At 44.2% G+C, this 72,089-nt stretch overlaps 2 protein-coding genes and 1 long non-coding RNA gene across 3 annotated transcripts in view; 1 reads left to right on the top strand and 2 right to left on the bottom strand.

The window, feature by feature from the left end:
- The window catches only part of igfbp5b (insulin-like growth factor binding protein 5b), a 14,046-nt gene extending 11,624 nt beyond the window's left edge, over positions 1 to 2,422 (top strand). The window contains exons 2-4 of the mRNA XM_083776947.1: positions 822 to 1,042; positions 1,591 to 1,710; positions 2,183 to 2,422. Coding sequence (XP_083633073.1) covers positions 822 to 1,042; positions 1,591 to 1,710; positions 2,183 to 2,320 — 479 coding nt within the window. The 3' untranslated portion in view covers positions 2,321 to 2,422. The remainder of the gene's footprint in view (positions 1 to 821; positions 1,043 to 1,590; positions 1,711 to 2,182) is intronic.
- A 44-nt stretch (positions 2,423 to 2,466) lies between these two features.
- LOC310867128 lies at positions 2,467 to 6,587 on the bottom strand. Its single transcript, XR_014569972.1, has 3 exons — positions 6,149 to 6,587; positions 2,586 to 6,101; positions 2,467 to 2,555 (listed from the first exon to the last, which is right to left on the bottom strand). It is a non-coding gene; the product is annotated as an uncharacterized lncRNA (long non-coding RNA).
- Positions 6,588 to 31,567: 24,980 nt separating this feature from the next.
- On the bottom strand, positions 31,568 to 49,228 carry LOC310866465 (kelch domain-containing protein 3-like; the record flags this gene model as incomplete). The annotated part of the gene is made up of 3 exons (XM_083776080.1): positions 31,568 to 31,708; positions 38,050 to 38,190; positions 48,026 to 49,228. The coding sequence occupies 3 exons, from the start codon at positions 49,226 to 49,228 to the stop codon at positions 31,568 to 31,570; spliced, it is 1,485 nt and encodes a 494-aa protein (XP_083632206.1).
- Positions 49,229 to 72,089: the final 22,861 nt, after the last annotated feature.

Consider the following 72,089-nt stretch of genomic DNA (forward strand, 5'->3'; position numbering starts at 1 on the left):
AACAGTATTTAAGATGAGATATGATATGATAAGATAATATAGACCTTGATTGATTGTCATACCAGCAGCAGTCAGAATAAAACGCCGGTAAGAAGTGTAAGAGTCAAGGACCAAAACAAGATAAATACAAAGACAATAAATGACCGTATTCTGGTACTAATTTAATGCACGCATGCATGAATGAATGAATGAATGAACGAATGAACGAATAAACAAATGAATGAATGAGTGAGTGAGTGAATGGACGGATGGATGGATGGATGCATAAATGGATGGATGGATGGATGGATGTACTCTATATACAGTCTATCAGTAGTCTTGTGTAGACAGGTGATCTGAGATGTACAGTACACTCACTGCAATGAAAACTAAAAATGATCTTATCCAAGTCTAGCCACTATGTTGGTAGACGACAGAGACTAGTCTAGCAGTATATTATTAGGGGTGTGCCAATATACTGATATTGTGATATATCGCAATATCAATTTCTCCCGCGATAAATAATCAATAAACTATTACAGATATCGCGATATATCGTAAAATAGGCCCAACTTCTACGGCCTAATATCGCTATTCGCTACGGATATTGTATCGTAAAGTACCCATCTTCAAACAACAGTGATTAAATGTCCACACTCAGCAGGTATCTGAAGTTTCTACAGAACATGAATGGCGTGTGTTTCCGGTCATTCAGTGTGGTCTCAGTCTCCCTGTCCCTGTCGTTCACAGAGCATGACCTGAATGCTCTTCATAATTGTATCTTTGGGGGGTATTAAGGATCCCGCATGAACCAACGCTGTCCGTTTCTCTTCATTTGGCAGACCGTGAATCCAGAGAACACGAGGACACCATGACCACAGAGATCGGAGATCAGGAGCTGCAGCCGGCTAAGGTGCCGCTGCTTCCCAAAGACATCCTGAACAGCAAGAAGATCCAGGCCGTGCGAAAGGAGATAAAGCGGAAGCAGGGGAAGCAGCGCTCGATGGGCTCTCCTCCACTGGACTACTCTCCGCTCACCATTGACAAGCATGAGCCAGAATTTGTAAGTATTTTTTAAGGCCTGAATAGGCTATATATGCACACAGAATAACTCTTCCTACTTCCGGGGCCGCTTCCCTACTAGGTGTTACCGATGATACTAATTAAGGCTCTGTTCCATTTAGTGTGCAATGGTTCTCAAACTTTTATTTATTTTCAAGGACCCCCATAGCTCTGAGAGTGTATACAAATGGAACCAATATGGGTCCATTTGGTTCCATTTGCACACCCGTACGGGGACATTTGGAACTCACTCAAGGTGTAGCAGTGACCCACTGGTGTAGCAGAGTGTTTCCACTGACCCAACATGCACAATAGCAGCACCCTGACTCTGTTTGACCAGAACAGAACAGGGCCTTCATTAGAATCATCGGTAACACCTGTGAAGGAAGTAAGGGGCCCAAGTTCTTTCCAAAATGGCGTGTGTGCATTTAGCCCATTGCCTCTTGCTAATACAAAAGTACACAGAGCAATAGCAATGCTTTTCTTTCTTTTCAGTATTATCATTATTCACAGTATAAGTGATCAACTTAACGTGTTCTTTCTCTAAAGGGCCCTTGCAGGAGAAAGTTGGACGGCATCATCCAAGGAATGAAGGATACCTCTCGTGTCATGGCTCTGTCCTTGTACCTCCCCAACTGTGACAGGAAAGGCTTCTTCAAGCGCAAACAGGTGGGTTTGATATTCTGATCAGATTACTAATTTCCGGACTATAAGCCGCGGCTTTTTACCCATGATTTGAACCCTGCGGCTTATACAACGGTGCGGCTAATCTATGGATTTTTACAGCTAACGCAGAGCCATCTCAGGCTCTGAGCTAACGTAGCTGCGGTTTATAGTCCGGTGCGGCTTATAGTCCGGTGCGGCTTGTATATGGGATTTTCCCTAAATTTGGCTGGTGCGGCTTATATTCAGGTGCGGCTTATAGTCCGGAAATTACGGTATATATTTTGTAGGATTGAAATGTAAAAGTTAAACAAAATAGACTCCATGTTTGGGATGAGATTATTCACGTGTGTCCCCTCTTTGTCCCTGTCGGGATGAGATTATTCATGTGTGTCCCCTCTCTGTCCCTGTCTCTGTGTCCCCTCTCTGTCCCTGTCTCTGTGTCCCCTCTCTGTCCCTGTCCATGTCGTGTCTACAGTGCAAGCCGTCTCGTGGCCGTAAGCGGGGCATCTGCTGGTGTGTGGATAAGTATGGCGTGCAGCTCCCAGGGACGGACTACAGCGGCGGGGACATTCAGTGTAAAGACCTGGAGAGCAGCAATAACAACAACGAGTGAAAGTACAAGTGGGGGGGATGAACTCTGTCTGCCGACCCCTACTGACCCCACCCTCCCTACCCCCTTACCCTCTCACCAACCCTCTGACCCATGACCCCCCACCCCTATCACACCTGTCTGCTCCACCCTCCAGTCACTTCCAGATTTTTTTTATTTTTTTATTTTCCAAAAAAGGAAGAAAAAAAAAGAAATCCAAATAAGATGGACAGGCTGAGAAGATACACCTGTCTTTTTTCTTGTTTTCTTTGGCTGTTTTTGAGTGAACACTCATCTCTGACCGTGAGGAGAGAAACCAAGAGGATTTGAATGCCCTCGTCTACAGCCCCCATTCGGACCCCCCCCCCCAACACAACAGCACCTCGGCCTACAGATTCATTAAAATATAGGCACGTTAAATGGATGTTTTTATATGCAATGCAAACTGCTGTGTATCGTGCAAAAGCAACAACAAAACAAACATTGTAAGGGGTGTGTGTGTGGTGGGGACGACAGGGGGACGACGTAAGGCATAATGATCCTAAACAGAACTCAATGTTTTATTATCTGAATGCCGATCTGGAGGAGACAGCCAGAACATTTGACTTTTCATTGGCTTTTGAAATAATTGGCTTATATTTTGTGTGTGCTTTCAAAAAGAAACAAAGCTAAAAACGAAAAGCAAACACGACATAGGGAGCTGCTGGTGTAGTCGTGGTTCTGTCAGAGCACTTATACGGATAGGGGAACCCCTGCTTGGATCATGTGTGTAACTTCACAAAACGATGCGCGTATGAATGTATGCATGTGTACAGTGTGCATGTACAGTACGTATGAGCCTGTGTAGGTGTACGACGGAGTGAGCCTAATACAAAAGAATGTCCTTTTTCCTTTCTCTTTTTTATTTGTTTTTATCACAAATGTTTAAAACTTTATTTTAATTTTTTATTTTTTTTGCTAGTGCTTGAAGTGGTCTCGGGAGTTTGTCCTTCTTTTGCTAGCCTAGGAAAGGTATGTCTTGCGAGTGTGACATTTGCGAGTGTTTTCAGAAAGCAAAATGAATGGGCAGACGAGTACAGATGAATCTATATTAAGTGGCTCTTTATGACGACGTAGCTAACCTGATGATATGCCAACTGTGCCTATTTCTGGACGGACACTAACTGCCATGCAGGGCAACACAGAGCTTAACGGAAAGCAAACAGCTCTACTGGTGAACTAAATCAAAGCTAAAAGGATTTTTCTTTTTCTTCTCGCGGTCCCAAGTGACCCGACTCGACTAGCTCGACCCCCACTACCCCCCCCCCCCCCCCCCCCGCCGCCCCACAAAGACTGCGAGCATAGAAGGAATCCTGGACATTGTACAGTTGAACGATACCGGTCACGTCACGTGTCACGTCGGCTGCAAGCGAACCGAGTCGAGCGTGCGCCCACCACGGTGGAGTTTTGTATGGTATAGTTTGTGTGCTGTTTTCTTTGCCTTCAGTGAAGTAACGACCGCCCACCACTTGTTTCATGTTTCTTTTTTTTTTGAGCCATGTTCCTTTTTCACCAAGCAGTTCCCCTTCCAATACTGCTACTACTACCGTGTAACCGTGTTGTATTATGTTGCATTTAAATATAGATATTGAATGTTGTTTTGCCTCTCGAAACAAACAACGACGACAATGTATCTCGGTGCTTGGAAAACAAAAGGAGCATTTTCTTTTTTTGTTGTTTTGGATTTTTTTTGTTTTTGTTTTTTAAGCCTGTAAACTATTTGAATACTGGTATGTCCTTTTAGCCTGAACTGGTGGAGTGTACAGGAGGGGCCCTGTGTCGTTTGAATACAGTACAGTCAAAGAAAGCTAAAGCCTGATTCATATTTTGCCGCACGACGGTGTCGCACATGAAAGTGTTTTCTGCGTGCGACACTGTTGAGCGACTGAGCATAAATGAGGCTTAACTCGTTCATGTCGTTCTGCTTGCTCATAGTGGAATTATTCTGCCTTTAGAATATAAATATATCACCTATAATGACATGCCTGAAATAGGGACACCAGGGTGGTTAAAACACAAAAGGGGCAACATTGAAAACAGGGTGATTTTCAAAACAGGAGTTATTTCTCTGTGTGTGAGTCACAGTGCCTTCCTATATGCAAATACATTTGAATACTGGCGTGAAAGTGACATGGATGTCATTAGGGGGCAGAGTCCATTTCTTTTCTTTCCAGTTTGCCCAAGCCTGATCCTCGTTAAGCCCAATTTATGTCACGCATAAAATAGCAGACCTACAAGCTCACCACGCAGAAAATAGCAGGGCTACAAGCTCACAGGTGACCTTGTAGGTCTGCTATTTTCTGTGCTGTCAGGTGGTGTAATTCAGGCTTATTTTGGCGAGAAGGTTCTAGATGTAGTTCTGTAGTGAAGAACAATTGAATGTGGTAGCTCCTATAAACAGTGTCGCAAGAATGCATTACGATTCCATTATAATCCTTGCCTGACCCCTGACCCCTCAGGGCAATTCTGGACAAGAGCGATTTGTTGAGGGACAAACCGCAGCTGGTTAAAACCTCTCTCTTCTCTTTCTTCAAAAAACCAATAAGCTATGATAATTGCTTCTTTTTTTGTTTGTTTGTTTCTTCTTTTTTGTTCTTGTGACTGCCAATGTATATGATTGCCAGAGAGTGGAAGCCAAAGGATGTTAGAATTCAAGAGGTAAATCATCGCCGGGACTGGAGGAACGCTCCTCTTCTAGCGCAGGCATATAGCGACGTCCATTTCAACGAGAGGAGACGGTTATTTCCTCCATAAATTAAAAAAAGAAAAAAGGAAAAAAAAGGAGAAAAAAGAAAATCAAAAAAGGAATAGGCACTTGCATTCAAAATGGCTTCTGGTCATGACGAACCTGACATCAAGGCTCTTTCCACGTCTCACTTCCCTACACCAAAATCCCTACCACCACTTTTGAGGACAAAAAGAAAAAGCAGCTTGCACTTATTCCAGTTATTCGATAATGATACTGACACACAACGTGGTGTCATGAAGTTAGTGGAAAAGAAATAAAAGCAACGCCACGAAGCAAAAAAAGTTTTCTTACTTTGTACTTAACCTTTTATTTTTTTTCCAGGGAGAACTAAAAAAAGGGGGAGGGGGGGAGGGGGGGTTCTCTTGATGACAGGGGCTGCACGCCTGGTACATCCAATACAGTACAGCAACATCCCTTAGGGGGAAACTAGGTAGATCATAAAAAATGTTTAAAAATAAAATTAAAGTAAAAAGTAACATACTGTACACACTAGCGATGGCACATGCTCTCACAGCCTGTCGTACAGATGGAAGAGACTGAGGAAGGGAGGGGGGGGGGGGGGGGGGGGGAGGAGAGGATGGGATTTGAGAGCCAGTGCCATGCATGGGCAGTGGTCATAAATCAGGGCCTAGCCACTTCTCCCCGATACGGGGTCACCAGTTGCATGATGGTAGATATATACTGTAGGTCTACAGTTAGCTAAACAGTTACAGAGTCTCTTGGAGCCGGGGGGGGGGGGGGGGGGGGGGCACAACACTGCAACCAGGTATAGCGGGATGGCTAACGGCTAGCTGGAGCTTGTGTAGTTTACTTGAAAAAACCACAAAATAGAGACTTTTTTTTTCTCTCCCACGAGAAGAAATGTTAACGAAAGCATCAATATTGGAATCAGTCAAACACGTGACTGCCTATATTATAGCACATTTTCTGGATTTTAAATTGTGCTCTTATTTTTATTTTATTGTGAGTTGAGATGGTCAGGGTCAAGAGCCAACTCTGTTAGCATCCGACTTTGGCCTGTGTGCGAGTTGCGCCTTCCTCAGGCTTCGGCCTCAGGCTTTGGCCTGTGTGCGAGTTGCGCCTTCCTCAGGCTTCCGTCTCTCCTAATCGGTTTTTGAACTCATAATCACACTTCATACTACAATAGTACAGTGAGTAACGGCAGCGTTTCTTTTTCCTGAATGCATAACACTTTTCTGGATGAAATCAGACACAACACAATTTGTTTTCACAATGTGGTGTCCACTGGCTTATGAAATCATCCCATCAGTGGCAGGAGGATTCTGGGAATAATAATAAAGGATAAAACAAACAAAACAACAACAAAAAAAGGTCAGCATTTGGAACTTCATAAAACAAAACGAAAGAAAAAGACAAAAAATCTCAAATTATTAAAGTGAATATCACTGTGTAATATTTATTCTACTTGTAATTTATGTACTCTTTTAACCTTTGTCTTTTTGTTATGACAAAGCATTTATTTAAATAAAGTTATGTATTCATTTAAGCACTATGGTGGAGTTTGTGTGTTGTGTCATTGCATATATTGCGTTCTGCTGTGGTGGGATGTAACTATAGTAGTATTTCTTTACTCAAGTATCGAAGTACACTTTTGAGGTACTTTTACTTTAAATATTAACTTGTCTCAATAGTTAATACTATTCCACTGCATCTCAGAGGCAAATATCGTACTTTTTACTTTATTTACAAGTGACTTACATTTAGATTATTATTTCAAAACACGCTAACCAAATTACACCCTATTTTATACTTAGGCCTAATACTCATGGTCAGTGGTCACTACTGGTCAGATGAAGTAAAACAACTTATTTGATTTCTTATTATTATAGGCCTATATTTTCTTTTTGTTAACAGCCAGCGCTAGCGGTGTCTACAGCACATTAGACAAGACTTCAAATTGATTGAAGTGGAATAGAGTTGACTAATCTCCCAGCCACGTCGATAAGGTTCCCAGACATCAGGCCCTCGATGTGGAGACGCAGGCAAGCCCAGAATCTCCATAGCATACAGGATGTGACTTTATAAAAGCCTCGCCCGGGGGCAAGTCACCTGGTTTTCAACACTATAGTCAAAAAGATTGCACAGGAACAAGGAAGTCATTTAACATGAGTTTGAACTTCAAGGGAGAATAAACTCCTGTGGGACTATAGCTCTCTATTCAAATGACGGAGGGGGGGGGGGGGGGGACGGTGCAAACATGTTATGGAAAACGTAGGCTACCTTTATCACCACTTAAAGGGACTCCTCAGAGACATGGACACACTCCATGGTGGGCACACACACATACGCACGCACGCACATACATACAGACACATTTCCTGCAAAGTATGTTTTGGACATATACGTCTGTGTACATGGTGTATGCATATTAAGCTGCATGCAGCATAATGGATGTACACGTTAAGGAAATAAATGCTCAGACACTCATCCATCATGTCTGCAGAAAACACAAACAGGACAATGGCCCTTGCCAGACTGTACACAGGGTTGGCATGGCAGGAATGGCGCGATGACGACACAACGCTGTCTTTTTTTTGCTTTGACTTGACATGGAGAAAGCCTTGCCAAGTCAAAGCAAAAAGACTTTTGTTAATTACACACACACACACGCGCGCACACACACACACACACACACATGCACACACACACACGCACACACACACATGCGGGCGGTCGCGCAGAGAGAGTTGTCTGTCAATATGTTGGTTTCTTGGCAGTCGTCTCCATCTCGGTGATGACATGGTGAAATACAGTTAAATATACACAAACATACACCCACATGCATGCGCGCACTGACGCACGCACACACACACACACACACACACACACACACACGGAAATCAAATGCTGTCTTGATGATCAGAGTTTTGCAATTCCATGGTATATGTACTAAGACAGTGGTTCTCAACGTGCAGAGGTTCCTTGAGGCGGTTCCAAAATGGCTTACAGGCCTGTAACTGCAAACGTACAAATGAGTTGGGGAAGGGGGGGGGGGGAAGGAAATAAAATCAAAGTTTGAGAAGAACTGCACAACTGCACTAAGAGTGCAACAAATGAAAGGAGGCAAGGTGGTGTGGGATCCCCCCAGGGTGGGGCGTCTGGCCATCCTTATTCCCTCACGGATTCCAGGAAGTGACAGAATGGGACTTTGTTTTGGGGGGGGGGCACCGAAATCTTTCCCCAGGGACCTGGGGGACTTTGACCAACTCCAGATGTAGGTGATTGACGGCGGGGCCATGAAAGCATGCAGGCCCCACCAGTTTCCCGTGCTGCAACGCAGATCAAGCACGCCGTCAAGCACCGGGTCGGGACCCATTTGTGGGTCGTGGACACATTTTTATGGGTCCCTTTATTATTTTGTTTCCTGTACATTTTGGCAGACATTTCATGAAATAAAAAACAAATTCAATGATTTTTTTTCATGAATAAATAAAATAAAAATGTAAGAAATTCCACAAATTTGAAAACAAATGTTTTAAGAACTACTGAAAATAGCCGATCAACAAGCGAGTCGTTTTTGGTCCCGGCCGGGCAAACATCTCATTTATCTTTTGAGTCATAAAGGAGGGGGGAGGAGGGGGGAGTGTACGACTGTACTCCAGGACTGTACTTAGGTGTCTGGTATTATTTAACCCATTCTGACCTGAGATCAGATTCATACCAGGTTTCCACCGGACACACCACTGGTCTGATTAACCCATTCTGACCTGAGATCAGATTCTAAAAATGTCAGTCGCTCTTCGATTTTTTCAAAAATAGCAGAACTACAAGCTCGTAGCGCGCCACTCGGTGGCGCGCTATGAGCTTGTAGATCTGCTATTTTTCAATAGCTAAAGCACAACATGACGCTAACACCAAAATGGGTTCCCCTTCAGAATGGGTTAATTTACAATTGTCCATACTATTAGGCCTACTTGTACTACTCGGTGGAAAATATTGTAGTTTTACTCCACTATTAGGCTATTTGAATAATTGATTTGGTAGTTTATTTGCAGATTAAAATTCTTATTATTCAAAAACATAAACCCTATATGTTACACTTCTATACTTGTCTAGGCTACTTCTGCTGTTTTTTGAAAAAGTTACAGATTACAGCATGGGTCTGTTCGAGCATGAAAACAGCTTGGTTGTGTTGGTTGTCACCATTTCTCAACCGTCTCGGACGCGGGTGGCTCGCCAGAACCGGGTCACGCTCATGTGGGTCTGGAACTTCCGCGGACACCCTGGGGACCCCCACATGGGAGTTGCACCACTCACTTCACACAGGTGTGATTTTTCTTTTACTCAAGTAGTTTATTTTATTTTATTTGTAACAAAGTATTGTGTTGTGGTATTAAACCTTTACTTAAGTAAAATATATACTAATCTTGAGTATATGGTGTGTCTGTAATGGGCGCCCCTGCCCCTGTACAAAGCGTACATACATGTGCGGGTTGAGAGTTTGTGCGTTTGAGAGAGTGGGGGTGGGTGGGGGGGGGGGTGGGTGGGTGGGTGCAGACTTCTACTTCAGGGAGAAGGAAACATGTGTAGGGGATTTGATTTGTGAGGTAGTGAACATGACAATTACTATTTGCCTTCAAAGCAACTGACAACTGCACTTAGGACTTCAAAGCATTCATGCCCCTTTTATTACATAATTAGGCCAACAACTATGGATGGCTACGTCTAATCTCAACACGCGCTCCCCCCTCCCCACCTATACGCTCTCAACCTGTCCTAGAGGCAGACGGGTCGCTCCCCTCCCCACCTATAGGCTCTCAACCTGTCCTAAAGGCAGACGGGTCGCTCCCCTCCCCACCTATACGCTCTCAACCTGTCCTAGAGCCAGACGGGTCGCTCCCCTCCCCACCTATACGCTCTCAACCTGTCCTAGAGCCAGACGGGTCGCTCCCCTCCCCACCTATACGCTCTCAACCTGTCCTAGAGCCAGACGGGTCGCTCCCCTCCCCACCGATACGCTCTCAACCTGTCCTAGAGGCAGACGGGTCGCTCCCCTCCCCACCTATACGCTCTCAACCTGTCCTAGAGGCAGACGGGTCGCTCCCCTCCCCACCTATACGCTCTCAACCTGTCCTAAAGCCAGACGGGTCGCTCCCCTCCCCACCGATACGCTCTCAACCTGTCCTAGAGGCAGACGGGTCGCTCCCCTCCCCACCTATACGCTCTCAACCTGTCCTAGAGGCAGACGGGTCGCTCCCCTCCCCACCTATACGCTCTCAACCTGTCCTAAAGCCAGACGGGTCGCTCCCCTCCCCACCTATACGCTCTCAACCTGTCCTAAAGCCAGACGGGTCGCTCCCCTCCCCACCTATACGCTCTCAACCTGTCCTAAAGCCAGACGGGTCGCTCCCCTCCCCACCTATACGCTCTCAACCTGTCCTAAAGCCAGACGGGTCGCTCCCCTCCCCACCTATACGCTCTCAACCTGTCCTAAAGCCAGACGGGTCGCTCCCCTCCCCACCGATACGCTCTCAACCTGTCCTAGAGGCAGACGGGTCGCTCCCCTCCCCACCTATACGCTCTCAACCTGTCCTAAAGGCAGACGGGTCGCTCCCCTCCCCACCTATACGCTCTCAACCTGTCCTAGAGCCAGACGGGTCGCTCCCCTCCCCACCTATACGCTTTCAACCTGTCCTAAAGCCAGACGGGTCGCTCCCCTCCCCACCTATACTCTCTCAACCTGTCCTAAAGCCAGACGGGTCGCTCCCCTCCCCACCTATGCGCTCTCAACCTGTCCTAAAGGCAGACGGGTCGCTCCCCTCCCCACCTATACGCTCTCAACCTGTCCTAGAGCCAGACGGGTCGCTCCCCTCCCCACCTATACGCTCTCAACCTGTCCTAGAGGCAGACGGGTCGCTCCCCTCCCCACCTATACGCTCTCAACCTGTCCTAGAGGCAGACGGGTCGCTCCCCTCCCCACCTATACGCTCTCAACCTGTCCTAAAGCCAGACGGGTCGCTCCCCTCCCCACCTATACGCTCTCAACCTGTCCTAGAGGCAGACGGGTCGCTCCCCTCCCCACCTATACGCTCTCAACCTGTCCTAAAGGCAGACGGGTCGCTCCCCTCCCCACCTATACGCTCTCAACCTGTCCTAGAGGCAGACGGGTCGCTCCCCTCCCCACCTATACGCTCTCAACCTGTCCTAGAGGCAGACGGGTCGCTCCCCTCCCCACCTATACGCTCTCAACCTGTCCTAAAGGCAGACGGGTCGCTCCCCTCCCCACCTATACGCTCTCAACCTGTCCTAGAGGCAGACGGGTCGCTCCCCTCCCCACCTATACGCTCTCAACCTGTCCTAAAGCCAGACGGGTCGCTCCCCTCCCCACCTATACGCTCTCAACCTGTCCTAGAGGCAGACGGGTCGCTCCCCTCCCCACCTATACGCTCTCAACCTGTCCTAAAGCCAGACGGGTCGCTCCCCTCCCCACCTATACGCTCTCAACCTGTCCTAGAGCCAGACGGGTCGCTCCCCTCCCCACCGATACGCTCTCAACCTGTCCTAAAGGCAGACGGGTCGCTCCCCTCCCCACCTATACGCTCTCAACCTGTCCTAAAGGCAGACGGGTCGCTCCCCTCCCCACCTATACGCTCTCAACCTGTCCTAAAGGCAGACGGGTCGCTCCCCTCCCCACCTATACGCTCTCAACCTGTCCTAGAGGCAGACGGGTCGCTCCCCTCCCCACCTATACGCTCTCAACCTGTCCTAAAGCCAGACGGGTCGCTCCCCTCCCCACCTATACGCTCTCAACCTGTCCTAGAGCCAGACGGGTCGCTCCCCTCCCCACCGATACGCTCTCAACCTGTCCTAAAGGCAGACGGGTCGCTCCCCTCCCCACCTATACGCTCTCAACCTGTCCTAAAGGCAGACGGGTCGCTCCCCTCCCCACCTATACGCTCTCAACCTGTCCTAGAGGCAGACGGGTCGCTCCCCTCCCCACCGATACGCTCTCAACCTGTCCTAAAGCCAGACGGGTCGCTCCCCTCCCCACCTATACGCTCTCAACCTGTCCTAGAGCCAGACGGGTCGCTCCCCTCCCCACCGATACGCTCTCAACCTGTCCTAGAGCCAGACGGGTCGCTCCCCTCCCCACCTATACGCTCTCAACCTGTCCTAGAGCCAGACGGGTCGCTCCCCTCCCCACCTATACGCTCTCAACCTGTCCTAAAGGCAGACGGGTCGCTCCCCTCCCCACCTATACGCTCTCAACCTGTCCTAGAGGCAGACGGGTCGCTCCCCTCCCCACCTATACGCTCTCAACCTGTCCTAAAGCCAGACGGGTCGCTCCCCTCCCCACCTATACGCTCTCAACCTGTCCTAGAGGCAGACGGGTCGCTCCCCTCCCCACCTATACGCTCTCAACCTGTCCTAAAGCCAGACGGGTCGCTCCCCTCCCCACCTATACGCTCTCAACCTGTCCTAGAGCCAGACGGGTCGCTCCCCTCCCCACCGATACGCTCTCAACCTGTCCTAAAGGCAGACGGGTCGCTCCCCTCCCCACCGTATACGCTCTCAACCTGTCCTAAAGGCAGACGGGTCGCTCCCCTCCCCACCTATACGCTCTCAACCTGTCCTAAAGGCAGACGGGTCGCTCCCCTCCCCACCTATACGCTCTCAACCTGTCCTAGAGGCAGACGGGTCGCTCCCCTCCCCACCTATACGCTCTCAACCTGTCCTAAAGCCAGACGGGTCGCTCCCCTCCCCACCTATACGCTCTCAACCTGTCCTAGAGCCAGACGGGTCGCTCCCCTCCCCACCGATACGCTCTCAACCTGTCCTAAAGGCAGACGGGTCGCTCCCCTCCCCACCTATACGCTCTCAACCTGTCCTAAAGGCAGACGGGTCGCTCCCCTCCCCACCTATACGCTCTCAACCTGTCCTAGAGGCAGACGGGTCGCTCCCCTCCCCACCGATACGCTCTCAACCTGTCCTAAAGCCAGACGGGTCGCTCCCCTCCCCACCTATACGCTCTCAACCTGTCCTAGAGCCAGACGGGTCGCTCCCCTCCCCACCTATACGCTCTCAACCTGTCCTAGAGCCAGACGGGTCGCTCCCCTCCCCACCTATACTCTCTCAACCTGTCCTAGAGCCAGACGGGTCGCTCCCCTCCCCACCTATACGCTCTCAACCTGTCCTAGAGCCAGACGGGTCGCTCCCCTCCCCACCTATACGCTCTCAACCTGTCCTAAAGCCAGACAGGTCGTTGTCGGTGGTACAAAATGCTCCACCTGCCTTTGGTCTCTTTAGTGTAGTGGTTCTCATATATATGGACGCCCACATTGATATGCGTTTGGCCACGGACGCCCATCTGAAAAGGTTTTGTGCCAGGATCTGACCTCCCACCAGAAGAGGAGATTTATGTTTAACTACTTTTGTGCCAGGGCCCCTACAAATTAGCCCGGTGAAACCACTCCCCCCAGGGCCTCTACAAATTAGCCTGGTGAAACCACTCCCCCTGTTGGACAACATTTGCATTGTGCCAGCAGGGAGAGTCTGGGAACTCTCAGGCAGAGATGATGTACTCTGGTCCAATTCTGTCTGGAGCGATATGCGGCTGTATGAGGCCGCTAGAGGCGGGATCAACGCGAGACTCATGACATATTCAGTATTTTAGCTGTGACGTGAGCGCCCCCTCCTGAGATACTTCCGGGTCCTACTTTTGTGTCGCTTTTGTGTCCCCATAGAGTTATACTGTGACACTCCGTCGGACTTAATCTGAGACGAAAACAACCACGAAAGTCTCATTTTAGCGCTTTCCTCGCAACAACAAAGCTGCGCTGTTCTCCCAAATCTGGCTGCGACAGGCCGTCTGCCCCACATGGAATACTATCGTCATTTTATTTTATTGTGTGAACTAAATCCTCATTAATGCCACCCTGGGCAAGACCTAAGCTGAAAAGACTATCAGCGGAAGTTGCGGGATTTTAGCGGAAGTGAAATAGTTGATGCTTTACAAATCAGTTTACATTCTCCACGAATGAAACAAGTGTTGTGATTGGTCGGGAAAATATTGTATCCGGGGGAAATACATTTGAAGGCTGTTCCGGAGGATACAACCGCCGATAGCTTCTCTGCCTTAGGTTGTGACCAGGCTTTTCTTTTCGCAGGTAAGTAAGCCTGGGACCGAGGCTACATTAATGCAAACTAGATTCAACATACTCAAGCCTGCACACATTCTAAATATGCCCCCGAAATATTTTACCGAGCAACCTTCAATAATAATGATAATAATAGTCTTTATTGTCTCCACATCATATATTTTTGTTGTCATGGACACTTGTACAAAACATTAATAATTCTACTCGAGTTGGAAGCATTAAGACCCATTTTAACCCTCAATGTCTTACTTTCTGAAAAATAACGTCATTGTAAAAAGATTCACGCGTTTAGATATTCTATTTACAATGAGATGCGGACGGGAGCTGGTGCCACTTGGACCCGTAGCACTACAAAATGACGTCAGACTTAAATACTGAATTGAAGCGCTGCCACAGCGCAAATGTAAACACAACCTAACAAGACTACAACTCAAAATTATTATGGAGATATCAAATGTTTGTCCCGCTGCTTCCGGGTTCATCTTTTCAGCTTGAGAGATCCCAGATGCAGGCAGGAGGTAGGCTAGACAGGAGGAGGGAACTGGTGAACTCAATACTGCCGCAATCTGGCGACGTCAGGTTAGATCTACAAATCACATTTCCTCAAGAAGCGCACAATGCTGTCTCATGGCGGCACGTTGTGAGCTTTTAGATCAGCCATTTTCAAATAGCTGATAATGTAGTTCAAGTGGATGAACTGATTTTGATGGACCTGGACCTCACTTTGCAAGAACCACTGGTTTAGTTATGTTGTGGTTTTGCGGGAAAAACGGTTTATGAATGAAATTGGAGTGTGTCAGAGATGGCCTTGAACTAACTATAACTTTGGAGTAGAGTTCCATCCTCCTGTAGACCAGGGCATGTTGTGAAAATAGCATATCGACATGCTCACAACACATCACGACAACCATTAGACCAGTTATTTTAGATTGGAAAAAAGGAGAGGTGAAAGTATAGTAGACTATAGTATGGAAGTCCCCGGGTCAACAATTTATATAAGGCAGTGGTTCTCAAGGTGCGGTCCGGGGACCCCCAGGGGCCCTTGGTGTGGTCACGGGGGTCCCCACAATCATTGTAACCACTTTATCCATTTTCTTTTTATTTTAACCTTTATTTAACCTGTATAAACACATTGAGACAAAAGTCTCTTTTTCAATTGGAGGCGCATTATTTGAAGAAAAAAAAAAGAAGTTTGAGAAGCACAGATATAAGGTTTATATAAGTGGTTAAAACCCTTGATGGTAAACGATGACGGGTCATTTGGTGAAACGTCCTAATGGCATGCAGATGGTTTACACTGCGTAATAGGGGGATCTTCACAATCACAAACCACTACTTGTGCTTCTTGTATAACGCTATCTCTTCAAGGGCGTAAATGATGGTTCTTTTCATCGCCGTCCGGGACAGAGATGAAAGGAGATTTACAAAAGAATGCAGTCGGGGTGGGGGAGTGGGGGGGGGGGGGGAGGATGGGGGAGTAAATCACATGACTTAGTAATGGTGTCCCCCCCGTATTGTCGGCGCTTGAAGATGGCAGACGAGTGTCTGCTGGTTTTCCAGCCTCACCCTTTCATCAACGACGGGCTTAACCCATTCTGAACGGGCACCCATTTTGGTGTTAGCATCATGTTATGCTTTAGCTATTTAAAAATAGCAGATCTACAAGCTCATATCGCGCCACCGAGTGGCGCGATACGAGCTTGTAGGTCTGCTATTTTTTGAAAAATCGAAGAACGACTGACATTTTTAGAATCTGATCTCAGGTCAGAATGGGTTCATCAGACCAGTGTGTGTCCGGCGGAAACCTCGTGTGAATCTGATCTCGGGTCAGAATGGGTTCATCAGACCAGTGTGTGTCCGGCGGAAACCTCGTGTGAATCTGATCTCAGGTCAGAATGGGTTCATCAGACCAGTGTGTGTCCGGCGGAAACCTCGTGTGAATCTGATCTCGGGTCAGAATGGGTTAAAGGAGGAATCTCTGATGGAAGGTTTTCTGCTATGAAGCGGATGCGACTGTGTGAACCAAAACCCTGTGTGCTCACCGAGGTTCTGCTAATCTTCCACTGAGACACTGCATCCTCCGAGCTTTAGCTGGAGCCCAGATGAAACGGTTTTTAAGAGTATGGCGTTCTGAGGAATGCCACTGAAAGTGTAATGTCAACAGAACACAGTAATCATTCTACATGGAAAGTAACAGGAACAGGAGATTGTTCAACTTGCAGCTGCAATGGGTCAATTCAATAACAATAATGTTATCAACCATTATCAATATTCTTTAAATCTCTTCTTTAAATTTAGTTTCGTGAGAAAGGCAATTTTATGATGCATTTCTTATCAATTATTTTATGACCTTTTGAACCACCTAAAGCCCTATATTGGCGCCATTTTCGTTCGAGCATTCTAAATACACTATTTGGGGATTTACAGTGGGGAAGGGGTGTTCCCCCACTAAAGTTACCTGTCTAAATCCATAAAACACCTCCGTTATGCATAGGTACCATAGACTGTAAAAAATATGGACAAAGCGTTCCCCGGCCCCGGGTCTAACATGGACGTAAAATGAAGCCTGTTATTCCTGCACTGTAAGTCGCCATCTTTCTAGATCCGTTTGGGCCCAGCTGGCCATTGGCTGGCTCCGTTTGGGCCCAGCTGGCCATTGGCTGCCCAGACAACGAGGCGGGACTTCCCCCCTTCTTCTTCGTTGGTTTTTATTTTGACTCGAGTGGGTGGGGACTCCCGATCATAGACTGTAACGGTAGCCACGCCCCTCAGAACATACGCGACTTTATGGTCATTTATTTTATAAATGGGACCATAATTTTCCAAAAAGAATATTATGACATTAGAAATGAGACTTTAAACTAGTGACTGGAAGCAGAAAGTATTCATGACCATGTTTATTAAGGTAATACAGTCTAGGTGAAGTTGGGCCCAAATACATGGACTTCTATGGGGCTATGGGGTTTTTGGGTCCAGTGACAGCGCCACAACAGGCATTATATGAACTTTCAGGAGTTTCAGGCTTCGCAAAATATCTGTCTGACTGCCACCCTGATAGGTAGCCTACTGTGCCACATTAGCCTGGTTAATAAACCAGACTAATATCGCACGGACCGTTGTTTATTAACCAGGCTAGTGCCACATGCCATTGCCTTTAAGAGATCCCTTATCCGTTGCCGTTATGTCCAGTGCTATTGCTTCATAGCCTTATGGTCTCCCACGGAACAGTGATGCGTTGCTTGCCTTGAAGTCTCCCACTTGACCCCCCCCCCCCCCCCCCCCCCCCCCCCGCTGTTGTTCTTATTTATTTCCCCATCGCGCAAAGAGCCAAGAACACTCGTCTTTTCATTGAGTCACAACTCGCTCAAATCTCGCTCGCTTTAACATTTCAAAGTGCTGTCTGTGTGATCATCGAAATTCAAGCTTTCATTTGGCATATAGATCGTGCGTGTAGGAAATCGGATTAAACCCCATTTGCTGCGCTATGGTGTGATGAAACTGAACGAGCAAATGGAATCGCACACAATGGCTGGCACAACTTAAGTCAAATTTAACTTCTTTGACTAGACATATATAAACACAATGGACACAAGGAAGTGATAGGCACTCACTTCTGCTGATTATAGGGAAATTACAAAGAGATGCACCAGAGAATAAGGAGAGATGATCAGATGAAGCAGCCTGAATCTGAACATCTCCATTGCAGGTGCACCACTCTATACCAAACGGCTTACGGGTGCTTTTAAACTTCCCAATTAATGTGTGTGACCAAAATAAATTAAATTGTATCTCTGTTCTTGCGGAGCCTTGGCCTACTACTATACAAATAAAGTTATTATTATAATATTCACATTTTGCATAATCGCATGCACAACAGTGTTGATTTTGTCGACTAAAGCAATGACGAAAGATGTTCGTCGACTACCTTTTTTCATTGACAAACTAAATCAAAACTAAGCTATGATGACTAAGACTAAATATACTTTTGTGAACAAATAAACATTAGACAAAAATGTCACAGAGAAGAGATCCAGTAGAACTAAAAGACAAGTATTTTTGGTTGTGCTCTGAAAATAGCAGATACTGTATAAGCTCACAACGTGTCACGCTGCAAAGCTTGTAGATCGGCTATTCTCAGCATGCAATCAAGTGTAAAATCAGGCCCACCAAAAGACGTTTTTGTCGACAAAATCATCTTTAGATTTAGTTGGCTAAATTCACATGATATTTAGTTGACTAAAACGAAAACATTTCAGATGACTAAGTAAAATATGACTAAAGGGCCTTGCAAACGGGGAGCGGTAAAACGCGCCTATTGTTCATTTACGTGAGCGCGGTCCCGTGAATTTGTTGCGTGTGTGCTAATTACGTGCACACGCCCGCGACTCACCAGACCTGGATTCTATTAATTTTTTCTAAAGGCCCTTTTAACTAAATCCAAACATATTGCTGTCAAAATCAACACTTTAATGCACAAACATACAAATACACACACAGTAATAAGTCACCGTCCAACGCCTATTCAGACAAATCAATACAACCCAAAACCACAGGGAATGGGTTCCAGACTCATTCTTCCACTATAGACAACAAACACCAATCCAAACAGGAAACCCAGCCAAGTTTCCAATATTTTTTTAACACAGACATCGCCACCCCAAAATCATACGTTACTCAGACAAAGATACTCAGGAAAGCACACAGAAAGCCGTAGTGAAGGGGCTTTCATATTATGCACAGTGTGATTAATCGCGCGGCTCAACTGGCATTCAGCTAACTGGCATAACTGGCATGAGTATAACCCATTCTGACCTGATTCATACGAGGTTTCCACTGGACACACACTGGTCTGATTAACCCATTCTGACCTGAGATCAGATTCTAGAAATGTCAGTCGCTCTTCGATTTTTCAAAAATAGCAGAACTACAAGCTCGTATCGCGCCACTCGGTGGCGCGATATGAGCTTGTAGATCTGCTATTTTTCAATAGCTAAAGCATAACGTGATGCTGACACCAAAATGGGTGCCCGTTCAGAATGGGCTAAGGTTACGAGGGCAAAGTCAGTCAGGCGCGGTCTAATATGATACACGTTTGGCTGCCGGTTCAAAGAAGTCTCCTTTTACACAAGTCTTGAATCACTTCAGCTACAAATCAATGGTGACGTTTTGTTGGGGACTTTGTTTCAGTTTCAACCTTAGACGCTATAAATCTGTGATGGATGTGGCGACGTTATTTAGAAAAGCTTTTCGCCCTGGTATATTTAATCTTTATTTCATTGAAGATCAAACTAATTATGGTGCAGGTGATTTCTGTGATATAGCTTATACATTCAAGAAACAGATCAATCCAAACCATGTTGGCATTGCCTCATTTTGACATTTTCATCTGAGTAACTGATGCACTTAATTAAGAAAATAAATATATGCCACAAAAAACATGTATCTGGAAAGCACTGTCTATAATGTGCTGATCTATAAAATACATGCAGTTACTATTATTATTTTCTTTTTGCCTTTTAGTACTACTGATACATTTTGACAACATTTTTATAGTTTTTGATGACATGCTATATGTACATGTACCGTACACCCTTTTTAGACGGCTTTTGAGGAGGCGCTAATACCGGGTATAAATATCTTCATTGAAAGTAGCCCAGTACAAGTTCAGTGTTCAGTGACATGTTGTGAGGTTGTAGATCTGCTATATCGAACAAAATATAGCCTCGAGTCAGGATAGGAATGCAAGGGTTCAAACAGAAACAGGTCATGAATCATAGTATAGTATCTTAAGCCTGAAATCACTTCCTGGAACCCAAGAGTGAAGTGTGGCAGATTACCCTGCCACTGACTAATTTAATAGTTGACATACTGTTTTCTTGTGTTCTCCCCTAAATTATATGTTTAATGATGTATGTATGTATGTATGAGGACACAACAATGGGTTAAAGTCTCACCTTTATTCTCCAAGTCCACGTTGTTTGGAGAATGTTTGACATGTGTTACCTTCCTGGTGCTGACCAGTGGGGAAGGACCCGATTGTAGCATGAGGCTGCCTTTTATAGTGCCTGACTCCATTGTAGGGAGCATGCTCAGTCCATCCCACTGGATCAGACCAACTGTAGGGTTTTGTAAATATGTGAATTATTGTGGATGATGTGTAATGATTTAAATGTGAGTTATACAAGGGTTAAATGAAATCATGTGTTAAAGTAGTTATTGTCTCTGGAAATGGGGCTGTTAATTGTGGAATCAATTAGGGTTGGTACGGTCCAGTGGGAGGGGCCTAGCCTATATTTAAGAAGGGGGACCGGCTACCACTGTCCGGGCCAACCTATTCGGCTATTCGGCCATTGTAAATAGTGTGTTGTACTGTTTTTTGGGACACCATTTTTGACACTTGAAAGGTGAATAAATAAAACTGTTTGTTTTTGCTTAAGAGGACTCTGGCTTCCTATTTTGAGTATCCTGCTCATTTGAACACTTTTTGAGGTTTTGAGAACTGTGTCACGTGCCTTCTGTGCACACACTACCCTCACTCAAGGACAGAGTGTGACAAAGAGGACAGACTATCTTCTTAGAGGATTCAAGGACAGAAGTCTTTGATTGATTTCCTCTAGTACAGGGGTAGGTAACCTTAGGCACGGGTGCCAACATTGGTACATCAGGGGAGGGTAATCCCTGGCACACTGACTGGCACAAGTGTGAGAGAGTTTTTTCTTTTAAGATTAAATATTCAAAAAGGTTTACTCAGTTAAATTGTGTACAAATTGCATCCTGCACATCATTCTACATTCACTCAACTTCATTAAACTCTGTCTGGGAAATAGGTGTGTTATTGTCTAATGATCATACATCCGGATGTGAAAGAAAATATGTTGGAAATGTTTAAAGTTTGATATATTTTGATATGGTACACTATCAAGAAAATGAAAAGCTGACACTTCATGTCAAACAGGTTTCCGACCCCTGCTCTAATACATGCATAACATCCACACCTGTAATTTTGGGAGCACAATGCATGCCTAAGCTGCCACAGGATCACACATAATCTACAACCACAGACACGACTGTGATCTGTATCATTTAGTAAATGCTTTAGTACATTTTACTATGAAAACCTGCATCTCCCGTCTGTCAGTTAGTCACCCCACGCCTCCATACATGGTCACGCCTCGTGACATCACACTTCCATATATGGCCACGCCTCGTGACACATCACGCCACCATATATGGCCATCTCCATACAGTATATGAAGATCACGACACTGACCTAATCTAGCCCTGGATAACCATACATGGAGAAGACTCGATCATCACCTAGATCTGCATATATGGTGCCGGACAGCAACTCTACATCTGACCTCAAACCTCAAACCCTTAGATCTCCATATATGGAGCTGACCTGTTCTAACACTCCATATGTTGATCCTTCCCCAGTCGTCCGTCCAGTTCTGACGTTCCATATGTTGATCTGACCTCATCAAACCCTGTACACTAAAGACACGAATATATGGCCAGTACAAAATATGTTGATCTGACCCTCCATGGCAAAGCGCCAGCGCTCGCCCAGTCTGCCGTCACCCAGGTGGATGTCTCCCTTTTGACTGATACCTGTCCATTCAAAGTCCCCCCCCCCCCCCCCCAAGTTATTAGTTCTCAGTTATAGAGTTCTCAACAGGCCCAAAAATCTTACTTACTGGTAATAATCAAGATCTACAAAGTGACTATAGTAACTATAAAGTTTTCAAATAAAAGTAGTGGAAACAATATTTGGATCCGAGATGTAGTGGAGTAGAAGTAAAAGTATTGGGAATTGGATACTATGTTGGTTTCCTCGATTCTGACGACGCTCTGCAGCAGAAATATATATGTGCACTGTAGGCATAGCGGACATATATTTTGCAAATGTGGATTGGTTTATTTATAGACATCTTAACCCACTTAGCATCACATTTGTCAATGTCAAACCCCACGCCCTAATCCCTCCCCATGTCAACACTTCATTAGTAGCCCTCACAACACATGCATGCATACATCCATATCCCACACGCACAAGCACAAGCGCACGCTGCACGCACACACACACACACACACACACACACGCATGCATGCACCCACACACACACACACACACACGCATGCACGCACCCACGCATGCATGCACGCACCCACGTATGCACGAAGGCACAAGGGCCGATCTAAAATCAATAAGCAAGTCACTCCAAACTTCTTACTTTGGACTTTGTTTGTTTGTGATCCAACGAGCCTGCGGGTCACACAAAACACGCACAGTTTAATCTTACATCAGTATAGGATGTAATTACAAGTCACTTACAGTAGTATCTCTATCTCCTGGAAGATCTAACCGATGGGCCTGATATTGTTAAGAATAATACATGCACACACACCACACACACAGTCACACACACACACACACACACACACACACACACACACACACACACACACACACACACACACACACACACACACACACACACACACACACACACACACACACACACGTTTGACGCAATTGTATGGATTATGTCCAACAACACAAAGACACAGTACAGCCTGACGTACTGTATAGAGTTGCCTACATTATATTTACTTCTTTACATTGTATATTACATTGTACAAACGGAACCAAATGGACCTGTAAGGTCCCATCATCTATTACGGAGCACACTATACCTTCAACACGTATTAAAGTTTCAGGCTCTCAGCTGACTTCTTGCACCACTGATCTCCAAGGGGCTATATATGCACACAGAATAACGCTTCCCTATACTTCCATCACAGGCGTTACCGATGATACAAATTAAGGCTCTGTTCCATTTAGTGTGCAGTGGTTCTCAAACTCTTTTTAATTTGAAGGACCCCCATAACTCTGAGAGTGTACAAATGGAAACAAATGGACCCTTACAGGTCCATTTGGTGCCATTTCTACACTCTCAGAGTTACAGACCCGTACAGGACCTTTTGGAACCCACTCAAGAACACTTTGAGACCCACGAGTGTAGCACTGAGACCCCCTTTTCCACCGGTTGGTTCCCAATGGGAACCGGTTCAGTTCTTTTTGGTTTTTAGTCCATGAGCCAGAGCTCCAAAATTGAAACGTTAATTATGAATTGAGTGGGCAAAACCATACCTATATTAGATTAATGTTATCACCATGAAACTTCCCCAATTGAGTACTTACACGAAGACAATGATTTATTGTATTACAAATTTTAAATTTATTTTTTTAATATGCAAATGAGGCATTATGTAGGAAAATATGCAAAATAAGCTAGTACTGTGGAAGGGTTATCATGTATTTATTTACTTGTATTGATCCTATAAACAATTTAATATAGTGTATAGTTCGTCCACAAATGTTGGACCTCTGGCTCATGGACTAAAAACCAAAAATAACTGAACCAGTTCCCACTGGGAACCAACCGGTGGAAAAGGGGCCTCAGAGTTACAGACCCGTACAGGGCCTTTTGGAGCACTGAGTGTTTCCAGTGAGCCAACATGCACCATAGCAGCACCATGACTCTGTTTGACCGGAATGGAGCCTTCATTAGTATCAGTGGTAACAACACCTGTGAAGGAAGTAGGGAAGGCATGTGTGCATATAGCCCATATTCAATGCATGTCAAACACAATTTGACGACAAGAATAGCAGAGCCGCTGATATGGACGGTTTGCACGGCAATCTGAGCCATGCATCAACAGAGGAAAATTGGAAGAGGAACAATTATATAATTTATGTCCTGGAACGTGTGTGTGTTTTGGAAACATGTACCATCTAATGACATCACTGTAATTGCCATATATTGGTTGAAGAAAGATAAACGCTCTAGTCTACACATTACAATTCTCCTAATGAAGACACGTTTATTGATCTGTGTGCAACTTGGAGTAGACAAAGTACAATTTGCACTTTGACCTTTATTCCTTTTATACTATTTTATTTTACAATTTCTTTCTATATAGGCCTACTTTATTTCAATGTAAAGTTTGCCTCCTTGTCATAAACAAAGCATTTTGAATTGGCTTGGTATGTGGAATGTGCTGTAGAAATAAAATAGCATTGACTTCTCACAAGTATGCATTTGAAAGATAGTAGGGAGTAGGCCTAACTAATGATATGTCCTTTGTCAGTTGTCAGCCTACCTGACACCTTGGCTGTGTCTGGAATCACTCACTAATAGTTTGCCATTTTGTAGTATTGTGTGAATGTATTGTGATATTTATTATATCCTATATATGAGGGGTCTTCAATGTTTTTCAGGCACAAGGACTCCTTCGCAGAGAGAAAGATGAAGCAGGGACCCCTACAGATTGGATTAATGTTAAATGAACATTTTCCAACATTTAACCATTTAAACCCTCAATACACTTTGTAAACTTGATCTTTGGTTCGGTACTTGATCTGCTCTTTTTTCTTTGTACACCAAACCTCTTCGCTGAAAATAGCCGATCTACAAGCGCGCAATGCGTCACAAGCTTTTTTGGCTAATGTTCCCCACAGAATAGGGATTAATGTAATACAAATGTAATACAATCACCCCCGTGTGAAGTGAGGGGCGTCATGACGTAACATGTTGATTTGCTCAGACACATATGACGTCAATTCTCCATTCATTGTCAATGGGAATTTAACATAAATACCGATTTGCTTAGACTCACACGTTTGTGTAGGATGAAATAGTCGTCTACATATGACGTAAATTCTCCATTCATTGTCAAGGGCATTTTCTTTTATATCCAAAGTATAAAATATGGTTAAAGTGGTTAAAATGATTGTGACACTATATATTATAAATATTTACAAGCAATTTAGCCCATTATGTATTTCTGGAAGACTATTTACTCTTATGTTGCCCCCAGATGTTAAGCATGACACATATTTCTTGTGTAACAACTAAGCTGAAGACATGTGTTTTAAATTGAACAAAGTTTGTTCGATTCTAGTAAACAAAGTAAAAAACAAAGAAAATTAAAGTAAAATAAGACAAAAAAAAAGCCATAAAATAAGCTATCTCACTAATAGGCAAACCGCTGCTCTACCTCCTGAGTCACTGCCGCCATAAAAAATTGGCCTGGTTCAACTGAATGACATGTGATACTATATGGTTCTTTCTGAGGCAAAACATCAGGCCTGATTCGTTAGATTATAAGATAAGAGCTTTATTGATCCCGCTGGGGAGATTCAGGAAGATGGGGATATCATAATCAGCATGGGACATGGGATGCCTGAGGCACAGCCGTTCATTATCTACGTAATGGGCAGATACGATCAAAAGATCCTTCGCACACTCTAGATGCAGTCCAGAGATGTGTTAGCCAGACCTGAAGGGTTCCTGCACTGTCTAGTCACCCAAACAGCCTGCTTTCTTTCCGGTGATAAAATGCCAACAAAACTAATCAACAAAGTCCAACAAAGAATACATATTTTGGGCAGGATATCCTCGCCCGTCAGACGTCAGTAGGAATGGACTGATGGACGAGGACACTGCATCTCATGGTACTGTAGCTCTAGGTCTAGCCCCGCTGCCCTCAGAACACATTCCAAGGCATATAAGTCACATCTGCTCAAATTTAAAGGTATATTCAGTGATTTCACTCAAAAACCCTTAGGTTTCGTTTTTGGCTGGGACCTAAGCCTTTCGTCCAATCAGGATAGAGAGTCAAAAACGAAACCTAAGGTTTTTTGACCCCCAGGGGTTAACTGGGGACAGGGAGGAACTCCTTATATGGTCATTACACTCTATAGTAGAGAGGATTATCACAACAAAACAAAAAAATAAGTGATATTTGAATTAAGTGAAATCACTGAATATACCTTTAAGGCGCTAAAGTAAAAATTACAGACCTCTCAAAACAAACTAGTTACCCTAAGGGGCGAGGTCGCGTGCACGCATCCGCCCATGGGTGATGGCAGAGCAGTGGCACTTTGGCACTCCTAGTATACCAGGATAGTATACTCCGTATACTAGTATACTTGCATGGATGCACCTGGGATGTATCCTCAGTGATGTATCCCAAGGTAATCAGGGTTTCGGGTCTCGCAACATCCAAGTCCCGACTTACGTCCCAGTAGCTACCCACGATCAGTCCCATTATAGGGAAAGACCAGAGGCCACACCGTCCGCCGCTCCCGAACTATACCAGGTCCACTCCTGCTCTCACCAGGAGTAGAGCGAGGACCTGTGCGTTGCACCAGACTCCCAGCACCAGACACTTCATTCAGGAGCGGCGGATTCTTGAGCTGCAATGGTTCTGCAGGCTCCACCAGCAGGGGAACGGTGGTGCAGGCTCCGCTTACGGCTTACAGCAACATTTCCTCATCGCGTGATGTAGCACGCATGTTTAAAAACAGTTGCAGACACTTGAGGGTAAGTCTGCAATCAAAGATTTAAAGTATGTTATGGGAGAACAGATCTTTAATTTACAGTAAGCTGTAAGTCATTCCACGTGGTTGGGACACTAAAACAAAAGGCTGTTTTCCCCAACTCTGTGTTTACATTTGGGACTTTTAGTGTGAGCCAGTGACTGGAGCGTGTCCTATATGTTACAGGATTCCAATCCAGTATCCAGCAGAGCTTTAATATACATCGGTAAAGTTCCATCAATTGCTTTAAAAATAAACAGATACCAATGTTTATTTCGTCTGTCAGCCAAGGAGGGCCAACCCACTCTGTCATATAGGATGCAGTGATGAGTTCTGTAAGGTTCACCAGATATAAATCGTATAGCAGAATGATGAACTGCATCCATAAGGGCTTGAGGACAGAAGGAGCAGCTTTTCCATAGATGACATTTCCATAGTCCAACACAGAAAGAAAGACGGAAGAAGACACAGTCTGATACTGCTCCCGGGTGCCGTCTACAATCCGGCTGTTACCCGTCTCTCTGGTGGTCACCAGACTTTACCCGGTTGTCAAAGTATACTCAAAATAATATAGAATTTAAAGTAGGCCTATATACTGTGTTCCTTCAATTGATCCAAGACAAACAGAATCAGTAGATTGACCTTTAAAATAAGCATGCTCTGAAAAAGCACATGGCACACCCATCTGACCACTTTACCACGCGGCAGTCGAATGTCAGGTGGGTTTATACTGTATATCCTCTGTTGGGTGGAAACCTCATATGTCCAAAACTGTTCTTCTTAGGATTCAAATTAAATGTTGAGTTTGGGGATCTTCTACTGTTGATGCTTTTGTGTGACGTTTCAGTATGATCAAATAGGGCATTCATTTATGAAAGAAAAACAAAGAAATATGGAGATAAGATGTTTTTTTGCCTGACAGCGACTATATGGCTTACATATGCATATGCATGGTAGGCCACCTGCTTGAAAATGTTTTAAGGCATATTGTAGTGCAGGCATATTTTATGACTTCATAATGTGGCATCTTTTTGGCATCTCATATTCATAGCATCAAAACCCACAGCTGAGGTCATCACATGGTCCCAGAAGAAATTACACGTGATTTCTTGGAAGTATATTCCATGTTTATTGCAACATTCGTTTTGATACAGAAACATGAGGAACAAATCTACAAAAATACCAAACTGTTAAACGTGTTACCTTAAAACAATGCCTACTTTTATAATTTACTGCAGCAGCGATGAATGGGGGCCGATTTTTATTCTATAATGTCTTGCCCTAGTTTGGTAAACAGTGATAAAAGGGTTGAACAATTTAAAGCTACTCATATAAACACATAATATAACCTTTCCATCCATTCCCATGACATTCCATTCAAATACAATGACAGGCAATGACAGGTTGAATTTTCATTTTGAGTGACCAGTGCCTTTATCCATAACAGTGGCCCTTGTCATGCTTGTATCACAAAGTGAACGATTATATAATTTATCTGCTCTGCGAATGCTGACACAGTGGTGCCACGAGAACAGCCTGGCTCTAAACGTCAGCAAAACCAAGGAGCTGATCGTGGACTTCAGGAGACCAGAGAGAGAGAGAGCACGCACCCATTGTAATCAATGGTGCTGCAGTGGAGCAGGTCAGCGACTTCGAGTTCCTCGGGATACACATCTCGGGCCACACACACAACCAAAGTGGTGAAAAAAGCCCAACAACGGCTCTACTGCCTGAGGCGCCTGAAGAAGTTCAGAGTGAGCCCCGCCCCCCGCATCCTCAGAGCATTCTATAGGAGCACCATCGAGAGTGTTCTGACGAGCGGCACCACTTCCTGGTTCAGGAACTGCACCGCTGCAGAACGGAAAGCACTGCAGAGAGTGGTGCGAACAGCACAGCGCATCGTGGGAGGGGAGCTTTCCCCACTCCAGGAAACACACGAGAGACGTTGTGTGGCTAAGGCTGAAAACATTATCAGGGACATCCATCACCCCAGCCATAGCCTGTTCAAACCACTTCCGCGCCCACGGCCGGGCAAACACTACATGAGCATCAAGAGCAGCACCTCCAGACTCATGAACAGTTTCTACTGGTCAACAATTAGACTGCTGAACAAGAACTAGGACTGGTGACGCCGCACAGACTGAACTGAATTGGTCTCCTTTTAGTAGAGACTACTTTATATATATACACATAGGCTACATCACTATTATTTATTTATTTTTATATGCATACATATTGTACCATGTAGATTAGTCATGTACTATGCACTTCATGTCTTTCTTTTAACTGCAATGATGAGCCTGCACAAACAAGAATTTCACCCATGTTACTTGTAATGTGATGTGACAATAAAGTTTGATTCTGATTCTGATTCTAATATATACACTGTCACTGACACCACGCTAGACAGGAACGCCCATAAACGTCACATCCGGTTTTAGCCCGGGGTAAGAATTTTCTATGGCTGCCAATGCAACTTGGTCCAATCCTTAATCACATACGGACAGACATCTATGCCGATAATATCTAACTTGCGGAGGTAACGTGCCTTGTCCACGGGCAACAGATCTTTCAACGTATGGCATTGCAAATACGTTTGATAATCGCTACTCTGCGCAATATTGTTTTGGAAATGCCACAAATTGCATTGCAGCGAACGAGAGCAAATCACAACTTCCCCCGCCGGGGGTGGGCGGAGTCACAGCTTGACGCTCTGAATACGCGCTGTGGTGTCAGTCTATGGCCCTTGGAAGAGTCTATGGCCCATGGAAGAGTCTATGGCCCATGGAAGAGTCTATGGCCCATGGAAGAGTCTATGGCCCATGGAAGAGTCTATGGCCCATGGAAGAGTCTATGGCCCATGGAAGAGCAACGCGCTGTGGTGTCAGTCTATGGCCCTTGGAAGAGTCTATGGCCCATGGAAGAGTCTATGGCCCATGGAAGAGTCTATGGCCCATGGAAGAGTCTATGGCCCATGGAAGAGTCTATGGCCCATGGAAGAGTCTATGGCCCATGGAAGAGCAACGCGCTGTGGTGTCAGTCTATGGCCCATGGAAGAGCAACGCGCTGTGGTGTCAGTCTATGGCCCATGGAAGAGCAACGCGCTGTGGTGTCAGTCTGTGGCCCATGGAAGAGCAACGCGCTGTGGTGTCAGTCTATGGCCCATGGAAGAGCAACGCGCTGTGGTGTCAGTCTGTGGCCCATGGAAGAGCAACGCGCTGTGGTGTCAGTCTATGGCCCATGGAAGAGCAACGCGCTGTGGTGTCAGTCTATGGCCCATGGAAGAGCAACGCGCTGTGGTGTCAGTCTATGGCCCATGGAAGAGCAACGCGCTGTGGTGTCAGTCTATGGCCCATGGAAGAGTCTATGGCCCATGGACCGTCTATGGCCCATGGACCGTCTATGGCCCATGGACCGTCTATGGCCCATGGACCGTCTATGGCCCATGGAAGAGCAACGCGCTCTGACGCGCTGTGGTGTCAGTCTATGGCCCATGGAAGAGCAACGCGCTGTGGTGTCAGTCTATGGCCCATGGAAGAGCAACGCGCTGTGGTGTCAGTCTATGGCCCATGGAAGAGCAACGCGCTGTGGTGTCAGTCTATGGCCCATGGAAGAGCAACGCGCTGTGGTGTCAGTCTATGGCCCATGGAAGAGCAACGCGCTGTGGTGTCAGTCTATGGCCCATGGAAGAGCAACGCGCTGTGGTGTCAGTCTATGGCCCATGGAAGAGCAACGCGCTGTGGTGTCAGTCTATGGCCCATGGAAGAGTCTATGGCCCATGGAAGAGTCTATGGCCCATGGAAGAGCAACGCGCTGTGGTGTCAGTCTATGGCCCATGGAAGAGTCTATGGCCCATGGAAGAGTCTATGGCCCATGGAAGAGCAACGCGCTGTGGTGTCAGTCTATGGCCCATGGAAGAGTCTATGGCCCATGGAAGAGCAACGCGCTGTGGTGTCAGTCTATGGCCCATGGAAGAGTCTATGGCCCATGGAAGAGCAACGCGCTGTGGTGTCAGTCTATGGCCCATGGAAGAGCAACGCGCGTCGCTCCCTTGGAATACATTTATATTTGATACAGAGGGTTGTTTTGTGTGTCCAGTAGCTCCTCTATCTATCATCCACAACACTCAGTCTCACTCCCAATAAAGCAGGGACTGAATCTGGCGTTTGTTTGGTTTGTTTCGTTTGTTTTTTGAGGGGCGCTAGCCCGTCCTATATACAACTTTTTGTCCTTAACTCGTGTCACATTTGCCATTGACAATGAAAGGAGAATTCATGTCACATATGACATTATGTGTCTGAACAAATCTGCGTTTTGTGGCATGAACACAAACATTAAATGCCATTGACAATGAAAGGAGAATTTATGTCATATGTGGACGAGCAAATCGGCTATTTTGTCCTCCTAACACAAACATGAAATGCCATTGACGTGACAGTGACATCTGACGGAACAAATGATCCATCTTGTTGCTATTGTGCTTGCATATTGTAATACCCTGTTTTAGTGTTTTTTTTGTGTTGTATTGATTGTACATTTAGGACCCTCTCGAAAACGAGATACTATATCTCAATGGGGTATTCCTAAATAATCGCATGAATTCAGTTGTCATCTTAGATGATCATGGTGTTTTTTTAAAACATTGTATCATGGTTAAAAGATAATAACATAAGTTGACAAATTAATTCATGAAGAAGTATATTAATTTTTTATTGGATGGTGTACGACGACAAGAGCACCCCTCACTTCACACGGGTGTGATTTTTTTTTTAGTTGGATTTTCCTCAGATAGAATCCATCATTATAGTTCCTAAAGAAGCCTCAGGGCTAACGGTAATGTTAAAATATGGCCGTAAGCCACTGGACAATTTGTGTGGGTCCTTGAAATGAAAAGGTCCGAGGAGGACCACGGTGTCCTAGAAGCTCCGAGCCCCAGTGTTGGATCTCTGCGTGAGCTCCCAGAGCGGAAAAGAGCTCTATCGGCGGAGAGTTATGGCCGTGGGCTGCGGCGGCCAGAGGTCATCCTGGAACTGGTTGCAGTTTGGGTCCCCCCGGATTTTGGGCGATGCCGCGATCTGGATCCCCGTCAAGGGGTTGACGCACCAACACTGGCCCCGCTGGCCATGAGTGGACATGTTGCACTGAGAGAGGGAGGGAGAGAGAGAGAGAGAGAGAGAGAGAGAGAGAGACAGAAAAAAGGGAGGCTGGAAATTACTGGAAGGGGAGAAATGTGTGTAGGGAATTTGTGAAGGGGGGACGGGTCTTAACTCTTAAATGATGCATGTAGTACAGTGGGGCATCGTTACGTTCCTGTCAGACAGAAACCTTGTATGTAAAACTGTCACTTTTCAAGAAATGGAAAAAAAATGTATCCAATGTAGTTACTTACAGGTATAGTAATTTACAGGTAGTAATGTAGTTATTTATTCACAAGCACCTGTTGATACTGGTGGTTCAATATTTATAAAAACCTACAGACACAAACACTTAGGACCTGATTCTACAAATGTATTTGACTGTAAACTCAAAACCTTGTCAAGGGAACCCAAAATTTGAAGCAAAGATTAGAGTTAAAAATGTAAAAAATATACAATATATTCAAAGATTAGAAAAAAAGGGAAAAAAAGAAGCTGATCTACAAGTTGATGTAGCGTGTAAATTTAAGCAATTTATGGAGACAAAAAGTTTTAAATATGGAGATACAGGGTTTGTGCCAGACAGCGACGATGATAATAATATGGTGTGTGCGCATCTATCAGGGGCGCGGGGGGCAATTATTGGACGAGATTGAAGGCTGGGACAGAGGGGTGGGGCAATGTCCACCCAATAACAGCCCATGGTCAGGTCATACCCCCACCCATGACAGACACATGCACACACGCGCACACGCACACACACACACACACACACACACACACAGAGAGAACGAGGCATGCCAGTGGACACAGGCCCCCTGCCGAGACCCCCTCTTCCACCGGCCCCCTTAAAAATGAGGTCATAATTGAAGCGGACACCGATTATGCCGCGCGTACGGGGGGCTAAGAGATGGTGGTGGGTGTGTGTGTGTGTGGGGATGGGGGGGGGGGGATGGGGGGTAGAGAAAAGAATGAAAAGTTTATGGGAGGGTGTGGGGGGGGGGGGGGGGTGGTTTAGTCTTTCCATTTTCTTCCAAGAACAAAAAGAAGTGACAGTTACGGTAATTACCCGGCGAGGAAGGCGGGTTTCACAATGTTATGGAGGTACAGTGTGCTGTGCCCTGGGAACGGAGTCTCCTGGAAGCAAAACAATGCTGTTGTTGTGTGAGAAGCGCTGCTGAAAAGGCCCGTGACCAGTGGTGGTGGTGGTGGAAGAAGAAGTACTTCTAAGTAAAAGTAGCAATACCAATATGTCGGGGCAGAAACCTCTTATCTCCATATTTTAACCTGTTGTGTTTTTTTCCCCCCTGTAAATTAACACCCTGCTTGCAGCGTCACTACGACGGTATCCGAAATAGCAGATATTATGCGAGATCTAAACGAGGCGCAACGTGATGCTATTTTTTAAATTTGAATCCTGAAAACGAACAGTTTTGACATATGAGGTTTCCACCTTTTTTAGACATTATACAATGTAGAAATACTCCATTACAAGTAAAGTGTCCTGTATGTATTATAGTGAGTATAGTACAGTAGGTATAAAATAGGTATAGGGCTTAATTACTTAATGTTTTGTAATAGCAATCAAAATCTGCAAAGTAACTATTGTCAAATAACATTAGCAGAGTAAAAAGTGCAATATTTGCCTCTGAGATGTAGTGCGCTACACTATTTGACTAAAGTATTTGAGTAAATATACCAATAGCACTGGCCATGACATCAATAAGGAGGAGGATGAAAGTGTGCAGGGTACTGTACGGTACTGTAGCTATGATTGTGTGAAATCTGGATGAATTTACGCTCTGTTGTTGTTGTCGTTTGCATTGTTTTTCATTCCCTCCGCCAATGGGATTGGGAGGGGTTGTGTTTTCACCCAGTCCTGTTTATTTGTCATCTCCAGCCGAAGGACATGTGTATGTGTGTGTGTGTGTGTGTGTGTGTTGCAGGGGGGGGGGGGGTTGGGGTTCGTCCCTGTGTGTGTCTGTCCGTGGCTATTCTCACAAAGCACTACACCGGTGGTAGACCCTCAGCGTTCTTTGAAAGGGTTCCAAATGGATCCTTTTCAAGTCTGTAACTCTTGAGAGTTATGGCCGGGGGTCCTATAGGAATGGGACCACTGTACTACACCAATCAGTGTCAGTGCACGCTCATAGCGCTCACTGTGATTGGGTGGCTCCGGGCGGCCTTGTAAAGACAGCAAGAACTGCCGTTGCTAAGTCGCTATGCTACCGTTTTTGACGTGATGTTCACAGACATGGAATAAAATATATATGAATTTCTGTCAAATATGTTAGATACCATGAGACTGAACCATAGAGCGATAAAGGATAGAGACCGAACTGTAGCGTTAGCCCCGCCCTCCCGCTATTCATTTCAGTGGAAGTTGCTCAGTGGCGTTTTGAAGCACCCGGAAGACTTCCGGAAGTATAATTATAATTTATAACTCAATGGCTCGAGCGAGCGGAGGTTTAGCCTAGCCTTTAGCCCCGGAACTCAATTTTGAGGTCCGGGCTTACGCACGTGACGTCATGAACGTCCGTCCATCTCCATTAAAGTGCTGCAATTCCACATTTCGCCAGTAGGTAGTGGCATCTTCAACGTTGGACAGCCTTACTGGGGGCTTGGACTGAACTAACATAAGTTGTTGTTAATGTTAACATAATGTGTTTGTTTGGCAAACTTTGTCGTAAGCACACAGCCTGGCTGGACTGGCTCAAAATACAAGGAAGTGGCTCTCTCTGGTGAGCGCAAAGTGTAACAAAAAAATTGTAACCGTTTTAGAAAAGAGATAAGCCACGCAAGGTCAGGGTACCTTGCACTTTATTATGACATACTGATTAAGTATGCTTCCAGCCGACCACTGCATTATGTCTTTATGTTCAAGGTCAAGGTCAAGGTCAAGGTAAACTTTATTGTCCACAAGGGAAATTTGTCTTGGGCTTTCACCCCAGCTACAGCCACACATAAAACCTCAATGACAACTAAAATACATTACAGAGGAAGACACAACATTACACAATTGCACACATGATGTGGATAATCTGTTTATGTATTGTTTTTGCCCTTTAGTATTTTTTGTGTACAGCACTTTGTTTTGGACAGTTAGCAACAGTTAGCACACTCGAATCTTGTAAAGAGTGTTACATTAATACATTCTCTACAAACATTTCTCCTTCCTTCTCTGTCTCTCCGTGCTACGGTACTACTCTTGTCCTCTTTTCTAATTACGCTACTTATGCCCTGCAGCGTGTACGCACACACACACACACACGCACACACGCACACACACACAGTCAGAGCAACAAGCAGACACAATTTACCATACCGCGTTACCATAACAGGCTGGGCCGGGCCTGGGCTTAACTCCATGGACCCGGGCCGGCCCAGGGCCCATAGTTTGGCCCTGTGCAGGGCTAATGCATGAGCACGAGGCCTCAACAGCTGCAAGGGTGATCTACAGTACAGACTACAGTACAGTACAGTACAGAGCACTGTACAAAGTAGAGACCTGCGGATGGCGGATTTAGCCGCGGTTGCCCACAGTTTAGAGTGAATTTGGGTCAATGAAATATAGGCCTATTATAAATTAATCTTGGATAAACCGCGGCTGAAATAATGTGGGAAATAAATGAATGGCATCGAACTATAGGCTTATTATAGCATTTAAAACGCACAAAATATCGGCGTGTGTGCGTTAGTAGTATTTTAATATTACATAATTTCCCATCAGGCACAAAGCCGTCTATGGCTGGGGTCCGAGCAAAACAACAACACGGCTTCCATTTTCGCATTGCAACTTTTCAGGACTAGAAAGCCTGCCGGTTCGATTAGCTTGGATTCCCCATCGATGATGTCACTGGAAGACGGGTTTCTGAACTGCCCACAGCCCTCCTATGAGACGCAGACTGAGGGGAAAAAGGTTTTGCGATTCTATTACTATTGGGTGTGCTAAATAAAATACTAAATTTGTACGAAAAACAAACATCTGGATTGGCATGATTGGCATGAGTCCACGATGGCCGCCAGGAGCTTAAAATGCCTATAGTTTCATTGCAAACTGACCACTAGGGGGCGAGCCAAATTAGTTTGCAATGGGTTTTGAAAACCTTATGCCCATACCAAACACCATGCCAAAATTAAAACCGAAGTTACCAAGTGCATAACTGTTATGATGTTTTACATATTAAATCCCAGCTTATAGGCATTTTAGCTCCCGGCAGCCATCGCGTAAAGAAATGATGCACTTGTTAACACCGCCATCGCCCTGGACAAAGTTCTTTGTCCTTTCTACACCAAGTAGTTCACCAAGTAGAGGATTTTATTAGTTAACTAGCTGACCCATGCTCTGATTTCTATAGACTAGTATTGTTCCAAATGTTCTATTGGGTTCCAATTGGGAGCTCTATGGTTTTCGGTGCCGTTTTCCCATGAACTCTGGTTCTCTCTGCAAACCCGTTTTTATTGCCTTGTAACCCCAGGGCTGAAACACTGTTGCCTAACTTAAGATGACAACATCATCCCATCTAAGTGTGTCTTTGTTGAGGAAGGGTGGGTGGGTGGGTGCTCTGTGCAGTTGTTCGGGTGGGGTGTGCAGGGGGCAGTGTTGCCTCACCCATAATGATGACGTTACCTCCACATTCCTGTGTGTGTGTGTGTGTGTGTGTGTGTGTGTGTGTGTGTGTGTGTGTGTGTGTGTGTGTGTGTGTGTGTGTGTGTGTGTGTGTGTGTGTGTGTGTCCATGTCCATAAGGCCCCACGAGGATAGTGAAACCAGATGAAATGGAGCATGTAGAGACATTGTTGTATACCCCATGAGGGATATAGTCATTTTAAAGGAGCATTCAGTGATTTAAGTGATTTGGAAAAAAAACCTGGTCCGCCCCAGTAACAACATGTGCACATGTATGCACACGCTCTACAGTGGGGGGGACACGCAACAGGCCACGCGCACTCGATCCTGATTGGAGGAAGGCCCCCTCTATCCTGATTGGAGGAAGGCCCCCTCTGTCCTGATTGGATGAAGGCTTTCTCACCCACCACCAAAGCCGAAACTAGGGTTTTTTGACCCCTGCGGTTCACTGGGGACAGGGAGGAACTAATTATATGGTCAGCACACTCTATAGTAGGGAGGAGAATCACACTCTATAGTAGGGAGGAGAATCACAAAAAAAAAATCACTGAATAGAGTACAATAACAATTATGACAACAATCAGGTTGGCGCTATAGACTAATTCAGAAACGGTTCCCCTAGTCGCAGCAAACGTAATTCCTGTAGGCATATCTGCGGTGTAAACTTCAAACGTTACCCTTTTACTAACTAACTTTACAATGACGCCCAGAACATCGGGATGAACCTGTGTAGTTTATGGCTGCTGCAACAGTAGTGGCAACATTCAACTTAGGAGAAAAACGGAATGTCTAAAAAATACACCGCAGTGGCTGAGACCAGAGCCATAGAGTAATGGTTGAGACGAAGCAGTGAAAGGTCCTGAATTTGAGAATTTCCAAGTGTCACTGGCATTTCTTCCTCGGCCTAGTGGGAATGTGCATGCAACATGTCACGGAAATCACACAATGTGTTCATGATTTGCTGCATTTTGTTCGTACTTGGCTGCAAACTTTGGCAGCCAATCTTAGCCAATCAGGATGGAGTGGTTTTGTTTAATGGCTCTAGAGAGACTGTGTACCACTTCAACTTCACTACAGCTCTGAGGAAAACATTGTACCTTTACTCCAATACAACTATTTGAAAACTTTAGTTGCTAGTAACTTTTTTAGATTTAGATTTTTATTACTAAAACACACATTAACCACTTATGCTCTCTATATATTTAAAATAGCCGGTCTACAATCTCACAGATTTGTATACATTTTGAAAACTTGAAATTGGACATTCTGTATAATAATACAATATAATACACTTACTTTTACTAAGTACATTTTGATGCCAATGACACTATTACTGAAGTAGATTCTGAATGCCAGACTTGTAATGGAGTATTTCTGCAGTTTGGTATTGATACTTTTACTTAACCCATTTTGGGCGGGAACCCCTTTTGGTGTTAGCATTATGTTATGCTTTAGCTATTGAAAAATAGCAGATCTACAAGCTCATAGCACGCCACCGAGTGGCGCGCTACGAGCTTCGAGCTTGTAGGTCTGCTATTTTTGAAAAATCGAAGAACGACTGACATAGAAACATAGCATTTTCAGAAAACTGTCGGGATTTAGAAGACATTTTTAAATCTGTAAAGTAAAGTAAAAAAGTAAAAAACTGTGAGTACATTTTCCCAGCGCTGCCAGTGCCCACCACCTCGGCTCACCTGCTTCAGGTTGTAGTATCCCTGTCTGTCACAGTTGGGAAAACGGAGCTCATACAGGTTCTCCAGCGGACCTCGGTTATCCTGGAAGGTCATCTTGGCGATCTCCTCCAGGACCATGTCCAACTCCTGCTCACAAGAACTCTGAGAGGACGGAAGCACAGACGTACACATTGAACAACCAGCGGTGCCCACCATTTTTCATGTCAACTAGAACACAATCTCGCGCTTCGCGGCCGTTTGCGTGCGCTGTCTCCGTTGTGTTCGTGTTCTCCCCCCCCCCCCCCCCCCCCCCCCCCATATTAGTATGATAATTATTTTAGTAAAGTGTTTGCAGCCGTGTTTGATTTGAAGTTATATCGTGTGACGTTTGAACATTGCAAACGTGTCTCACCAACCTCATCAACCTGTGAGTGTGACTGTGAGTGATCATGCTTGTCTGTCTGCTGTGTGTTAAGGCTCATACATAGTCTGGATTTTCGGTGGTGAGGTGACCACCGAACTACAACATGATGTCACGAGCCGTGGTGAAGAGCAAACCACCGCCACCGCTCCAGCCCTTCTCTCTGTTTTTACTCACCTCACCACCGAAAATCCAGACGCCTTTAGTCTGCGTGGCTGTCAGGGATATGCCTCTCTCCTTCCTTTAGTTCCCATTGCTCAGAGGCCGCTTTGCCGTCCAATTGGCTAGAAGCAGCCAATCTTGACTAGGTGGCGAACTGTCGTCTACATTTTGTTTGTTTGACAAAAACTGGGCTTTCGCTTCTCACCTGACTTCGATTCACTGCAGGTGTGAATGCAATCGCATCAAATACAGGAAATGAAGCAAACAATGTGGTCGGATGAATGAGGAGTATAAACATAGTTGGAGACGGAGAAGGCATATTTTACACTGCACAGCTGTCCCGTTAGCGTGGATAGACGTGGTCAAACAAGGAGACCGAAGCCCTCATCGAAATATGGTCGGACGAGCACATTTATTAATTGCTTAAAGGTGTAGTCAAGTGAAATGGCTTTTTGGGCATTATATTTTGAAGTTTCAGTCTCAGACTGCAGGATCTTAGTTTCTGAACCAATCAGAGCATTGCATCCCTCCAGGCTATGGGGATGTAGGTCCGTCTCATGCATGACCCAAGGGGGCACTGGAAAGCCCAGTGAGGCTTTCCAACGTTGAAGCACGGGGCCCTAGTGGTAAGAGGAAGGACTGCAGGCGGACCCGTGGATTCATGACGAGGAAACCCTGTGCAGCAGCTGGGCTTTAACATTGAGCGCTCGGTTGCACTTCCGCATTGCTGAATCGGGAAAAAAGGCGGAAGTAGACGGTCCTTCCGGGTGCTTCAAAACGCCACTGAGCAACTTCCACTGACATGAATAGCGGGGGGGGGGGGGGGGGGGGTGGGGGGGGCTTGGCTTCGCGCCAGATCAGTCTCTATCCTTTTAATACTCTATGGCATGACCACATGCACAGTGGTTTGTTTACAAGTGACAGAGAGATCTGCAGCAAAGCCAGGGGGTTCTCTCAGTCTAACCCATACACAACCTATATACATATTTTAGCATGATGATTACGTTTAAAACGAGTAACACACTGACTCTGGATGTCATCTTGAATGATATTAAAAACTGAGGATTTCTGTAATCAGTAGCAGCTGTGTTTGGACAGACGTGCAGGAATGGGAATCTTTATTGGCTTTTATTGATGTACTCTACACGTAATCACGCAGCACGTTTTATAAAAACACCACAAATGAGACTTTTCCCATGTTTAGGTATATGCCCATATGGTGACCACGGATATGCTCTAAAAGTGTATTTTTCATTTCACTACACCTTTAAGGAAACACATGAAAACACGTATAGAATATTCTGTCTGTATTTGTCTCTCTGTCTGTCTGTCTGTGCGTAAACATGGAGGGCTATCTGTGTGTGTGGATCTGAGTGGAGACTTTCTTCATTGCTCATTACTTTTAAATATAAATACTTCAAAATTAAACACATGTTTAGCTCAGCATGATCTATAAACTGTATAGCTAACATGGCATATTTCATACTGTATGTGTCACAGCCCCTTTGGCCTGGCCTCCAGGGCCTATGTTGTCCATATATGGTGTGTATTTCTCCCCCAGTTCACATCACGTGAGACACCTCATTAGGTGCATTAGGAGCACCTGGGGAGTGCTCCAAACATTTCCCTCCCATGCTGTCACTGAGCCAGACTTAACCCATTCTGACCTGAGATCAGATTCATACGAGGTTTCCGCCGGACACACACTGGTCTGATGAACCCATTCTGACCTGAGATCAGATTCTAAAAATGTCAGTCGCTCTTCGATTTTTCAAAAATAGCAGACCTACAAGCTCGTATCGCGCCACTCGGTGGCGCGATATGAGCTTGTAGATCTGCTATTTTTAAATAGCTAAAGCATAACATGATGCTGACACCAAAATGGGTGCCCGTTCAGAATGGGTTAAATAGCCCTCTTGTGGCAGCAGGAAAAACCTGGCTTCTGCTTCCGGCTATACCCTTCAAAATAAAAGTCTGGCCTTCTGGGGTCCGTTACAAGCTCCACACTCGACCTGTCTATTACACGTTCCATCAAGCGGAATTCGCATTGCGGCTGGTCTGAGGAGGCTCTATCCGCTGTTCTAAACCTGTGTGGGTAAGATAGCAATTGAAAGGAAAGCGCCTATGGGTAACACCTCCACCCGCAAATATAGGAGTCGGCATAATTTATAGTGGCTAGTGTGGCCGCAAGAACGTTCCCAGATAGTGGAAGGTTCTAAACCCACTATATGCGGGTAAGGCATGTCATACGTTAGGGCCCTGAGTCTAAATCAGTACTTCTCTAACTTATTCATGTCAAGGTCCCTCGCGGATGCCCCATATAAGCCCCACTGAAAATGTTTTGTGCAGAAGATTTGTATAAAAAAAGAAATTGAAAACACTATTCAATTAAAAAAAAAATTAAGATGTACAAGCTTTTGAATAGGCAATGCAAACACTAAGATGACACAGGTGCTTTAGCAGTTTTAATCCTGTTTTGATTATTATTTAGAAACAACAGTGCATTTTTCCACACACAGGCTGGTTGGCTAGCTATTATGGCAGAGATCTCTCAGAATCGCACGCACACACGCACACGCACACACACACACACACACACACACACACACACACACACACACACACACACACACACACACACACACACACACACACACACACACACACACACACACACACAGCTAGGGTATCAAGCTGCCGGTGGGGGGATCAAAGGGGTCCAAGCCTTCTGATTAGTTGGCTGCAGATGAGAGACCAGGGCAGAGGAGAAGGCAGGCTCTGCCATGGACCTTATCACACATCACACAATATCCTTGAAAAGGCCTCTCTCTCTTTCTCTTTCATACCGTTTCTCTTTCACATCACTCTCTCTCTCTCTATCTATCACGCACGCACGCAGGTAGGTAGAATAGTGGGGTGAGATGGAAAAGGGGCGACTGTACCTGTTACCGTGTCTGGTCTGCTATAGTACACACGGGAGAGGTGACAAGTCCACATTATATTCAGTCAAGGTATATCCAGTTCATTCTTCACCTCATTCCAAAACACGTGCATCTTTGTACAAGAATACTAGTATCATCAATTCAATGGGAAATTATGACAAAAGACTGGCTTCTTGTACAAAAATTAAAACCAGCTTTTCTTTTGAATTGTAAGGAAGAGTGTTGAAGTAACTTTTCTATCAGTTGTGGATTATGGAGACACAATTTACAGACATGCTTCTGCCTCCACACTTGGTTTATATTCCATCATACTATAAATTAAAAGCATATTATGCCCTGTATTTATCACTCAGTTCTATGATTCATTACTGGTGATGGTCACGTAGTCACCACTGTATTCTATACCATTATTGTCGGGCAGAAACCTCTTATCTTCATATTCTAACATTTTATGTTTATTCATAAATTAATGCTGTACTTGATCATACTACAGTGTCAAAAGTAGGAGATCCACAACCTCGAAATGCGGCGCAAAGCAACGCGTTTCGAACTTGTCGATCTGCTACTTTTCCTGCTTTTGAATTTGAATTTGAATTCTTTAATTTAAAAATTATTTTTTTGTACAGCAGAACTCCACAGATATTGTCGATCTCATACTGATCTAATGTTTTATTATTTTGTCGTTATTGCGTTTGTATTTTATCTCATTCTTATTTTAATTGTTGATCTTGTATTCACGCTCAATGATTTCTCAGGGAATATTACAGGTTGAATGAATACATTAATGTACAGTGTAGTATAATAAAACGCCCTGTTTAAATGTCAAAATAACAGACGTAATCGGAGGTGCCGTCCATTTAAATGGCAATGGTGCTATCGGGGGTTGGAAACGCTCCGCCTATTGCGTCTCCATGTAAATCATGGGAATCCGCAGAACGTGTGATGCCATGGCTCACATCGGTTCACGTCGCGTATGCTTATTATATTGGAGCAGAGTCGTAGTCGGTATTCAAGTTCCTAGGATGAGCAATTGCTCCCTCGACCCACTCTATAATTGTATACTGAAGCTACAGACGTTTCAATAATATGGAATCAACTGGGCAAACATATCATACCATGTGTCTCCTCTGCTGCTACAAACATATCATACCATGTGTCTCCTCTGCTGCTACAAACATATCATACCATGTGTCTCCTCTGCTGCTACAAACATATCATACCATGTGTCTCCTCTGCTGTATACAAACATATCATACCATGTGTCTCCTCTGCTGCTACAAACATATCATACCATGTGTCTCCTCTGCTGCTACAAACATATCATACCATGTGTCTCCTCTGCTACTACAAACATATCATACCATGTGTCTCCTCTGCTGCTACAAACATATCATACCATGTGTCTCCTCTGCTGCTACAAACATATCATACCATGTGTCTCCTCTGCTACTACAAACATATCATACCATGTGTCTCCTCTGCTACTACAAACATATCATACCATGTGTCTCCTCTGCTACTACAAACATATCATACCATGTGTCTCCTCTGCTGCTACAAACATATCATACCATGTGTCTCCTCTGCTGCTACAAACATATCATACCATGTGGCTCCTCTGCTACTACAAACATATCATACCATGTGTCTCCTCTGCTACTACAAACATATCATACCATGTGTCTCCTCTGCTGCTACAAACATATCATACCATGTGTCTCCTCTGCTGCTACAAACATATCATACCATGTGTCTCCTCTGCTACTAACATATCATACCATGTGTCTCCTCTGCTACTACAAACATATCATACCATGTGTCTCCTCTGCTGCTACAAACATATCATACCATGTGTCTCCTCTGCTGCTACAAACATATCATACCATGTGTCTCCTCTGCTGCTACAAACATATCATACCATGTGTCTCCTCTGCTGCTACAAACATATCATACCATGTGTCTCCTCTGCTGCTACAAACATATCATACCATGTGTCTCCTCTGCTGCTACAAACATATCATACCATGTGTCTCCTCTGCTGCTACAAACATATCATACCATGTGTCTCCTCTGCTGCTACAAACATATCATACCATGTGGCTCCTCTGCTACTACAAACATATCATACCACGTGTCTCCTCTGCAGCTACAAACATATCATACCATGTGTCTCCTCTGCTGCTACAAACATATCATACCATGTGTCTCCTCTGCTGCTACAAACATATCATACCATGTGTCTCCTCTGCTGCTACAAACATATCATACCATGTGTCTCCTCTGCTACTACAAACATATCATACCATGTGTCTCCTCTGCTGCTACAAACATATCATACCATGTGTCTCCTCTGCTGCTACAAACATATCATACCATGTGTCTCCTCTGCTACAAACATATCATACCATGTGTCTCCTCTGCTGCTACAAACATATCATACCATGTGTCTCCTCTGCTGCTACAAACATATCATACCATGTGTCTCCTCTGCTGCTACAAACATATCATACCATGTGTCTCCTCTGCTACAAACATATCATACCATGTGTCTCCTCTGCTGCTACAAACATATCATACCATGTGTCTCCTCTGCTGCTACAAACATATCATACCATGTGTCTCCTCTGCTGCTACAAACATATCATACCATGTGTCTCCTCTGCTGCTACAAACATATCATACCATGTGTCTCCTCTGCTACTACAAACATATCATACCATGTGTCTCCTCTGCTGCTACAAACATCATACCATGTGTCTCCTCTGCTGCTACAAACATATCATACCATGTGTCTCCTCTGCTGCTACAAACATATCATACCATGTGTCTCCTCTGCTACAAACATATCATACCATGTGTCTCCTCTGCTGCTACAAACATATCATACCATGTGTCTCCTCTGCTACTACAAACATATCATACCATGTGTCTCCTCTGCTACAAACATATCATACCATGTGTCTCCTCTGCTGCTACAAACATATCATACCATGTGTCTCCTCTGCTGCTACAAACATATCATACCATGTGTCTCCTCTGCTACAAACATATCATACCATGTGTCTCCTCTGCTGCTACAAACATATCATACCATGTGTCTCCTCTGCTACTACAAACATATCATACCATGTGTCTCCTCTGCTACAAACATATCATACCATGTGTCTCCTCTGCTGCTACAAACATATCATACCATGTGTCTCCTCTGCTGCTACAAACATATCATACCATGTGTCTCCTCTGCTGCTACAAACATATCATACCATGTGTCTCCTCTGCTGCTACAAACATATCATACCATGTGTCTCCTCTGCTGCTACAAACATATCATACCATGTGGCTCCTCTGCTGCTACAAACATATCATACCATGTGTCTCCTCTGCTACAAACATATCATACCATGTGTCTCCTCTGCTGCTACAAACATATCATACCATGTGTCTCCTCTGCTGCTACAAACATATCATACCATGTGTCTCCTCTGCTGCTACAAACATATCATACCATGTGTCTCCTCTGCTGCTACAAACATATCATACCATGTGTCTCCTCTGCTACAAACATATCATACCATGTGTCTCCTCTGCTACTACAAACATATCATACCATGTGTCTCCTCTGCTGCTACAAACATATCATACCATGTGTCTCCTCTGCTACTAACATATCATACCATGTGTCTCCTCTGCTGCTACAAACATATCATACCATGTGTCTCCTCTGCTGCTACAAACATATCATACCATGTGTCTCCTCTGCTACAAACATATCATACCATGTGTCTCCTCTGCTGCTACAAACATATCATACCATGTGTCTCCTCTGCTACAAACATATCATACCATGTGTCTCCTCTGCTGCTACAAACATATCATACCATGTGTCTCCTCTGCTACAAACATATCATACCATGTGTCTCCTCTGCTGCTACAAACATATCATACCATGTGTCTCCTCTGCTACAAACATATCATACCATGTGTCTCCTCTGCTGCTACAAACATATCATACCATGTGTCTCCTCTGCTACTACAAACATATCATACCATGTGTCTCCTCTGCTGCTACAAACATATCATACCATGTGTCTCCTCTGCTGCTACAAACATATCATACCATGTGTCTCCTCTGCTGCTACAAACATATCATACCATGTGTCTCCTCTGCTGCTACAAACATATCATACCATGTGTCTCCTCTGCTGCTACAAACATATCATACCATGTGTCTCCTCTGCTGCTACAAACATATCATACCATGTGTCTCCTCTGCTGCTACAAACATATCATACCATGTGTCTCCTCTGCTGCTACAAACATATCATACCATGTGTCTCCTCTGCTACTACAAACATATCATACCATGTGTCTCCTCTGCTGCTACAAACATATCATACCATGTGTCTCCTCTGCTACTACAAACATATCATACCATGTGTCTCCTCTGCTACAAACATATCATACCATGTGTCTCCTCTGCTACAAACATATCATACCATGTGTCTCCTCTGCTGCTACAAACATATCATACCATGTGTCTCCTCTGCTGCTACAAACATATCATACCATGTGTCTCCTCTGCTGCTACAAACATATCATACCATGTGTCTCCTCTGCTGCTACAAACATATCATACCATGTGTCTCCTCTGCTGCTACAAACATATCATACCATGTGTCTCCTCTGCTGCTACAAACATATCATACCATGTGTCTCCTCTGCTACAAACATATCATACCATGTGTCTCCTCTGCTACAAACATATCATACCATGTGTCTCCTCTGCTGCTACAAACATATCATACCATGTGTCTCCTCTGCTGCTACAAACATATCATACCATGTGTCTCCTCTGCTGCTACAAAACACGCTGCATCTCTCTCCCTGTGTCACTCTGGCTGAAGCCCAACACACACCGTCTGCCAACGCCGCGCATCAAAACAGCCGCCTCCGTTATTTTCAATTAACCTATCTCACGTTTTGAGACATTTTTGAAGATTTGGCAGCCCTATTTGAATCACATGGAAACTTTGTCCTTAGCTGTATCTGTATTGTTATAACTATCTCAGTCTGGATCGATTGCATCCGAAAAACAATTTTCTCTGTATAGTAGATTTGTCTCTTCTCTTCTTGTTTTTTGATTGTTTTCCACGTTTTTTGTATAATATTATTATTGTTATTATGCTTTAACTGTGTTGTCTTCTATGTATGTGGGTTTGTATGTGGGGAGGGGGAGGGCTGTGGACAGGTGTTCTGTGTATTTTGTGAAAAATAGAAAATAAAAACAAAATATTAAAATAAAAATTAACCTATCCCACACCGGCGGCGTCCGACGCGCGTTCACGGCTTCACGCCTCGCTTGACGCTCCGATACGCCACCGTTCTATTTTCCAGGCGGTATGTAAAATCTGAATCCCCAGCACCGCCCCCCCCCCCCCCCCCCCCCCCTTTTCCCCTCACTGTATAAGTTTATTTTCCCTTTTTACCTCCTTTATGATGAATTCCTGTTCTGTTCTTTGACTATATAGAAGTGTCTATTTGTACGTCTCTAAATGTTTTGATGAATTGAACCTACTAGGTCTGGTAGGTCTGCCTAAAATCATATTTACAAAACGTTTCAGATGGAGAAAAAAAAACAGATGATTTGAATCGAATATTTAGGAAAAGTCATTCAAGGGGAACTTTCTCAAGACTTCATGGGCAAAGAAAATCCACTTCAAAATGGGTCAGAAAGAGCGCTCTGACGTGCTAGTGTTAACCATTTAAACTATATATTTTGTTGACCATGTTCTCCAGGGTTTGTACGAGGCCTTCTCTATTTCCCCTCTACACCAGGGGTTCTCAGCCCGTGGGGGGGTCCCCAAATTATATACATTAAAAATAAATAGTAAATGCATAAACTTTCCTTAATGATTACAGTATATCTGGTTTCAATATTCATTTATGATATATTTTCTCTAGTAAGGATATTTTTGCAGTCAGTTTGTATTGGGGTGGGAACCCCTGCTCTACACAAAATAGCTGACCTAAGAGCTGAAAACGCTTGATCTTCACTATTGTCACCAAATGTTTGCTCACTATGAAATTCCCAGAACAGGAATGTCAGGTCATCAAATGTCTTGCAGCGAGCGTCTAGATTTAAAGTTAAGCACAATATGGTCATCTAAATATGGTCATCTAATTTATGACTTGTAATGTTGTTCGTCCGGTGCTCCGATGCGTATGACGTAATGATTCATTTGTGCTCGATATGGCATTGGTTTCAGATTACATACATGTATACATAGGGGCACTGAAACATATCTTTATTACGTCACCATGGCATTGGTTTCAGATTACATACATGTATACATAGGGGCACTGAAACATATCTTTATTACGTCACCATGGCATTGGTTTCAGATTACATACATGTATACATAGGGGCACTGAAACATATATTTATTACGTCACCATCGAGAGCCAGTTATACCCTGGCATTGGTACATATCTTCTTGTGCACAAGATCTCTGCTGATTGGTCTAGTGGTTTGTGAGACGTCGTCGGTCATGGCTGCCAGTTCCCACCTGATGTCTTTCGGGAGTTCAGAGCGCTCCACGCCGTACTGAATGACCGCCAGCTTACACAACGCCTTGAGAGCAGGACTCAGATCCAAGATGAGCAGGACATCACATGCCCTGGCGTCGTCGTACCCTCCAAAGAGCACCACACGCTCTCCCACCATGCAGCTGCCCATCCTGTTTCTCCCAGACGGACGTCTCCCCTTGGGCTCCACCTCCTTCCAACGGAGGGTCTCTGGGCTGAACTTCCACACGTCGTCCAAGTACCCTAACTCTAACCCTTTTCCAGTACAGATGTACAGCTCTCCGTTGTAGGCGAATGCTGCGTGAAACCAGCGTCCTTCTGGATGAGGCTGTGCAGGAGAAGAGCTGAAGCTCAGCCAGCTGTCGGTCTCCGTGTCAAACACTCTGACGAGGTCGTAGAACTGATCGGCAAGTCCACATCCCATGACCGGTCTTCCCCCGAACACAAACATCTTTGACCCGATGACGGTGGCCGAGTGACCTCCTGACATGGGTGGCTCGGTGCCTCTGGTGTGGATCAAAGACCACAGCATGTTGCCGGTGTCCAACTTGTACACGCACGTGTACCTGTCCACGTCTTGATACTTGTCGTCCCACTCAAACCAGCCTCCGTGGACACACATGACCTTTCCATTCAGCACACAGGCCGAATGGTCGCACATCGCTTCTGGGAGCGTTCCGGAAACCCGAGGCCTGGACCATCTGTGGGTGTCCACGTTGAACGCGTAAAGCTCGGTGCACATCCCCGTGTTGTCTGCGAACACATACCCCCCCCACACGTACACGGTATCCCCTATGAGTACGGCTGTGTGAGACCTGCGTGCCGCAGGAACCTCAGGGGGGCGCTGTCCCGTTTCAGTCGTCAGCGCGGGCAACTTGACCCAGCGCAAAGCCACCATGTTGAAGACGTGAACGTCCATGTTACCCGGTTTGGGATTTACTATACGTGTCCGTTCCGTCTCTGGCGTTTCCTCGTCCCAGAACTCCATCCCTCCGAAAGCGTAGACCTTGTCCCCGCCGACCGCCACGGCTGCAGGATGCACTCTGTTCAGGGCTCCTCCCCCTTTCAGAGGCTCCGCCCAGCGCAGCATGTTCACAGCCAGCGATCAACGTGGAGTTTCTTTTAGTCTTTTCTCTGTTGAGGATCTATGAGGTCATTTCCTGTTAGCAGAGAAGGATCTATGTAGGTCATTTCCTGTTAGCGGAGAAGGAAACGCGTTCAAATGAGTGTGTTACAAAGTCGCCTTCCTTATATAGTCCGTTGTGATGTCACATGAAACTTGGCCAATCCGTGAAGAGAACCCAGATCCTCCAGTGAGGTTGAGTAATGTCATTGTTGGCACACACCCGCTGGTCCCCTTTCTAAGGGCGCTAGCCCCTTTAAGGGCGCTAGCCCGCTGGTCCCCTTTTTAAGGACGCTAGCCCCTTCTATGAACACTTTGTCTCCACACGTCTCAAGATTTGCCATTGATAATGAAAGGAGAAATTACGTCAGAATTTTGACATTAATTAAACATCAAAACATTAAACGCCGCTGACATTGAGGGGAAAATTCACGTCATGTAAACGAGCAAACCACCTAACCAATCACAGGCCACAGGCATTCTGATTGGCCAGTATAAGACGATGCATGATGATGTATGACGATTGACAAACGTGCGTCATTTGTAAATGAGGAAATTGGCTAACCAATCACATTTGCCAATAAGGGACCACCTTATTTAGCAATGTCAAATGTCCGCTAACAAATTGATTATGACAAGAGCGGGACCACCAATAATAATAATAATAATAATAATAATAATAATAACAATGCATTGACATATTTGGACACAATGACGACGACACGATTATGACGACATCAAACAGCACTATATATATCTGTGTGCATGAACAAAGTTTTGTTGGTCGATGGATGTTTCAAGATTGTTGTTGGTTTTTTTGCTTCTGTACAACGCTGTGTTGGCATATCGTGTTCTTCAGAGCACTGATGAATTGGATCATATACGATTTGGCCAAGGTCTGAGACACGGTCGACGCTTGCTTGACTGGTTTGCTGGGCAGATTGAAATTAATGATCAAGGTGTAATCTCCTGGTTCTTCAATGATCAAGATTTTGGTCTGCATATGTTTCGGAACTGGGAAAATATTGTACCAGATTATTTGGTCAGCGGTAGCCAATTGTTAATTTTGGGAAATATAAATCACAACGTACACCCATCTGCCGCGTACATTCCACAAGACATCAGGAGGAACCTCGATTCTGTCCACGGCAACGTGGACAGAATTATTTTAGTGGTCCAAGACGTTGCTGCTGGCGTTCGTCAAGGACGTGGTGTGCCTCTCAATCGGCGTATCCTCCGTGTTTATTTAACACAGCACGTAATAGATGGAAGCCGAGGCAGATATGATACTGATGAGACCTATCGAGTTACTGCTGGCCTGTTGAGGACAATACAGATACAGATAGAGCTACAGAGCTTAGCATTTGAAGGAGATTTCAACACAACAACTGGGCCGCCTTCTGAACCTGATGATGATGACGATCATTCTGTCCGTCTGGCAGATGAACGCTCAACAGATGATAGAACAATGCCAGCTGCCCAGAGGACGAAGAGCTGGGCTCAGGTGGTCTCAGACGGACTGCCCAACGCCCCCAGAACAGTGCGTCGTAAGGCAGATGAACTGAAGATGATCCTGAAGACCTGGGCTCAAAGGGTCAAAAAGGGTGATCATGAGTCAAAAGGTGATCATGCCGAGAGCAGTCTGACTGGATCTGTTGTCCGTCTGCCAAAAGAAATGCCCGAAGAACCTGCCCACGGTTTCCCCTTTCTGGCTCTCACAATAGCCTCTTACTACCACAAGGCTGTAGTCCCTTTCTTCACGGAAATCATTACCACAGCGGTGTTTGTTGGAGGTGTATCAGCTGCTTGGTTAGTGCGCGGACAAAGGCACGGCTGAGCGAATCCCACCTCCTCCACAAGGTCGTCTGATGGAGGGGAAAGGAACTGGTTGGAATAACGTGTTCCTTCCACGCGCTACGTCCAACCAGGGAAACTCCCCCCTGTCAGGTGTAAAGGGTCAACTTGGAGTAGATTTGTAGAGCCCAGGATCACATTAGATGATTGACACAGGGGTGAAAAATGGGTTACAAAATTGTGGGATAAAAAATATATTAAAAAAAATAAACTACAAAACATTTCAAAGTAAAAGGTTCCAGCATGTGTCTCCACAGTAAGCTGAATTATAAATAGTGTGAATGGAGTTTCTAGGGGAAAGTGATTTTTTGACGTGCCAATATCTGTCATTGAGCCCCATTATAGATTTCTCACATTTCTAAAACTATGAAACATTTCAAAGATTCCTTTTCAGGCAAACATGTCCACCGTATGATAATAATAAAACTGTATTTGTATAGCACCTTTCATGACATGAAATGCAGCTCAAAGTGCTTTACAGAGCAATGGAGAGAAAAAATTTAAAGAAAAGCAAGGCAACGACATTAAAAAACAAGCAGTAATGCAATACAGTGAGGACATGAATAACAAAAAATCAAATATCAATTAAAAGCAATGTTGTAGAAGTGGGTCTTGAGCTGTGCTTTAAAAATGTCTACAGAGGCTGCCTGACGAAGGTACAGTGGGAGCTTGTTCCATGCCGACGGCCCGTAGAAGCAAAAAGCTGCTTCCCCGTATTTTTTAGTTGCCATTTATTTATGCAAAGCGAGCAGGCCAGCAGTGGAAGACCTTAGGGGGGGGCGGTTTGGGACATATTTAGGCAGGCAGTCATGTAGGTAGGAAGGTGCGAGACCATTGAGAGCTTTATAGACAAGTAAAATAATTTTAAAATCAATCCTAAAAACAACCGGAAGCCCGTGCAGTGAAGCCAAAACTGGAGTAATACGTTCTCTCATCTTAGTTCTAGTTAAAACTCTGGCTGCTGCATTTTGGACAAGTTGTAATCTGTCAGTTGTTTTCTTAGGCAGTCCTGAAAAAAGTGCATTGCAATGATCAAGCCGATAAAAAACAAAGGCGTGGATTAGCGTTTTTGCATCGTCCAAGGACAAATAGGCTCTGATTCGTGCAATATTTCTAAGGTGAAAAAAGGCAATCTTGGTAACATGATTACTGTGTGAATTAAAATTCAATTCAGAATCAATAATGACCCCTAGGTTCTTTACTGTGCTGTTACTTTCTACAGTCAGGTTGCCAAGTCTGCTTATTATTGATTCTTTCTGCTCACTAGAACCGATAATGAGAACTTCTGTCTTATCCTCATTTAGCTTAAGAAAGTAGGTGTAAGTGTGTAGGACTAGTAGTATGCCAAAGTTTGTGCTATACATTCACACACACTTTTTTCATCAGGGGCGTCAGTCTAGCTGGGGGGTGGAGCCAGGGGAAACCGGAATAAACAGTGGCGTGTTGGGTTATCAACTTAACTTATACTAAGTTAAGTGTTCAATTTAACTTATACACTACCTGGTTGTAAATAGCTGCAGTACACCATTTTATGCAGGTCTACTTTAAGCAATCAAAGTCAGACAATTGACCCAGTATTTTAAATAAATAAAACAGACGCATCAGGCTATGATGCGTTGTGCGCTTGTAGATTTGCTATTTAAAAAAAAACAGATACAGCAAACAGCAAGTCATAATGCCTGGTTTCTATTTAGTGTGCAAGGCTTACATCCGGTCTAAAGCCCACCCACTGTATGCGCTGATTTCCATACACAATACATACACGATCCGTATCCTCCCCTCACCGGATGTTGAATTAACAGTGCTAACGGCCGTTTTACACAAACGCTGTCTATAAAGCGATTTTCCTTTTCAATTGATACCGTTTCGTAGAGAAGGCCTAGACAAACGTTCTATATACCAAATGAAAGCCTGCATTTCATAGTTTACATATAATCTTTTTTTAAATGAGCAAAAAATTAGCGAGTTATGATTTAAAGAAAAGACGCGTGATCTTGGCTCTTTGCTGGGTGCGCGAGGGAAAAAATAAAGCGATTTCCCGACATTTCCTTTTCAATTGATACCGTCTCGTAGAGAGCGCCTACACAAACGTTTTTTGAATTTCTTTAAATGAGCAAAAAATGAGCGAGTTATGATTTAAAGAAAAGACGAGTGATCGTGGCTCTTTGCGGGTGGAGGAAAACATAAAAACACTTGACACACGACACACAGACAGCTAGATAACTAGGCTAGCTAGCTTCTAGCCTGTTGTGTGTTGCTTCCAGGCTGGGAAGCGTATTTGAGCGAGTAGCTACGTGGTTTTGTTTATTTTCTGTAAAGTATAACCCAAATGCTCCTCCATACTACTATAGCCATGTAGAATACTTCTGTGTTTACAAACACAAGCACGCTAATGGGCGGTGATCAGAGCGTGAAACCTGAGGACAAAGAGATTCCAGGACCAATCGAAAACAACATGCAAATCTCGGAACTGCGCTTCTCTGATCCCAAAAACTTGTTAAAAAACAAGCCCACTTTGACGTATAAATGTATACATTTAATTTGCCCAAATGAACAATCTGTTTGAATGAAAACCTTCTTCAACATTCAAACTGTATTAATATGAAAAAAAAAAAAAATCACATACAAAAAAAAACGAGTTTATATATTGATTTAAGGCATGTTCATTCTGGCGAGATGAGGCATATTCTGCTGGGAGTGGTCACATATAGGAATACAAATGTAATGAGCCGCGAAACCACGCTGCATTGGAGAACAGTAGGAAGTAGAAAGGCTTTGGTTCTATGCATGCGTGACTGGTCTATCTAGCAGTGCGTCAGCGCCACCAAGCCACCTGGCATGCACACTACAGCATTTTCAATCACTGTTGTACAACAACTCCATCTGAACGCAGAATAAAGAACTCAACGGCACTTTGACCGTTGTCATCAAACCATGGCCTAAGTTATGTCTAGTACCTACAGTAGTATGTATCATGATATAAATCCAAATTATCCTTTATTTCTTGCCTCTGTGCTCTAGCTGTCAACGATCCTCCTTTATCCTTCATATGGTGAAAAAGAAAATCAAAATTTTAGCTAATTTGAATGACTTGAATCACTATTTATGATTTCTCGCTCTTATAGGGGTGTAACGATACCGTAACTCCATCTATGCATCTTTTTTTAATTTCAACAATCAAATTATAGTGACATAAACAGCAACATATTGGATTGTTTGACTTTGTATCGAATCATTGTGCAATGCAAAAAATCTATTGTATCGATACTAAGAATACTGCACTGCGTTGTATTTAGCAATTTAAGAACAGAAAAAGAGGGGTTTAAATATTTTTCCATTCCATATTGCTACACTTGGTCTATCGATAAATGTGTGTATTCTCAAGGTGCGGGTTTGTCCATATGTGTACAAATACAATGTCCATGTATTTGCATCAACAACTTAAACCCTACATACTTGACCCCCCCGGGTCTATCCTTGTTACCCTCATTTTCCACTCGACACCAAATCCATTGGCAGACAATAGCCATGCTACAAGCCAATACTGGGATGCAATGTTCTTGCCCATTGTTCACCAATTAGGACATTCCGCCAATAGGATGCTATAGGCTTATAGGTTTCATGTGGTTAAAAGTGTAGATGCAAACTAACAAACTGCCTGCTTCTCATTGTCTCCCTTAATTGGCCTTTGACCTCTGCCGCATTTCAAACCAGTGACATATTTATATATATATAAAAAGGGGGAAAAAATACCTCTATCGTTGTGGCGTCTTCTTCAAGAACCATAAAGACCTGGAATGTGTCACAATCACACTGACGACATCCCACCGGCATTATGTGGATTCTGCCTCATGCGACCACACACCACGCGACACGGCGCAGCGCGTCCATGCTTGACACTAGCCGTCTGAAGCCCACCACCCCATTCACCCCCCACCCCCCCCCCACCCCTCTCGTTGTGTGTTTTGTTGTTTTGCCAGCGAGAGAGCGAGTTAAATGGGGGAGAAAATGCGGGCATGTATATCATTGTTCCTCAGGTCGGAACATATTTCCACGGGGGCCTCCGCTTTACAAAGCCCCCCCCCCCCCCCCCCATGCTCATTTACATGATGAAGAAAAAAACTAAATAGAGGGATATCTGTGTTTGTACGTCATCCCACACTGATGTTTTGTTTTACAAAATAATCTTTTTCCAAGAATTGATTTTAGTTGGTCTGGCCACGCGTTTACTACCACGAATGAGTGAATGAGGACAGGAGGGGTGTAAATCTATCCGGAATTGGATTAAATGGGCGATGCACATTCCAATGTTGACAACAAAACAATGGCACATGTTTTTATGGAGAAACTCCACGTGACCAATTATTATAGGTTTATTCAGCCTATGCGTAGTACAGTAGCCTACAGTTCATTGAGCAAAACATGCTCCGTGGGTTCAACTAATCTGAAAGCCTTTTGATTTTCTTAACTAGAGTGGAAATATGAAAAACAGCTAAAATGAAAAAGTAATAATAGAAAACACTCTAAATGAACGCCCTACTTGATCATACTGCAGTGTCAAAAACAGCAGATTTACCAGCCCGAAACACGATGCAAAGCAACATATGTTGAGCTTGTTGATCTGCTGTTTTTGCTATTTTTTACTGAAAAGTAACACGTTTTGGACATAATGAATGAGGTTACCAGCCAACAGAGACAATATGCTCTGGTCTAATTTCTTCATCAGGTCAGAGATATATGATTGAGCATATGAGTGTGTGTACTGTGTGTGTGTGTGTGTGTGTGTGTGTGTGTGTGTGTGTGTGTGTGTGTGTGTGTGTGGTGTGTGTGTGTGTGTGTGTGTGTGTGACTGTGTGCGACTGTGTGTGTGGTGTGTGTGTGGTGTGTGTGCATGTATTATTCTTAACAATATCAGGCCCATCGGTTAGATCTTCCAGGAGATAGAGATACTACTGTAAGTGACTTGTAATTACATCCTATACTGATGTAAGATTAAACTGTGCGTGTTCTGTGTGACCCGCAGGCTCGTTGGATCACAAACAAACAAAAACAAACAAACAAAGTCAGAAGAAGTTTGGAGTGACTTGCTTATTGATTTTAGGCTGTTAAAAATGTGCAACTTTACAGTGAAGTCCTGTGTGTCCATTTATCCGGTAGTACAGCACCTCCAGTCGGTTACATAATTATGCTCTCGGTTAACACATATTACGTATTTGACATTTGTGTCTGTCTGTATTTAACATTTGAGTGTGTGTGTGTGTGTGTGTGTGTGTGTGTGTGTGTGTGTGTGTGACTGTGTGTGTGCGTGCGCGCATGCACGCTTGTGTGCGTACAGCACAGTGTGTTTGGGTGAGTGTCCAGATGAGGGCACCAATGTACCATGGAGGTGAACAACATGCAAACACAAGTGACCCCTCGATTCACTTCTCACGCCACCATGTCAAAACATCAGTGATGCAACTCACTTCACAGTGTAAGTGCACACACACACGCACACGCACACACACACACACACACACACACACACACACACACACACACACACACACACACACACACACACACACACACACACACACACACACACACACACACACACACACACACACACACACACACACACACACACACACACACAATAGGGCTCTCAATTATTATAAGCAGAGGTGCCGGTAGTAACAGTTTTCTGGATCAGGGGGGCCCACTTGAATATCTCAAAAAGAGTTTGCGGCCCACCCATCTGACCAACAAAAATAACTATTTTATATAGAAATACTCTGTCACAAGTAAAAGTCCAGAAGTATACTTGAGTAAAAGTACAAAAGTATTGGCATCAAAATGTACAAAAGTACAATAATAAAAGTATGTCCGGTTTCAAGTTTTCAAATGTACAAAAATAGACGATCTACAAGCTCACAATGCTCTTGTGGATTGGCTATATTTTCAAATGGCCGAAATGTATATGGCTGAAGTGGTTACTGTATGTTTTGGAAGGTATTGGAAATTCTCAAGTAATTAAAGTACACAAATACCTCAAAATTGTACTTAAATACAGTACTTCAGTGAGTGTACTTCCACCGCACGGGGACTGTAAATATCGTCTGTGTCGGGGTGGAAAACTGTTACTTTTCAGGATTCAAATAAAACAATTTCATATTAAGTAGCAAATCTACTAGTAGCAGATCTCAAAACGCATCGCTTCGCACCGCGCTTCGAGCCTGTGGATCTGCTACTTTTCGTTTACTTTTCAATTAGCATTTTCAATTAGCTTTTACTTTTGATGCTTTTAGGGCCTTTCAAAGGGGAAGCGAGGAACGCAGGCGTTGTTGCCTGGATCAACGACAGGTCTCCTCCAGGTCTGGATCAACGACAGGTCTCCTCCAGGTCTGGATCAACGACAGGTCTCCTCCAGGTCTGCTCAAGAGGGTCTGGATCAACGACAGGTCTCCTCCAGGTCTGCTCAAGAGGGCCTGGATCAACGACAGGTCTCCTCCAGGTCTGCTCAAGAGGGCCTGGATCAACGACAGGTCTGCTCCAGGTCTGCTCAAGAGGGTCTGGATCAACGACAGGTCTCCTCCAGGTCTGCCCAAGAGGGCCTGGATCAACGACAGGTCTCCTCCAGGTCTGCTCCAGAGGGCCTGGATCAACGACAGGTCTCCTCCAGGTCTGCTCAAGAGGGTCTGGATCAACGACAGGTCTCCTCCAGAGGGCCTGGATCAACGACAGGTCTCCTCCAGGTCTCCTCCAGAGGGCCTGGATCAACGACAGGTCTCCTCCAGGTCTGCTCCAGAGGGCCTGGATCAACGACAGGTCTCCTCCAGGTCTGGATCAACGACAGGTCTCCTCCAGGTCTGGATCAACGACAGGTCTCCTCCAGGTCTGGATCAACGACAGGTCTCCTCCAGGTCTGCTCAAGAGGGGCGCGACAACGCAAGCTAAATAGAATCCAGGTCTGGTGAGTCACGGGCGTGTGCACGAAACGAAACGAGAACGTGCGCAACAAATTCACGCTCACGTAAATACGCTTGTGTTGTCGCACCGGGACTGCTCCCCAGCGCTCCGGGACTGCTCCCCAGCGCTCCGCGCAAAATACGCAGGTCTCACTGAAAATGAACTGTAGGCGCGTTATGTCGCTTCACGTTTGAAAGGCCGTTTTGTGTGATGCAATAGTAGGGCATTAATTTACGAGCTGCGTTCGCACGTCTTACTTGTGTGTGATGCTGTAGTATGATCAATAGTATATAGGGCATTAATTTACAAAAACACAAAAAGAACATGTAGACAGGCGGTCCATGTAGTAATTGCTGGTGTTTTGGTGCTGACCTGGGGAGGTCTGGGGCTCCTGGGTTCCTCTGCCTGAGGGGAGGTCTTCATCCTGCTCTTGCGTTCGTTCTGATGGTTGTCCACTGCAGTCTTCTTGGGCCCGTACAGCCGCGTGTTTGGCGGTCTCCTGGGTGGACCCTCAGTGCCGTGCACCTCTACACACAAAACACACATGCACAAACACACACATACACACAAAACACACATGCACAAACACACACACATACACACAATCTCAGTTCAAACAAATACGTCGTTGTTGCTGTCAGGGCAGATACCTTTTTTATCTCCTTAAAAAGGACAACTTCCTTGGTCCTCACTAATGTTATATATAACAATACTGTATATAAAATATAAATATATAAAATATATTCTACTCGGTCTGTGGCTGCATGTGGGCAGTTCAGAAACCCGTCTACCAGTGACATGGTAGACGATGTGGAATCCAAGCTAATAGAAAATGCAGTCTTACTATTTGTGAAAAGTTGCAATGTGATAATGGAAGCCATCGTTCTCACGATAATACAAATCTCCTATGAGACACAGACTGAGTAGAAGAAAATTGTGGTATTTTTATATTTTATCTGGAACATTAGTGAGGACCAATTATATGAAGATAAGTTGAAAAGTGGTGAAGTGGTCCTTTAACCCATTCTGACCGGGCACCCATTTTGGTGTCAGCATCATGTTATGCTTTAGCTATTTAAAAATAGCAGATCTACAAGCTCATATCGCGCCACCGAGTGGCGCGATACGAGCTTGTAGGTCTGCTATTTTTGAAAAATCGAAGAGCGACTGACATTTTTAGAATCTGATCTCAGGTCAGAATGGGTTCATCAGACCAGTGTGTGTCCGGCGGAAACCTCGTATGAATCTGATCTCAGGTCAGAATGGGTTAACAGTTTGTGATATCCCCCCCCCCCCCCCCAACCCCGTAAATGAATGCCCTATACTTCATCATACTTCACGATCGTATCCAAAATAGCAGATATAAAAGCTCGCTTTAACTTTTTTTACGAAGTGACAAAACAAGTTCACGGAACGCAGTAAATCAGGCTTGAAACCATGCAAGCTAACCCCAATTTGAGAACTATAACTACAGTACATTTACTTATGTACTATAACTACAGTACATTTACTTATGTACTATAACTACAGTACATTTACTTATGTACTATAACTACAGTACATTTACTTATGTACTGTATACAATTTTGAGGTATATGCACTTAACCCATTTTGGACTGAGGTCGATTATGAAAAAAGGCTTCTAAATCCTAAAAAAATTCTGAAAAACCCATGTTTCTATGTCAGTAGTGCTCAACCTTTTTCATATCAAGGACCCCCAGAATTATCTCTATTGGGCCACGGACCCCCATCTCAAAATATGTAGTTCCAGGGACCCCCGAGAAGCCAATATTTTAGTTAAAAATGTTCGCTCTGAAATATATATTCAAAGATTTTCATGATTTTTCAAAAATAGCAGACCTACAAGCCCATAGCGTGCCACTCGGTGGTGTGTTATGAGCTTGTAGATCTGCTATTTTTCAATAGCTAAATTATAACAATGTTTAAAACGCCAAAAGAGGTTCCCGCCCCAGAATGGGTTAACTTAAGTATTTCGAATTCCCAGTGCTTTTACTTCTATTCCTCTCCATATCAAAGGTAAATTATTTGAAAACTTTATAGTTACTTTATAGATTATGATTATATTACAAACTAGAACTGCACTCTGTCGAGTGCATACTTGCTTGTTGCACACTAGTAGGCCATAAATGGCCAACTAGTGCGCAAGCAGAGCGCGCAAGTACTTTAGACCGTTATAAACTGTCACTTTTTATGCGTTTGCACCGTCACTGCAAATTGTGCCTGATACGGCAGTGGTGCCAGATTACATACATGTATACACAGGAGCATTACCTTTAATCCTCCCAACACTAAAACATATCGTCATTACGTCACCATCGAAAACCAATTACACTCTGGCATTGGGTCCTTTAATCCACATATATCTTACGTCATCATTGAGAGCTAGTTATACATATACTATGTATATGTAATTTGTAAGTTGATTAGCGGTATACTGTGGTTACTTTGCGCCAAAAACCGTCCCAGCAAACCCGCCACTTTTGATGCATATGCAAATAAAACAGCAAATTGTGCCCGATTTGCTGGGACCAGATTACATACATGACCATATTTCTTACGTCATACATATACTATATATATGTAATTTGTAAGTTGATTAGCGGTATACTGTGGTTACTTTGCGCCAAAAACCGTCCCAGCCAGCCCGCCACTTTTGATGCGTATGCAAATAAAACAGCAAATTGTGCCTGATTTGCTGGGACCAGATTACATAAATGACCATATTTCTTACGTCATCATTGAGAGCTAGTCATACATCAGATCAGGCACAATTTGCTATTTTATTTTACAGATTATATATATATTATATGTATGACTAGCTCTCAATGATGACGTAAGAAATATGGTCATGTATGTAATCTGGTCCCAGCAAATAAGGCACAAATTTGCTGTTTTATTTGCATACGCATCAAAAGTGGCGGGTTGGCTGGGACGGTGCATACGGACGCGCGCTCTAAGTAATTAAACTGCATTAACCACTTCATTTTGGAGACATTCTGCATAATAGGTACTTTTGGTAGGCTACTTTAAAGTACCTTTTGCTGACAATACTTTTACTCAAGAAACTTTAGAATTCCGGACTTATACTTGTTTTTCCAACATTCTAGTACTTTTTCCACCAATGCTTAAGCCCCACACACACACACACACACACACACACACACACACACACACACACACACACACACACACACACACACACACACACACACACACACACACACACACACACACACACACACACACACACACACACACACACACACACACACACACACACACGACATATCCTGAACCAATCTTTTTTTAAGGTACTAGATTACAGTAATATGCTTAATATAGGGGTGTAAATATTTTGGGATCAAAGAACATAATGATGGTGCAATGTTTATTTTTGTTTTGCCCTCTCGTCAGGAAATGGTAAAAAAAAAAAAAAAAGAAGGCTTTTGCCTCTTGGAAAACATTCTAATTTTCCCCCTATTTGGAAAATTAGAATGTTTGCCAACACCGTCAGGAGGAGGCCGTTGGAGACAAAGACTTAAAACTGTCTAGGGTGTTTACATACTGTACACGATACAATGACCTAAACATTTCTTGAAAGTGAAATATCCCTTTCAATTACTTTTTCGTAATACTTCCACCACATTGTGATGAACAGCGTTGTTCATTCAAATGACTGATACCGTAGGTAACATAGAGCACCGAAGTCTGACAGTTTTCAGTAGAGGGCGCCAGAACACAGGTTCATGTATTTCTTTATTTGCATTGAAATTTTAGGTCGCTTCATATAAGAACTGTGTTTGAAAGATAAACCGATCATCCCAGGCCTTTCTGTCAGGGGGGTGGCTGAGTGTCGTTAATGATGTCCATTAATATTTGATACAGCCAGTTTCTGGAGAAAATGGAATTAATGTGGCCGCAAAAGCCTTGAAACTACAATGAAAGCAATGTCGCTGCTAATATACGTCACGCCCAAGCGGTCAACACGTTGCGTTCCTGAGATTCCTCGTTGACGTAAGCTCAGCTGGTAGTGACTTGAGTAACCACGAAACATTAAATATCAATAAAGAAAATAAACTTAATTAACATGTCAGTTTCTGTTGTGCGACGGGCAGCTGCAGCCACCCCGCCTACCCGGAAATGTAGTCTCTGGGTTGTTTGACTCGTTTCTAACGCTTATTTTGTTACTCTTTGGGTATATTTGTACATTTCCACCTTCAGTCGATGCTTCATATCCATATGAGTGAAAAGGCCGGGATAATCGGTTTATTTTTCAAACACAGTTCTTATATGAAGAGTTCTAAAATCCCCCTATGGGAATTTCAATGCAAATAAAAAGTACATGAACCTGTGGACTGGCGCCCTCTACTGACAGTGACGTCAGGACTTCGGTGCTCTATTGGGCCTCCAGGTGCCATGAAATGGCCTATGCAGGTTTGTAAAGGTAGCATAAGGATACGGTTTGTGTGGTTTTTTTCCCTAAACAAAGCAGGATTGGTTTGAACATGTTTTCTGTAATAGTTGTCCTTAGATAAATAAGTAGATATATATAGATAGAGCAGTGGTTTCCCAACCGTTTCTGGCTCAGAGCAGACTTGAAAATCTTGATAAAAGCGTTCGCAGCCCAACCCATCTGTCAGGTGGGATGGGTGGGCATGTGCATTTTAAGAGGATGTTTATTTTAATGGATCAATAATTTGAATCAATCCATCATGAAGTAATGTTATCGTATCTGTGACAATATGAAAACAACATTTTCAAGGTTTGGGAAAATGATGTCTTGTAGTGTAATTATTTGTTATATCCTCACATAAATGTGAGAAATCTCAGTCCGTCTGAACGATGGACTTCAAAGTTGCCAGGCGACCTGAGGGAGTGAAGTCCCCGGTGTCAAGTCGGTCAGAATAGGCGGTTACAATTTAGGCATTTAGCAGACGCTCTTAATCCAGCGTTCTCTAATCCAGCGCCGTTCTCCTGCTTATATAGGCACGCATATATGGAGATTTGGTTGTCCAGAACCGCCAGTCAGATGGTTGACATTGACGGTAACAATGGGAACAACGGGTACTGCATAGCCAGGTGGGTTATCAATAAAATCTTGTTGTTTTGCCAATTATTTGGGGGCCCTCTCGCAATATCCACACAGCCCACCAGTAGGCCACTCACAGAAAGGCTGGGAATTGCTACAGGACGGACGGACTGATCGGCAGACAGACAGACACAAGCTATTTGTTATAAATGACAGGTACACACACACACACACACACACACACACGAGAGAATAACACTGATATTACTCAAAAACATACATGCACTCAGTACAGACACACATATACATAAAAGTAGGTCTTTACAGCACACACACACACACACACACACACACACACACACACACACACACACACACACACACACACACACACACACACACACTACAGTAGGATATGGTTCTACAAAGCCATGGCGGTCCTGTCACTTTCAAAGACAAGACCTCCGTTTTGCTTGGCAGAGAGCACTTTATCATTATTGCATTTAAAAAAGAATCTGAAAATGTAGTTATAATTTTCCTTTCCGTCTGTGTTTATAGTCATCATTGTGATGTCGATTCCCATCCACTTTGGAATCATTTAAATCTTTAAATGGCTATGTTTTGCATCCTAGGTGTGACGACGGGGGGCTTAAGCACCCCAGACTACGTCTGATACATTTCCTGAGGGAAAAGGCATAAAGCAGAAGTATTAACATTAGACTGCTAGTCATGGGAGGTGAGGGCAGACGCATGTGGAGGCACACTTCTGAGGGCTGCTTTTCCTGCTGAGTAAGGGATTTCCTTGAACTATAACTGCCAGAGGCTCTCTCTATGTGTGCGTGCGTGCGTGTGCGTGCGTGCGTGCGTGCGTGCGTGCGTGCGTGCGTGCGTGCGTGCGTGCGTGCGTGCGTGCAACTACTTAAAGTCTACTAATCATTGTGTGTATGCCTACACTATCTGACCTCGGTACATAGAAATTAAATTGATTTACCGGTACCTGTATTGGAGGTTCTGAATTCTAGATACAGTACAAAACATTTTGATTGTATTGTGTGTGTGCGTGTGTGTGTGTGTGTGTGTGTGTGTGTGTGTGCGTGCGTGCGAGAGTGTGTGTGCGTGCGTGCGTGCCTGGGTGCATGCGTGCAACTATGCTTCAGCAAGTCTTATCTGTAATTAGGCCAGAACAAACAGCTGAAAGGCTGTAAATCACTCCTGAGAGGGAAAGGCGCCCAGTGACACACACACTCATGTGTGTGTGTGTGTGTGTGTGTGTGTGTGTGTGTGTGTGTGTGTGTGTGTGTGTGTGTGTGTGTGTGTGTGTGTGTGTGCGCGCGCGGGGGGAGGTCTGTTTGCGCAAGTACACTATACCACATGTAAGAATGCAGGTGTGTGTCTGCAGGTGTAACTGTGCGTTAATTAGGTAGGAATAGTTCTTGTGCGCCTGTCAATTATACTGAAACAAATAAATCAAATAGATCTTCTTCAGGAGATACTGACACTGTAAATGACTTGCAATTACATCACAAGGCAACGTAGAAGCGTGCGTGCATTGCATGTCCCACAGGCAGTGGTACAAAGTAACTATGGTAAGTACATTTACTTATACTGTACTTAAGTACTATTTTGAGGTATTTGTACTGTACTGTAATCCACTATACATTTTGGATCCAAATATTGTACTTTTACTCAACAACATTAAGCATTTTGAGTTGCCCAAACTGCAAGTGCACATTTGAGTGAGGAGTCTGCTATAAACACAACACCAGATATATAGCTAGATAGCTATAAACACAACACCAGATATATAGCTAGATAGCTATAAACACAACACCAGATATATAGCTAGATAGCTATAAACACAACACCAGATATATAGCTAGATAGCTATAAACACAACACCAGATATATAGCTAGATAGCTATAAACACAACACCAGATATATAGCTAGATAGCTATAAACACAACACCAGATATATAGCTAGATAGCTATAAACACAACACCAGATATATAGCTAGATAGCTATAAACACAACACCAGATATATAGCTAGATAGCTATAAACACAACACCAGATATATAGCTAGATAGCTATAAACACAACACCAGATATATAGATAGATAGCTATAAACACAACACCAGATATATAGACAGATATCTATAAACACAACACCAGATATATAGCTAGATAGCTATAAACACAACACCAGATATATAGCTAGATAGCTATAAACACAACACCAGATATATAGATATAGCTATAAACACAACACCAGATATATAGCTAGATAGCTATAAACACAACACCAGATATATAGCTAGATAGCTATAAACACAACACCAGATATATAGATAGATAGCTATAAACACAACACCAGATATATAGATAGATAGCTATAAACACAACACCAGATATATAGATAGATAGCTATAAACACAACACCAGATATATAGCTAGATAGCTATAAACACAACACCAGATATATAGATAGATAGCTATAAACACAACACCAGATATATAGATAGATAGCTATAAACACAACACCAGATATATAGATAGATAGCTATAAACACAACACCAGATATATAGATATAGCTATAAACACAACACCAGATATATAGCTAGATAGCTATAAACACAACACCAGATATATAGCTAGATAGCTATAAACACAACACCAGATATATAGATAGATAGCTATAAACACAACACCAGATATATAGATAGATAGCTATAAACACAACACCAGATATATAGATAGATAGCTATAAACACAACACCAGATATATAGCTAGATAGCTATAAACACAACACCAGATATATAGATAGATAGCTATAAACACAACACCAGATCACAACACAGGTATCGGTATTCAGTATCGGCTAACACAGACATTGTGGTATTGGGATCGGATCGGTGTGTGTGTGTGTGTGTGTGTGTGTGTGTGTGTGTGTGTGTGTGTGTGTGTTGTGTGCGGGGGGAGGTCTGTTTGTACAAGTACACTATACCACATGTAAGAATGCAGGTGTGTGTCTGCAGGTGTAACTGTGCGTTAATTAGGTAGTATAATATAATTGACAGAACGATTCCTGAAACAAATAAATCAAATTGATCTTCAGGAGATACTGTACTGACACTGTAAATGGTAACATAGAAGTGTGCATGCATTGCGTGTCCCACAGGCAGTGGTGCAAAGTAACTACGGTAAGTACATTTACTTATACTATACTTAAGTACTATTTTGAGGTATTTGTACTGTACTTTACTTGAGTATTTCCAATTTCCATTACTTTTACTATACTTTTCCACTATACATTTTGGATCAAAATATTGTACTTTTACTCAACTACATTATTTTAAAACTAGTTACTAGTTACTTCATTTTTACAAAGCATATACTTGTAACAATCTACATCTAGCTCACATCTAGCTCACAATGCGTCGCATCGCGACGCATTGTAGATCTGCTATTTTCTAAATATTGTTAGGCTTCGAAATGGGACCAAGCTGCTTCATATCACCTGACAGGGGAGGGTTTCCCCGGTTGGACGTATAGCACGTGGAAGGAAGTTCAAGGAACACATTATTCCGACCAGTTCCTTTCCCCTCCATCAGGCTGGCCAGGGGGAGGTCGTTTAGAGACCAGGATTACTGCATGTTTTTGTAAGGGTACCTACCCTAGGGGACACGGGGAGAACATGCAAACTCCACACAGAAAGGCCCTTTCGCCAACCCCGCCCCGTGTATGGGAAGATCTGCTATTTTTGGCGAAGGGATTTTGTGTAGAGGGGGAAAAATGAGGAACAATTGAAGAGCTGACTTCATGTCCAGTTTATTAGGCCGCCTTGTAAAGCATTTAAATGGTTAAAGTGAAGTACATTTGTACTACAAACTGACTAACTTCTGCAAGCAAACGGACTAGAGGATATTTATAAGGATATAATCTTAGTGTTTCTGCTGTAACTGTAGTCATCTGTGGGTGCCAAAAAACTATTTAAAAAGTGAACACATTCACAAGAGCTAACAAAGATGATGCAAGCTATGTACCCTGCAAGATTCAGGGTACATAGAAGCAGAATAAAAATAATAATAATTCGTCTATAATTTTTATCCAAGAAGTTTGTAATGGCCGTTTATCCGTTGGCCTCCTACCAAACCACTCCGCTAGCACACATCTCTCCACGCACAAACAATCCTGCACGCCACCCGAATCCATATGCACTAGTACATACAGTAGCTTCACCACAACTGCCATATTTACTGTACAAATATTACTTTGGTCAGACACACTGTTATTGTGCAACATTTTGCTGTGATGCAAACTACTGTACATCCCAAATTCCACACTCCCCGCTCCCTCCCCTTTACAACACACGCACACACACACACACACACACACACACACACACACACACACACACACACACACACACACACACACACACACACACACACACACACACACACACACACACACACACACACACACACACACACACACACACACACACACACACACACACACACACACACACACACACACACACACACACACAGTACAGTCATCAGGGCTTAAAGCCAAAAAGAATCCCAAGACTGAAAATTACTTTTTGCAAATCTGCACTGATCTCCTTAAATAACCCCTATGAAATCCTCAGGACTGAGAACTTTAAGCCCTGAGTCATATACACTAGGGGACAGCACAGTACTGTACAGATTGGGAAGGCACAGCACAGTACATCAGTACAGTACACAGTACAGTTCGCTACAGCATAGCACAGACTACAGAGGACAATAGCACAGCACAGCACAGTATTCCCGCTAGGTTACAACATTTGCCACACCCAAGCAACTTATATAGGTATATAGAAACATTGCCACTTGCCATGTTCGCAAATAAAAACAAGCTAAACAAAAAATATGGCCACTCAGGTTGCCAAGTTTGCACTTTCCAAGCAACTGGGTATATGAAAACATCATGGGTTGCCATGTTTGCTCTTCCAAGTAAAAAATTAAAATAAAACAATATCGCCCTCCCGCTATTGCCTTCTTCCCATTTGCGACACATGGCGCTAGGATGAGCGGGCCAAAGGCCCGTGAAATTCTAGTCTAATGTAACCCTGGGCGCACTCCCTCTGCCAACCTGGGGAGAGCAACGGACTGACCTCATGCTTCCTTACATGCATGAGGAGTCTAAGCCGCATCTTTTCACCTGACAGGGGGGAGTTTCTCTGGTTGGACGTAGCGTGTGTAAGTAACACGTTATTCCAACCAGTTCCTTTCCCCTCCGTCGGTTGCCCTGGCTGACCAGGGGGAGGCAGGCAGTTTAGCGACCAGGATTACTGCATGTTTTTTGTGAGGGTACCTACCCTAGGGGACACGGGGAGAACATGTGAGGGTACCTACCCTAGGGGACACGGGGAGAACATGTGAGGGTACCTACCCTAGGGGACACGGTGAGAACATGTGAGGGTACCTACCCTAGGGGACACGGGGAGAACATGTGAGGGTACCTACCCTAGGGGACACGGGGAGAACATGTGAGGGTACCTACCCTAGGGGACATGGGGAGAACATGTGAGGGTACCTACCCTAGGGGACAAGGGGAGAACATGTGAGGGTACCTACCCTAGGGGACACGGGGAGAACATGTGAGGGTACCTACCCTAAGGGACACGGGGAGAACATGTGAGGGTACCTACCCTAGGGGACACGGGGAGAACATGTGAAGGTACCTACCCTAGGGGACACGGGGAGAACATGTGAGGGTACCTACCCTATAGGGGACACGGGGAGAACATGTGAGGGTACCTACCCTATAGGGGACACGGGGAGAACATGCAAACTCCACACAGAAAGGCCCTTTTGCCAACGCCACCTAGGGTATGGGCACTGATGACGCGGAGGAGAGAACACGCCCCCCAGTGCCCACAGCGTCCCCAGCGTCCCCAGCGCGAATCGAACCCATGACCTTCTAGCTGTGAGGCGACAGCGCTACCGACTGCACCACCGTGCCCCCCTCCCCATAAGAGAATAACTTTTTTTACAGCTATGTGATTCTCAAGCATTTTAATTTCATGCATCCCCAGTTTGATATCGCATTAACAGATGACACAGACCCCCACTTTATACCATTTTGATTGCTGGGACCCCCAAAGTGCACTGTAGTATCATCAGGGTACTGTTAACCCATTCTGACCTGAGATCAGATTCATACGAGGTTTCCACTGGACACACACTGGTCTGATTTAACCCATTCTGACCTGAGATCAGATTCTAAAAGAAATGTCAGTCGTTCTGCTATTTTTCAATAGCTAAAGCATAACATGATGCTAACACCAAAATTGATTCCCGTTCAGAATGGGTTAAAACAGTTTAAGAGCCATAAACGTCAAGACGTCTAATTGCCAATTATGTACCGGATGCCACGGACGACAAGACGTGATCCCTTGGGATTTATTTTTATTTTTTTATCCATATTTTGAAAATTCCTCTAATCTGGTGTACAGTTGATGACATGCACATTACATGCATAATGGAATTACAAATTATTTCTTTCTTTCTTTATAATGGGAGAATTGGCACTGAAAAAGTTTAACTCTCTGAGTTACAGACACATAAGGGTACATTCGTTTCAGCTATTTGGCTATAGGACTCCCTGGAACCCCCTCAAGGACCCCTGTGGGTCGGCGGACCACACTTTGAGAACCACTGGTTTAAACTATCTGTGATTCAACTGGCATGACGGGCTGAGTTAACCTGACGCTGCCAGATGGGGGCGGTATTGGGTAACCATGTTCCCCAACACAGCTTCCATCTGGGATCTCTCAGGGAGTTCAGCTAACACCAATCCGTTCCGTACCGAACCGATCAGCGTGAGCTAAGGGCGGGATATGTGCGAAACCGGATGTGAAGCTATATAGACACGTCAATATGATTGGTTGTGTTTGCACGCCCACACGGTGATAGACAGACGGTCCCATCCAATCATCTACCAAGTATCTTGAAAAAAAGGAACAGCCCCGTCATCAAATTTGCTTCCGCGATCCCAGATCCCAATAAGCTGTGAAACAAATTTGTGTAGCAAGCTTCTTGGATCTGGCAGCGTCAGGTTAGGGCTGAGTAGGCCTATAGATAATGACATCATTTTCATTTCTGGGTGACCTATTACTTTAAGGTGATATCTTGACATTCACAATTAGAACTTCATGGAGGAACACTTCTCACCACATGGAACAAAACAAAACGGCACACTTTTATGTTCTCCTAAAATGGCTTGCCAGCATCCTTGTTAACATGGTGTGTTAACACCAATGAACACTGATAGCAGGGCTTAAAGGGAGGTGCGCTGACAACGTTAACAAGCTGTTTTCCACTTAGCTAAAGTGCAAATACAGATGCGGAAATGTGACTGGTCCTCGGTGGAGACTTGTACAACATTCAAAATGTCAAGGTATTCTTTTTTTTTAAGACAGCGTAATCTGTGGTTGTGTTCATGACCTAGTTTTCTATAGACGCTATATAGGAACACATGAGAGGCCATTTTCCAGCGGAGAGAGAGAGAGAGAGAAAAACATGTCTTCAGCCAACAGCTGTCATCTCAATCCAGTGTTGTTGATTCTGTCTTCAAGCTCCATAGAAACTACCTGTCCCAAGCTGTTGAAGCGCTGGCAAGGGGTATTGCCATTGAGCAATGCTTTCACAGCGCTCTCATAACACTGAATGAGTAATGTCTTTCCAGAGTTGCTTCACATTAATGTATTTGCAGTGCACTGTTATCATGTACAGTAGAGCGGCCCCGAGAAGCCTTCCCCCTGCACTTCCAACAGAAAGTGGCCCTACTTCAAACCGATGCTGGCGTAAACGGCTCCTCTCTCAAGGCTAAACCACTTCAATGGGTCCACGGCTGGCAGATGGACAAAAGTAACTGAATAATGAAGAAGGTATTGTCTCGCTAAGGGGATCCTTTCAACTCTTGAACTTGAGTGCCTGGCCTTGTGCGCTAGCCAAATGATACAGACTTTGTAGTCGGAAGAGGAAACCATTGTCAATTTAATGGTCATACTGGGTCTAGAAGGAGAATAAAAGGGTACGTTTGGTGATTCAAGACCTAAATTAAATTAGCCAGTGGTGGAAAGCAACTAAATGAATTTTCTTAAGTACTGTACTTAAGTACAACTTTGAGGTATTTGTACTTTACTTGAGTATTTCCAATTTCCAATACTTTTACTTCTACACCACTACATCTCGGATCCAAATATTGTACTTTCACTCCACTACATTTAATCGAAATGTTTTGTTACTAGTTACTTTAACTATAATTACAAAACATTAACCACATACGCATTGTGAGCTTGTAGAACTGCTATATTCAAAAGATTTTTGCACAATGAGTACTTTTACTTTTGGTACTTAAAAGTACATTTTGATGTCAATACCTTTGCACTTTCAGTACATTTTGAATTCCGGACTTTTACCTGTAACGGAGTATACATCTATATTGCAGTATTGATGCTTTTACTTAAGTAAATCATTTGAGTACTTTCATGCCTTATGGAATGAGAGAAAAAGGGTATGTTGAATATAATTAGCCTCTCACAGTGTGGCCCATAAAATCAAATCAAATCAAACTTTAATTCTAGAGCACATTTACAAAGACCAGAAGGTCAACCAAAGTGTTGTACACGATCATGAGGCAAACAATCAACACAAGTAGCATAGTAAAACAAAATCAAAGCAACACAAATAGTACACAGGTTAAAGGAGAATTCCATGCTAGAATGCTTTCTTATCTTTCTTACCTTTCTTTGTAGTTGTTACGTCCCCACCAAAGAGGTCCAGGTGTTTTTTTGTGCAAAAACTCCTTATTGGCTATTTTCCCTACCATAAGCCCTCAATAAATTGCATTGCATTGAATGGGAATTGAATGGGGCTATGGGGTGTTATGCTAGTTCGCTTATTTCCATCGAAAGA

The sequence above is a fragment of the Protomyctophum parallelum genome (assembly GCF_964188405.1).
Source record: "Protomyctophum parallelum genome assembly, chromosome: 11".
Taxonomy (NCBI): Eukaryota; Metazoa; Chordata; class Actinopteri; order Myctophiformes; family Myctophidae; genus Protomyctophum; species Protomyctophum parallelum.